Genomic DNA, 72,089 nt, shown 5'->3' with positions numbered 1-72,089 from the left:
AAGATATAAGGAAGAATAAAGGCTTGGCACAACAGGTGAAAACACTAGAGAAGGACCTCACCCTTAAAAAGCCCTTAATAGACATTAGGAAAATTCTATGGACCAACATCACTCAGTCAATAAATGATGCTTGGTCATCTATACAAATAATTTTGAACATATTGAATTAGTGAAAGTAGCTCTTCAAGAGATTTAGAAAACTAAGGAAGAGCTGGGAGGGAAGCCTAAGGAAGCAATTAGGCTAATAAACCTTTTAATCAGCAAAAATAGGTACCAGCTTGAAGAACTGAATATTGAGGATAGAACTGCAACTATCCTAGAAATCAAGAAAGTATTAACCAAAAAGTCTCTGATGCAAAGCTTATAAATAAGGTGTCAGAACATGCAAGAGAACATTGATGAATTTATGGAGAAGTTTGGAATTTTACAGAGAAAAGGACTTCCTAGCCCTCTAGTAATTAATGATAAATTGATGAGGCATGAAGACTATGATGAAAAATTTGCTCAGTATGCAAACAATTAGGCCAGTTCAACAACTAGTGCATCTGCACCCAAGGCACTGCCTATAGACAGAGTTCTCTATGATAGTCTAGAGAACTTGTTTTATGTTTAACATGAAATAAAACATTTGTTTCGAGTTCAGCCTAATTTTGTTAAATACACTGAGGCTAATGAAATCTTCAGGAAGCTTCAAAGGACCAAAATACCAAAGGAAGATTGGTGGACAGATATGACAAAGATTTTGTGATTTACCTTTGTAAAAAGTAAATTTTTAGTATTTACCATAGTCAATTTTGGTAAAAGAAGGTGAACAGGGATAAAGTAGGTAAAGAGTATCAGAACAAGTCAAAGAGTATCAGTAAGAAGTTAAAAAGCAAACAGCCAACACTAAATTACAAGGAAGACAGCAAGATGCTAAAGCATAGGTCCTACCTCCAGCTCATTCACAAAAATAGGGACAACAAGCCATCAGTTTACTTTTAGCTTCTATCTTCGAGACCATCTATCTCTACTTTTATGTAACATATAGTTAAGCTTCCTAGATTATATCTCTCTTTGTTAAAAGATATATTATTGTAAATTTTTGTATAAGTACTTCCTCATTCGAAGTATTGAGGGTGGATTCTTAGACATTTCTATTATTTTGGAAAAGAAAAGTTGTTGGACAATTCTTGTATGGTTGGCTGGATGAAGAAATAAAGCAAAGGAATTTTTACAAGATTCATGTGTCAAACATTGGAGAAATAAGTATTCTATATCTCATTTGTTATTGTTTTCTAGTTTAACATTTCAATTGTGTTTCATATATGAATATTAAAACGAAAAAGTATATTTCAGAAAGTTCTTAAGTGCAATCTGTCTTTAAAATCAATTTTATTCTAAATGTTTTCTTCTAAGCTATCATAAGCAAGGAATTCTTAATTGCTCCTGCTTCCTAGTTTATCATTGTGGTCATTTAATAAGAAATTCTTAATTGCTTTTCATTAGTGATCACCCAATTTCCCTCTTCTTAAAACATGTTGAAGGATTCTTAATTGCCCTTCTTCCCTTTTAAGTCCATTCCATCCTTCCAAGTTACCATTTGTATTTTGTTTATCTATCTTGCCCTGTGAAGCCCTCCTTTGTTCAAAAACTTGATCCAATTAAGCCATCTTCAGTTTGACTCCATAGCCCAATGGACTGAGATACTCTGTTCTATCCATATGCGCTTGAATTCCACCACCAAACACAATCAAAACCCCCCAAGCTTTCATAACTAGCATAATATCCTATAAAACAAAGATAAATCTTAAAGAGAGAACCCTCTCTGAGTATAGATTGGCTAGATTCTATACTTAAAAGTTGGTTTGTGGTTACCTTGGATCCCTTTCATTCTTCTTACAACTTCAAGGAAAATCTGAGTGATAACAGGTACCACAAAGAAATCAAATAATCCTGAACAGTTGAGACTCAAACCAAAAACTTTGTTGTTTCCACAGGGACTCAAGCAAAAAAACCTCTTGTTTTCAGCACAAGAACATAGATTGACCCAAATGTATTGACCCTTAACGTGATGACTGTTGAGGTGTTGGGCGTGGGATCCCCCAAGGGAAATTTTGGGGCTTAGAGCCTAGATTTTGGTCCAAGTGTGTAATTCCAATGTAAAGACTTCACATTTTGTGGGCACGGAGCATGTAGTTGTAAAAGAGTCATAGGGTTGTCTGCCCTTATTTTGATAATGTAATGTCGACTTTAGAAGATCTGCCCATGGTCTGCGGACCATGGGATTGTATAAATAGAGTGAAGCTCTAAGTAGTTAAGGCATAACAAAATGTCTAAGGAATGATGATGTATGCGAGATAGATCTAAAGTGTAAAGTCTAGTTTTGGGTCATATCGTAGGAAGAGGCCCTATAGCTAAGTGCGCAGAGGCCTAGTAGTCCACAGCAGAGTGTGTGGACCCCTGCAGCTGAGTGCGTAGGGCGATTCGAGTCTGTAATCAGTTGGAAGTATTAATAAAGAGAAGTTTCTATCAATTCTGTAAATTTATCTCTTATTTTATGCATCTGTATGAATTTCACTTCTAATTCTTATATGATGCGCGAATGTATATAATTATATTGGTTAAGTGAATGCAAGTAAGAATATTTTTTATGCAAAGATAACTAAGATCTGATAATAAAATAAATAAGATACTTGGTGTAGTTTGGGAAATATCGTAGTTTGCTTCCATAGCAGCGCAAAAGCATCTCAGCCCCTGGTTAGGGATGAGCAAGGGCTAATTGTAACAGATCGTGGAACTAATGAAGGTTAGAATAGAGTGCGAAGTGACCTGTGTGAAGGCATATCTAGTTGGAATAAACTGACATCACATCCATCTCAAGGGTGCTGAAATTTGGTTCCAGCATCTCCCGATACTGCTTTGGGTGAGACTTCAGTCCGCGCTCTGCGGACTAATGCTGAAAGGGCTAGTAGTGTAGGAGTTTGTTTGGCTAAACAACTCTGAACCTGGGTCAGGACCCCATAAGCCAAAAAATGGTTCCATTGTCGGGACCAGAATCTGCATAAGAGATGTGTGATGTCATATCATTAGAATCCAACTAAGAAAGAAATCAAAGGCTGGTTGGATAGAATAATTCACGAGTTAGCGATGTAGGAGAACAAAAACCCGCGACTATCAAAAGAAGAGTGGCTAGACAGCTACCTGTATATGGACATCCAAGAAATCTTTTTTACGTCCTTCCCTACTGAGCTGTAAGAGTGGATCACGAAGCTAGTAGATGGCCAAGGCACGTGGAAACTTGATGTTCCTATTGTGTGGACCCTAGACCTAGTGTGAAGGTTGGAAGCATTGGAAGATAAGATCATGCATGTTGTTGGTCATTAGCTCGATTGTATTATAGGAGGATTCATTACTGAGGTTGCAGTTAACACCTCAGTCAGCTATAGTGAGGCAGAGTGACGCATTCTCAAAGGACCGTGAGGTAAGTATGTAAAGTGTTTGAATACTTGGATTAAAATGTTGTTTTGTGAAAAGTGGGTTATGTAGTAACCTTAATGTTCGGGGCTACACGAAGTGGAAATATTTACAGGAACGAAGGAAATAAGGGTCTAGAAAATAGCCCCTTGATTTCACCTCCAGAGGGGATGAGGAAGAGCTCGCGAGGGTCTCTCTGCGAAGTGCTATTCATCTAATAAGATAAAGAATTCCTTGAATTCCACCTCCTCCCACACCACCACCAGCTTCACCACCATCAACTACATCTTCACCCGTACCAACTCCACCACCACCACGATTCAGCATGGCAAACACAGTAAAGTTGCCTGTGTTCAAAGGTTTCAAAATGAGGATCTGTACCAATTCTGGTTCGTTGTAAGAGCTATATGGGAAGCACAAGTTGTTACTAATGACCATATAGAGAAAGCGACACTAGTTAGCACCCTTCAGGATTGCACATTGACTTGGTATAATAAGTACTCCAACGATAACCCAAATGCAAGAGTCATAGATATTCAAACAACGCTAAATAGAGAATTTAGCAAGCCTAAATCTGAAGCACAGTTGATTGTGGGATTTAAAGAGATCATGATTCTACCAGATGAGACACCTTGGGAACTAGATCAAAGGCTGAAATGTATGATTCGCGAAGCCAATATGAATATCATAGATGGACAATATCATGAGTGGTGTGTAGCTTCGTTATACCACATTTAAGGAGTGCGTTGTCGCAACAGAAGATAAAAACTCAGGCAGAAGCTTTGGAGATTACCATGAGGCTTCATGAAACTCCAATGCAAGATCTTAACCTAGGAGTTCAACAAAGAATATGTTCCTTGAGATGCAGAGTCTAAAACAGGACAGGACAGTTCGACCAAAAGTGTGTGAAGAAGTGTGGTGCATGAAATGAAAGAGTGAGGGTCATGAAAAAGACCACTGCCCAGTTTTTACAAATTACCTCGTAGGAGGAGGACCGATACCTTTTAGGCCAGAAGTTCAAGTAGGACCTAGTACCGTGCCTACTTTGTGGTGCGCCATATGCCAAATATCCAGGAAACATGCTATGGACAATTGTCACTTGTTACAGAAGTATACGTAAAATTCGCAATATTTGTTCTGCAAATTTTGTAGGTGGGTGGGACATGACAAGTGTACTTGCAAAATCTATGAGTTGATGATGGATAGAACACCCTCCTACAGAGTTTAGGCTAAAACCCGACTGCTTGACCAGAATGCAGGAATTGTGCAAATAGGATTTCAGGTGTGCAAATGAGGTCGAGGTGGAGGAGGACCTAGTAGAGGTTGTGGACAATTTATTTGCTACAATTGCGAAGTGTCGGGACACTATGCCCACGATTGTACAAATCCAACGCACCCGTCATGCAAGTATTGCACACTATTTGATCATGAAACAAAAGATTTCCCTATGCTAATAGCTAGGATACGTGACAAAGGAGCGTTGCTGCCTTCCCCAACTCAGAACCTGTAGATGATGAGGTCCAAGCCACACGAGGAAGATCCGAATGCAAACATTGTTCTCTACAGGGGAATCACAATGGGAGATGACAAAGCAAAAGAGTCAGAAGATAGTACACAGGTTTCCAAAGCCCTAGCAAAAGAAGCTGAGTTTGATTTGGAGTGCACTCGGGAAACTTTCATGGAAGCTAAGAAGAGCTTCATTGATGCCTCCACTTCAGGAAGCATAGATAAACCAGAGACGAAAATGGACCCGTCCATGCTGACAACTTTCCTTGAAACATGTATGAAGTTACTACCGGATAGCAAGGCTGTGAAAGGGTTACAGGAACTCATCAATATATGTTCTAGGACCATGGTAGGAGAACCACGTGTATTCTGGAAGATCAGAAAGTATAAGACAAGGACAGGTATGAAATGAGACTCACTGTGCAGATTAGAGAGTATGAAATGGATCAATTCATCATGGATTTGGGATTGGATGTGAATGTTCTGCAGAAACAAAAATGGGAGTGAATGGGAAGACCTTCATTGCAATGGTCTCCAATTCAGCTAAATATGGTGAACCACCAGAAAATAATACCCATTGGATGACTGCAAGGAATAACTATGGATATTGAGGGAGAAAGCACGTTGGCAGATTTCAAAGTGATAGAGATTGTTGATGATAGCAATCCCTACACTGCGCTCTTAGGAATTGACTGGGCCACTGACATGAATGGGGTAATCAATTTGGAAGAAGTGAGAGATTATCTTTGAGAAGAAACCACTGCATGTCATAATACCCCTGGACCTTGCTGAAGGATCACACTATATAGAGCCAGTCCGCGACTATGAAAGTGATGATGATATGGACTGTATCTACAAGATAATAGTGCGAGAGCAAGAGTGGGTGAAGCCCACAATGGATGGATGGATTACATGGGAGCGCAAGAGCAAGAATGTGTGAAGCCCACCATGGATGGATGGATTACATGGGAGCACGAAAGCTCCTGCACCTTGGATTCCGATGAAGAAATAGAATGCTAGAAAAATCGCTTACACAAAGTAACTACGCTGAATTGCAATATATGACAAGGTCATTGCATTGCGTATCGATAGAAGTAAGATATTTTCTCACTTATGATGGTCTAAATGAGGTATATACCTTCTTGGATGCATTTAAAAGGGAGGTACCGGAAAAGCAATGCTTCTAGACCTTGGACTCGGTACTGCACACTACGCCCGCAAGATGGTGGGGTACACACAAAGAAGCTTTGATGATTGGTGTGAATGTAGGAGAATGATGCAGGTACGATTTGGGAAGCCTAAGGTGTGACTAAAAGACAAGTATGATGGGCAGGATGATCCACGCGCACATCGGGCCAATTGGATGTAGGCTTATGGAAAATGTTAGGGTCCCACCCTAACCCCCTTATTTATGTAATGGGATCACGTCATAGTCAAGAGTCAATAAAGCCCATATTAATAATTGTTAGTGGTTAATCCGCAATTAATGATAGAACCATAGTTAGTTGCAAATGGGTAGTAGTATTAGATAGATGGTATTAATAAAACCCACGATATTGGCCCGTGGTATTGCATGTATGAGTCATATATAAAGGATTGGGACTCCCTGCGAGGAGCATTGTGTCTTATTTTGTAATCGAGCTCGCTCTATTGGAGGTTGCCCCCTCGAAGAGGCAAGTGAACATTACTCTCGGAATAATAAATTCATTGCTATTCTGTGTTCTAGGTATCTTTTCTTCGCATATTCTGTATTTGGGTATCATTTTGCAGGTTAAGAGCATAACAATTGGTATCAGAGCACTTTCCAGGGCCGCTGGGATCTCCATTTCTTAGCAATTTTTTTTTTTTGGCTAGAGACGTGTTTCAGCGTCTTTAAACCACGGGATCTGTCATTGAGCGCATAAACTTGCGGATTTGGGGAGGCATGCATGCAGGAAATACAAGAGGTGGTCATGTCTGTTGGATTCCCTTGTAACCCCTATGGGTACCCCTTCGAGTAGTAGCGCATTAGACAGAACTGCACATAGACTATCTTCCACGTACCCTCTGGGTATATCGGAAGCCCCCTAGGCTCCCTTGAAACCTCTCCATAGATAAACCGTTGGTCGTCTCGTGGCTACAGTACACCGAGAACAGCACTCGGAGAGATTACTGACCCGTACGATAGGGTAGTCGGGTTGTACGACCAAGGGTACGGTCGATCCTCCTTAGTTAAAGCCCTGAAACATTGGGCCGAGTACTACTGCCAAACCCCTATGTATATTGCGATCTGTAGCACCTGATACTCCTCAAGACCATAGTTCCCTTTTCTATCGGGGGATCACACATCATCTCTTCTAGATCCGCTTGTGCAAAGGGGTGCAGCAGCCGCAGACATCAGTTCCGCTGTCTCAAGTTTGTAGATCAGCCATTTTGATCTATTAGATCCATCAGATCTGTAGAAGCAGTCTGTTTCGCCGCCCAGAGCTATCAGATCCGCCATTCAGATCTCTCAGATCCACCAGATCGGAGTCGTTGTGAAGGGTTCCTATACCAAGGTATAATTTTCGCAGGACTTTTGGCCGCATTGACATTTTGAGGATTTGGCCACTGCAGTATCGATAAGGAAGGAGTAAAATTCCGTTAGGAGTTTTTAGATCTTTCGGGGTGCTTATTGGTGATCTAGCCCATCAGAATCAGGACGACGAGCTGAGAACAGTGGTACCATTCACTTCTTAGTGAAATTTTTTTTAGGCGGCCCCAATTTTCAAAAAATCCGGTTGGTGTATGGTAGAAACTAGAGCTCAAGCGATGGCCAATGAAAGGATGGACAAACTTTAAGAATCATTGCAAAACCTCCACATTCAGCTTACCGGACTATGTAGCATGGTCGAGAAAATAGGCCCGAAGGGCAAGGAGCAAGCCCACGAGGAGGCATATAATGGCAATGAACACAATGAGGGTGAGTCTAGCCACTCTCCTCACGTCTGGCACACCCACCCACAACCCAGTCAGCGACCTTCCAAGTTGGATATGCATAAATTTGACGGTTCTCACCCGTCGGCATGGATAACTCAAATGGAGCAGTATTTCAAACTGAATCGCATCTTCGATGATGAGACTCAGCTTATGTTGGGGAGCATGTACTTGGAGAATGAAAGGTGGCAATGGTGGGAATGGCATCAACGTTGCACTAGACCTTTTAAGACTTGGACCAAATTCACCAAAGCTCTTCAAGACCACTTTGACCAGGAATCATCTTTTTTGGGTCATCTTACTAAGCTTCGACATACTGGTACAGTGGATGAATATATTACAGCTTTTGAAGCCTTAGCCTTCCGCACTTGGGGTCTCTCAGATGTGTTCTACACGGAATGTTTTATCAGCGGTCTTAAAGCAGCTATCAAAGCCCAAGTCCTACTGCACCACCCTCCCACATGGATGGAGGCTTGCAAGGTAGCTCGTAACGTGGAACATGCATTAGCAGCCCAATACAGTCGCCCAAATTTCTCCGCTAAAGGCCGCCCCCCATAGGCTCACAACACGACTCAAACACTTAAGGTCCAAAAGGTGTCACCTACGGAAATGGATGAAAGAAGAAAGCAAGGCCTATGTTACTACTATGATGAAAAATACTCCCCAGGTCATAAATGCAAGGAGCCCAAATTTTTTCAAATTTTTTTTCAACAGAGGAAGATCCACCACTGGAGGAACATGAGCCGCTAGAAGAAGAAAACCAAAAGGACAATATCTTTGATGAACCAGTTATTTCATTGCATGCTTTGGCAAGGATTTATTCCCCTCAAACTCTCAAAATCAGAGGTTTTATTAAACATCGCCCAGTAGTAGTCTTGATTGATAGTGGAAGTACACATAATTTCATCCATCAAAAAGTCGCAGACGCAGTGCATTGTTTTGTACGAGTAGTTTCTAACTTCCAAGTTCAAATTGCGGATGGAGGTACAATGAAATGTGAAGGCCACTGTGAAGATGTCAAACTTCAAATGGGGGATTATCAGTTGAAAACTCACATGTTTGCCATACACATGGGGGGTTGCGACATTGTCCTCGACGCTGAATGGCTCCACACTCTTGGGCCAATCACAATGGATTTCCAGGAGTTATATATGAGTTTTAAGCAGAACAACTACACACATACCCTCCATGGACTCCACGCGGGAGCCCCCTCTATCATCAGCTCGCATAGGATGGAAAAATTGTTAAAAAAGGGTATTCATGGAGTTGTAGCTCAATTTAATGCCATCCAGGTAGTTAAAACCAAGCCTCTACCAATTCATCCTGAGATGCAACAGATTTTAAATAGCCATCTGCTAGTCTTTGACAAGCCTCATGAGCTTCCACCGTCGCAAGGGGAACATGATCATAGCATCACCTTGGTTCCACGGGCCCAACCCCCAAATGTGCGCCCATACAGATATCCGTTCACCGAAAAGAATGAAATAGAAAAAATCATCAAGGAAATTTTGGAAGCAGGTGTCATTCGTCCCAACATTAGTCCTTATTCATCCCCAGTGGTCATGGTGCTCAAGAAAGATGGGGAGTGGCGGATGTGTCCCGACTTCAGGGCCCTCAATAAGTTGACAGTCAAAGATAAATTTCCCATCCCGGTGGTTGATGATTTGCTAGATGAACTCAATGGGGCTCAATTCTTCACTAAGCTAGATCTTCACTCAGGCTACCACCAAATTCGCATGAAGGAAGTCGACATCCCCAAGACTGCTTTCCGAACTCATGAAGGCCATTATGAATTGTTGGTCATGTCATTTGGTCTTTGTAATTCCCCCTCTACTTTTCAGAGCCTTATGAACCACATTCTCAAACCATATCTCAGGAAATTTGTCCGTGTCTTCTTCGATGACATCCTCATCTATAGTTGCACTTGGGCCGCACATCTTCAGCATGTAGATCTACTCTTGCAAATGCTCCACAAGAATAAATTATTTGTCAAGATGTCCAAGTGTTCATTTGGCATGGAGGAAGTAGAGTATTTGGGCCACATTGTGGGGCGTGAAGGTTTCAAGGTGGACCCCAAAAAGATCCAAGCAATGCAGGAATGGCCTCAACCTAAGACCTTGAAGAGCTTGAGAGGATTTTTGGGTCTCACAGGCTATTATCGTAAATTTTTCCACAACTATGGTCACATAGCAAAACCCCTCACCCAACTCCTAAAGAAAAATTCATTCTTCTGGAATGAGGAAGCACAACAGGCCTTTAAAGCTATAAAAAATGTCGTGTTCCACTCCAGTCTTAGCACTACCTGACTTCACCAAATCTTTTGTCATTGAATGTGATGCTTCGGGTATAGGTGTTGGGGCGGTCTTAATGCAGGAAGGGTGACCGTTGGCCTTCACAAGCCAACAACTCAGTGGGAGGAATCTGGGCCAATCTACCTACGAGAAGGAAATGATGGCCATCTTACATGCAGTCGAGACCTGGCGACCTTACTTATTGGGGCGACATTTCCAAATCCGCACAGATCATCACAGTATTAAATATTTTTTGGAGCAACGCCTATCCTCCCCACAACAAAATAAATGGCTAGCCAAAATGCTGGGATATGATTATGAGATCATTTACAAGAAAGGGAAAGACAATAGTGTAGCAGATGCATTATCTCGCCAATTTGAGGAGGAAAGTACTCTGCTAGCGATTTCCATCCCCATTCCAGAATGGATTGAAGAGGCTCGCAGGGAATGGTTTTCACACCTCGGGCTCTCCCAACTCATTTCTCAATTGCAGGTAGATCCAAATTCCACCAAGGGCTACTCGTGGCAGGATGATATTCTTCGCTACAAGGACAGAGTTGTAATATCATCAACATCCACCCTCAAAAGTCACATTTTGGCAGAATTGCACTCATCTCCCATTGCAGGACATTAGGGCTTTCAGAAGACGTATGCTCGCACCAGAAGATCATTTTTTTGGACAGGCATGAAAAAGGAAATCCTTACTTTCGTAGCAGAATGCAATGTCTATCAACGCCACAAAGAGGAAACGTCAACACACCAGGCACATTACAACCATTGCCCATTCCGACATCAATTTGGACAGAGGTTTCTATGGATTTCATTACAGGTCTTCCAAAGTCAGGGAACAAGTTAGTCATCATGGTGGTTGTGGACCGACTATCGAAGTATGCTCATTTCTGCGCCCTACCCCACCCGTTTACACCAAATTTGGTTTCTCAATCTTTCATGGATCATATCTTGAAATTGCATGGCATGCCCACTTCTATTGTGTCCGACCCGACCCGATCTTCACCAGTAATTTTTGGCAGGAACTCTTTAGAATACAAGGCACTCAACTAAAACTCAGTACTTCCTATCATCCGCAAACAGATGGTCAAACTGAAGCCGTCAACAAATATCTAGAAACCTACCTTAGGTGTTTCACTTCAGAAAAGCAACACCTTTGGGTATAGTGGCTACCTCTGGCTGAATGGTGGTATAACACCAACTATCATGCCACCACCAAAATGAATCCCTATGAAGTAGCATATGCTAAACTCCCACCTTCACCTACTTCGTATCTCAAGGGATGCTCAAAAGTACAAGCAGTGGATCAACTCCTACAACACTGCGCAACCATGCTCACCCATGTTCAAGAGAATCTTCATCAAGCTCAGAACCGCATGAAGCAATAGGTATACCAGCATCGCTCAGAGTTCCAATTTCAAGAATGGGATCATGTCTTTTTACGGCTCCAACCATATAAGCAAACATAACTCAATGACAAGGGGTGTCAGAAACTCTCTCCTAGATTCTATGGACCATATCAAGTACTTCAGCGCATTGGAGAAGTGGCGTACAAGTTGGCCTTGCCAGCTACTGCAAAAATCCATCCAGTTTTCCATGTCTCATGCCTCAAGAAATTGATTGGGAATAATTGCAAAATTGAGACCAGTCTACCTGAATTGGACGAAGAAGGGTCCATCTGGCTTCAACCCGAACAAGTCCTAGACACACGAAACAAGCAACTTCGCAACCGCATGATTAAGTAAGTCCTCGTCAAATGGAAAGACACCTCTCTGGAAGATGCAACTTGGGAACCAGCCACTATTCTTCAGTAGTTTCCGCAGCTTCAACCTTGAGGACAAGGCTAGTCTTAAGGGGGAGGGCATGTTAGGGTCCCACCCTAACCCCCTTATTTATGTAATGGGATCACGTCATAGTCAAGAGTCAAAGATGCCCATATTAATAATTGTAAGTGGTTAATCCGCAATTAATGACGGAACCACAGTTAGTTGCAAATGGGTCGTAGTATTAGATAGATGGTATTAATAAAAGCCACGGTATTGGCCCGTCGTATTGCATGTACGAGTCATATATAAAGGATTGAGACTCCCTGTGAGGAGCATCGTGTCTTATTTTGTAATCGAGCTCTGATCTATTGGAGGTTGCCCCCTCGAAGAGGCAAGTGAACATTACTCTCTGAATAATAAATTCATTGCTATTCTATGTTCTGGGTATCTTTTCTTCATATATTCTGTATTTGGGTATCATTTTGCAGGTTAAGAGCATAACAGAAAAGAGCCCCAACCTGTGTAGATGCACATGTACTCTGTGCTAAAATACTTGGTTAATAAGCATGTGTTGGGGGGGTGACATTACAAATGGCTCTTAATGATGGGAAGACATTATGCAAGAAGAGAAACTGCGCAGAAGATTCTATGCATAGAGGCATTCAACAAAGTACTGAAGACTGTGCTGACCAAGGTATGCAATGCGCAACAAAGTGATTGGGACCTAAGCATACCTGTAGTGTTATGGGCTTATCAGATGACATGTAAGAAACTAATGAGAAAGAAACCTTTTAGGCTTGTCTATGGAGTGGAAGCCATAATTCCTACAGAATATATCATGCCTAGTCTGCGCATAATAGCACTGACAAGTATGACAGATCACAGAGCCTTGGAGGAGAGGCTCATGGAGCTGGAAGATCTAGAAGAAGAATGATTTTTGCCTAGATTTCACCAACAGGTACAAAAGCAACGCAAAAAGGCATGACACAATCGACACATCAAGTTGCGCACATTTAAGATAAATGATCTGTTTTTGTTGTATGATAGTAAGTTTAATAAATTCCAAGGAAAATTCAGAATGCACTGGTTAGGGCCATATGTTATTAATGAGATTACAGATGGTGGCGTGGTACAGTTGGTAAAGTTGAATTTCGATCCCTTCCTGGGAAAAGTGAATGGCAGTTGTTTGAAGCCATACATAGGTGGCTCGGCCATCTGACTAGCTAAGAGTAGCACAGCCTTAGCACTCTAGGAAACTAAAAGGACGTGCAGGACTATAAATTACTCTGCCTAGGAACTGTACGATGTTAGGACTGCGCGCAGTAGCAAAGTGTCACATGGTTTGGGACAACACGAAGACAATTGCGCTAGCACATAGGTCTACCAGAAAGCGACCATTATAGTCACTATTCATGATGTGATGCTTGGTTTGAGGCCAAATGGAGCAGGCAGTAGGCATTTAAGGCAAACTTTATGGGCTAGATTCTTGAAATTTGCCACTAATCTAGCATTAATGGGCTGAATGTGGGGGGAAAGGTCAAATTCAAATTCAAAAGGTGCTATAAATTACAAATGGTTGTCCAACAAACATCACATGGCAAATTTAGAGTTGAGTTTTTGTGTGTTCAAATTTTCATGAAGAAAGGCCTATTCAATATTCGAAAAGCAAATTCGTTGCTTGAGAAATTACCCGAGACACTGAGAGAACTATAGAATCGCACTATGGCAGCACCCAAAGAAGTCATGGATACCAGAGCAATGACAACTGAGGAAGATGCACCGACAATTTTGGAAGTAGAAGCCCCAGAGATCATTGGAATAATCGTTGAGGTCCCTAAATCACCGTGCATGTCGAGACCAAAGAAGGATAAATAGGCCATGATACCAGTGCGCATCTCGCCCAAAAATTTGCTAAGGACCAAGATTACAATGGAGGAAAATGGGAAGGCCATTAATTTGGATGCCAATGAGGAGGAAGAGTTTGAAGAAACCCTGGTAGAGGAGGAGGATGTAGAGATGGAAGTTGAAACCCAAGGCATGGACCCTATCACCAGGCTGTCGGAATATGTTCCTCCGTAAAAGGGTAAAGCCAAGATACCCAAGGATATATATGAGAGAAATATCTCTCTACAAACTCCACTGCTTCCAGATGATATTGTGTTTGAGGGAGCGCACTTGGGATGGGTTCCCATATTAAAATTTGAGGATTGGGACCTTGTGGACCATGAGAAGTTTGCACATTTAGCGACTGCACAACTAATGCACTAGAAGAGAGAGGCACTAGCTAGAATGGTAGAGTTGGAGCTAGGCAAATGGCTCAGAGGTATTGAGAAAGCAGGGTAGCTAAGCTTGCTCTGTGTGGCACATTACCACTGCACCCTAGTGACCATTTTTGTCAACAGGCAACTGCCCTTCTTGGTGCATGATGTGTGCTTGTGGCTGGAGGAGCCCATTCCCATCACAGATCATTTCATTCACTAGATCACATGGCTATCTTGCGCAGGGGAGGACCCAACAAACATTTCAGAAGGAAAAAGTGATGACTTGGCCATCAAAAAGGCCATGAAAAATAAATTTAAGTTGGAAAAGAAGAAGCGAGGGTATCCCATCTTCAGCATCAACAACCCTATAGTTAAGGCTTCAACATAGATATTGGCAGGAAAAGTGATGTGAAAGTGCTGCTCGGATGAGGTTCCTGCTCTAGTAGTTGCACTATCGGCGCATTGCGCAAAAGGGGTCTAGTTCAACTCGGCAAACTATCTATGCCGTGAGTACCTTGCAAACTACCGCGACGCACATGGTAGGGCAAAACATTTCATTATGCATGTATCCTATTGTCGATAGTACTAGTGGCATGGGAGTTGCCCGAAGATAACCAGTTCCCATTGAACATGCAGGACCTTCCAGAGGTAGTGAAGTACACTTCGTTGTGGGCAACCAAGGATGAACAAAGGATAAGGGAGAGAAAGGGTGCTCATGGAGATGAACATCATGATGGGGATCAATCACAAGCCATGGATATTGCCCATTGTCTACAACAATTTATAGAGCTTCATGCAATTCAAAGCAGACTTCCACCAGGTCTTCATAAGGGTGCAGAAGGAACCCACGAATACGTGGCATGAATTACCGTATTTGGTGACTAACGATGTAATATTCACAGTCCTTGAGTCTTGCTGCCGGAGTGGCATACTCTAGCTGGCTTTATGGTGGAAGCAGAGAAGTATGCAATGCAACGGAAGAGGGAAGAGACAAAACTACGGAAGGCACAACTGGTGGAAAAGTGCAGGAAAGAAGAAGCAATGGCTAAGGCCCAGGTGGCGCGCGACATTGTGTAGTTGGCGGAGTAGCAGAAAATAGAATAAGAAGAGCATGAAGGACAAAAGCCACCTTCACCTGAACTGGAGACCGACACATAACAAGGTGGTGCAGACCCATAGACAATGTCCACCTAGCTAAAATATTCATGCCCAAGAGAGGACATGGGGCTCCAAAAGAATACAAAGGCCTCAAAGACTTCATTCGACCTATTCACCCTCACTGAGGGAGATCTACATGATATTGGCGAAATGGTGAGGGATGTCACCACAGAGGCCCTCCAACAGTTTGAGGAGCAACATTAGTTGGTATTGGGGGCTCTCCATACATAGATACAGGAGTTGCAAGTGCGCACTCCACAGGCTGGCACACTGTCAACCAGCCTCGCAGTCAGCACTTCCACGACCGAGGAAATGCTACGTGCCAAGATGAAAAACACAATGGTACTGCAGTTGGAGCACTCTTTACAGAGAATGAGGACAACAGGCCTATGGTCAGTAGCTCGAAAGGGGTTAGGTTAAACATGGTTACACTCCCTCGAGAGATTCTTTATCTTTTGCAGGATGGATTCACGATAGAACTTCAGTCTAGGGAGAGTTGCGCTATACAAGTAATGAGCAAGCAACGCATCAACATTGAGAAGTTGAGCCTATGGTGCAACGAGGCCATCGAGTAGAACAAATAGATAGTGTAGGTTATGGAGGAAGCTTGCCATATGATCCCAGAGTTGGCCAGCCTAGCAAAGGAACCGGTGGAGGCGCACATCCAAAAGTTAGTAACAGGGGTGCGCGACACTAGAGCTGAAATGGCCAGGGTTCAACTAGAGTTGAACCTTTAGATAGAAGAATTACAGTTGAAGGCACAGTCTTCAACTCCTCCGGAGGTTAAGGAACAGTGTGCCACCACGATCACAATAGTAATGGCGGAAATTGACAGTGCAATGACAGGTTGCATGAAGTTGTTCGAACAATAATTCAAGGTCCTCACCACCCTGCAGGAGGACCTGAACATAGAGCACCTAGAGACAGAGGTGCGCAAGCTGCAATAGAGATATGATGAGGTAAAATGGATCACACTGATAGTTTCCCTTACACAAAGGCTTGCAAGGATGTAGCAGGCAAAGGTGCTCAAGGAGCAGGTGGATGCTGCTCAGCATAAAGAGGCAATTTTGAAAGCATGCCTATAGCCATGGATTGATGAGGCGTATACCATTAAAACATCCATTGAAGCAAAGCTCCCGTAGCTACAAGCAACTCAAGAAAGGATTCAAGGTAGTAGTTCAATGACAACAGTCACAAAACTACATGTAGAGGAAGTTCAATAGGTAGTCACTCAGTGCGCTGCCGAACTTGCAACGATCCAATCAGAGTTGGGAGGTCTTCACACAAAGATCTTCGCAGCTACAGAGTGAATCGAGGGTGAGTCACGATGTTTGTGTTGGGGGCCTGTTGGGCATGGGATCCACCAAGCGAAGTTTTGGGGCTTAGAGCCAAGATTTTGGTCCAATTTTGTAATTCCAATGTAAAGACTGCATTTTGTGGGCATGGAGCACGTAGTTGTAAAAGAGTCATAGGGTTTTCCGCCCTTATTTTGATATTGTAATTTTAGCTATAGAAGATCTACCCATGGTCCATGGACCATGGGATTGTATAAATAGAGAAAATATCTAAGTAGATAATCATCACAGAATGTCTAAGGAATGACGATGTCTACAAGATAGATTTGAAGTGTAAAGTCTAGTTTTGGGTCATAGTGTAGGAAGAGGCTCTGCAGCTGAGTGTGCAGAGGACTAGTAGTCCACAGCTGAGTGCGTGGACCCTTGCAACTGAGTGCACAAGGCAAGCCGAGTCTGTAATCAGTTGGAAGTATTAACAAAGAGAAGTTGTTATCAATTCTGTGACTTTATTTCCTGTTTTATGCATCTATATCAATTTTAGTTCTAATTCTTATATGATGCACAAATGTATATAATTGTATTGGTTAAGTGAATGCAAGTAAGAATATCTGTTACGTGAAGATATATAAGATCTAATAATAAGATAAGTAAGATAATCAGTGTAGTTTGGGAAATAGCGCATGTTGTTGCCATAGCAGCTTGAAAGCATCTCAACCCCCAGTTAGGGCTACGCGAAGGCCAATTGTAAAAGATCACGGAGGTATTGAAGGTTAGAACTGTGTGTGAAGTGACCTACATGAAGGCAGGTCTAGTTGTAATAAACCAACATCATATCCATCTCAAGGGTGTGGAAACTTTGCTCCAGAATCCCCCCAGACCGCTTTGGGTGAGACTTCAGTCTGCGCTTTGCAGGCTGATGCCAAAAGGGCCAGTAGTGTAGGGATTTGTTTGGATAAATAAATATGAACCTGGGTCTGGCCTCCATAAGCCAACATGAGGTGAGTACTCAAACATAATTATCATTTTTATTGGAAGAAGAACACAAATGAATCATGTACCTCCTTACACCACCAATTATAGATGCCACCATTCAGGTTTTAAATAAGGATTTGGAAGAACATCAGGAAACTTTGACATGATATCAAAGGTAAGTGGTGACCCAAAAGGAGCATCAGGAACTGCAGCAAAAATTCAAAGCATTGACAATGACTGAAGAAAAAACCTATGCTAAATTAAGAGTGGTAGAAAAGAGGGTGAAGATTGTAAAAGGCCAACTTGAGAAAGCCCTTGAATAGACAAAGGAAGTTTGTTATATCTACTCTGATGCTGTGTCCTGTAGATTTCCAACCAAAAACTATGCTTTGCTTTTATTGGAACAATATATTTTGCTGAAAATCAAGGCTATCGAGTCTCTCCACCCTTATGAATTCAACAATGTTCTTGATTTTGTTAATTCTTTCCATCAACAGGATGATAACACAAATAATTTATTGCATGATTTGTATATGCACAATTTCTTGTGGAGGAACAAATAGACGAAAACCCCATTCCCTTCATTAGAGATGTACAATTTCAACAATTTATTTCATTTTCTAGAAATCAAATAAAGTGATGCAAAGCTTATAAGGCATTCCATAAAGAGAAAATGACCTTGACATTTTGGTTAGAGGAGAGCCAAAAATCCCTCTACGTACACTTGTTAAACACAAGTGGCTTATGGAGCATCCTAGCATTGCTACTACCTTGGCACATATCGATAACAATGTCTTACAATCAGGGTTGGAATATCTTGGGGATATTAGAGTGGAAGCTTTACGAGCTACTAAACAGAGATGAAAAATTTCATCTAATGAAATTAAGAATAGATAACCCTTCAGTTTCAAGATTCTCCACACTGCAATAAGTAAGGTATATGATTATTTTCATTTGGTCCTAGAAGAGGGTCGCAAATGGCTTGGATGTCGGTACAGATGCCCCATAAATTGGTATTCTTTGGATGGCTATAAAGCTAGGTATGAGCTAATGGAAGCACGTATGCTTGTAGCATTCCAAGAAGTCAGAAGTAGGAATGGATTCAGAAACTATGGAGAGCATCCTTACCCAAGTTACTCTCTAACCTTACTTCATGTTAGCCATATCTTTGCATGGGTCATGCGAAAAGGTAAGCTTGGGGGTGATGTTCGGCCTTAGAATTGGTATAATTCTTCACCTTATTTTCTTAGTTTATAGTTAGTTTTTCAAACCTTTCGAGCATAGATTATAATAATTTGAATACTAAAGAGTTCTAGAAAGGAGTTAATAATTGTTTTGTTATTATTTAATCGATTTGAATTTTGAAGATTTCATTAACTCGCGATTTGGGTCGATATTTGGACAGAAAATATCCGATGTTGATTATTGTTCCTTGATTAGTTGAGGAAGGCTGAACCATGAGGAAATCGTTTAGTCTATTTGTGACCTGCTGACCATCAATCAACATCTTATACACACAAGACTATTGAAAATAAGATCATGATTTGCTATTATAAGGCAGACGATGCAGATTTCACAGCTTGAATTAAGCATCCTGAGAATCTCCTCATGCTCATGCTAGCTTTACAATTTCGAATTTAGGTTTATTTTGTAATATAAAAGTATGATTAAACACTCGTAAGGTAGTTAATTATCCTTGTTAATTGTAAAACAAGACTGGAGAAACATATTTTATTGAGTTTTTACAAACTTCTCGTGTAATTTATTATTGCATGTTAATGGAGATTTCAACAATTTAGTTTTAATCTAGTGCATTGAGTTAGCTGCAAGGCAGTTAAATTACAGTGACCATGGGCGTAGTCCTAGGATGAATATTGTATTCCTCTATATTATTGCATCTTACTTTTAGCTTTTGAAAGATTAATTGTTTCTTATATTAAATCATTGTTTTCCAAATCTATTGTTATTGTTTACAAGTGATTGTAGCGAATAATGTTAAACGAGATTTCCTTTATAGCATTATCTTTTGTTATTGTTTTCCATAGCAAGTGTGCATTGTTAACATCAAAGGTGTAGGTGGAATGGAGTAGATATTCGAAATAATGGACTCTCCAGTTCGATGGTGCATGAAAAGGTAATCTTGGGGTGGCAGGAGGGGGAGGGATCCTCATTAATCCCAAAAGAACCATAGAAGTCATATCTTGGGGCCTGGGAAGGAAGACAAATAACCAAGTTGAGGCTTATAGATTGTTCCTCGGGATTTATTCAGCTCAAAAAATGTCATCAGGGAAATTAAATTTCTAGATGACACCATGTTGATAATAAAGCACGTGAGATACAAATCAACAACACAAAACATGATCCTAAGCCAAATTATATAGCGCTCCCAAGGCATGATCCCTCTCTTTGATTGTGTTACATTTTTCCACATCCTAAGAGGGATTAATTAGGAAGTAGGTAGGAAAGCAAATTTGGCTTTCCGGATGAATGAGACAAGTAGTAATGTGAATTGTATAGAGGAAACAATGTTCATTCCTTAAGCATGGTTAAGAATTTCAAAATTTTTATCATGGAGTGTACTCTAGGTAGGATCAAGAATTTAGGTAAAAAGAGACATTTTTGTTTAAATTTTGTTTTCCTGTTTAGCCCCCCTACTCCCCGCTCTTTTCCTTCCTATTTTCAGCTAATCACCTCTACCATTCCTCCCCCTTCCCCTATCTTCCCAGTCTCTCCCCTTTCATTTCCCCTACCACCCATCTCCTCCCCCATCACCCCTGTTACCCTTACCTTTCTCCACTGTCACCCTTCTCTCTCCCTTGTGGCCCTTCTCCTTTGCAACCCTGGGTGCCACATTGTAGCCCGGATTATCCCTTATCTCCTGACCCATGTCGCATCACCCTTAATACCGGTTCTTCCTTACACCTTGTGGCATCTTCTTGATCTAGATAAGGTTGCAGTGTGGATGCTTTCATTATGTTCATCCTACACCTAGATTCGGGAGGTCTCTTAGCATGAGAACTCAGACATCACCTCCTTGTACTAGTTACAGTGGCCAATGATTCAACAAAGACACCATACAAAATTTGGGAGAGGGTGAGAAGAATTTGATGCCTATGCTCCAAAATGGTCAATCTGGATGAGGAATGGAGTGGGACAGGATGATGGATGCATTGAAGAGAAGTGAAATAATTGTGGAGCATTGAGATTTCAGTGTCATGAGTAACCATAATAAATTTTGCATCAGAGTTCGAACAAGCATATCCTTTAAATTGAATAATGATATGATATTCTTATTCACTATTTATTCAGTCTATGCTTAGGTTTTTTATGCTAATGCCCAATGGCCATGGAAGAGGATCCTGGGCGGCATGTGTAGTTCCAATGCACTTCAAATTTGGCTGGATTTGATAAGGTCCACCAATAGAAGTTTGTTGTGTTCAGTAAGATAGGAGAGTCCTATTTGTATTGAAATTTGTGTAAAACAAAAAGCCCCTAAATTTTGTCAATAGGTGTCAAATAGGAATCTAAAATGCTCGATTCTAGCCCCATGTGGCAGATATTATAATTAATGGTAAGATGGATAGGTAGGTCTATATATTTGCAATTTTTTTTACTAAAGAGGGAATCGACAATGTGAAGGAGGCCACTCTTTGTAAATTTTTTTGAGTTAATACATATGTTGTAGCAACACTACTTTACTACCTAAGATTCATGTTTTTGGATTTACGTTTTATGTTTCTATGTTTCTATCAATGGTCATGGCAATTTCGTTACTTGGAATTCATGACAAGTGCTAAAACTTCCTTCATTTTCTATGTATCACTATAAATGTTTATTTGATATCATTTTTAGAGCTAGATATGCCTTAGTTTCCGTTAAGCACTGTTGTTTGTCAATGATTTTTTGTTTATCTAACTCCATGCCTAATGGTGGCAGCTATAACATTCTCCTTCACCTGTAAAAACACATAAAAAAAAAAGAAAACCAAAGTTAGCCATCTGAATTTTTGAGCTTATCATATTCAATTTTTTACGTATATTGAGAGAACCCTCTCAGATTGGAAGGGCTAACTTTGAGTAAAAAGTTGGTTTGAAATAGTTATGGTGGGTTGAAGGCTGAGACGACCCCTCTCTATTAGCTCAGTGATAACATTTTGGTGTGTTTGTTGGGAACCAAAAAGCTCCATTTCCTTGATTTTCTTTAAGGCTCTTCATTCTGATTCTTCAAGGTAACAAGAAACCAAAGTTTTCTGAAGGTTGTGATATTACCCTGGCGACTCCAATCTCAAAAGATACAGAATATCAAATCTTCATGGTGACTCCACTGCTTGAAGATAAGTAGCTTGAACAACTTCCAACATGAGTTCTACTATAAGAATAAATCTCATGTATCCTACTCTGGATTAGTCTCACATCTAAGGTTTTCCAAATCATATGCCCTATGTTGATTGGTCAACTCATCTTCCCATGTTCAAAGATGAAGAGAAAGATGATGCTAGTCTGCATTTGGTTAAATTCCATTTGCATGTATGTAGACTGAGGGTTGAGTTTCTTAAGGATTGTCTCGTGAAGATGTTTATGGATACCCTAGAAGAAAAGATAGAGTATGGTATAAAGGGTTGCCATCATGAAGCTTGTGTTATCTTAAATATTTCCATAGAATATGTTTTGGAAAATATGGGAAGTCTTATCCTTCATCATTGTTATTCGAAGACTGTTGTAATGTTTGGAAATGTTTCATTCAATATCTTGAAAGTATTCATGATGATGTAGAATGTATGGTGATGAGGATATGTTAGAGGCACTTTATGAAATTTCTTCTCAAGCTAGTTGTCTTGATGATCAAGAAGTTTTCCAACAAGCAGATGCCTCTTCTTTAGTTGAAGATGAAATGGATCAGCAATTTGACAGTCAAGTCATTGTACATGAAATCCATGAGGATTTGTAGCCTTCTCAATCTATATATAGTCAAAGGTATGAGCCAAATCATTAAAATTTCTTTTTAGCCCAATCCTTTTCCACGATTTTATGTCAAGAAGAAACTCCTTAAGATCAAGTTGTTGAAAATAAATCCATGAAAATTATGAACAGTGAGGTAACATGTGATGAAAGTTGTCTACCTAGACAAGAACATTTTTCTGTTGAAAATCATAATGATGTTGACCCAGCTAAAGTGCATAAAAGTTCACTTTTAGATAAACCTGAGTTACATGAAGAGCTAAATATGCAGGTTTTACCTATTCTATTTAAGGATCATCAAAAATGACATGGATGATATGCATAAAGTTGTTTGTAATAAGATTTGTTAGTGTTCTGACTGAAGATGATATTCCTCAAGCAAAACTACCAAAGGTTATATCTGACTTGTTTGATAAGCAAAAGATTAGTTTTGATACAAACAATATGGATGTCATGTTTGGAGATGCTCGAGGATGCATGGATGGTTTCGTTGATTTACATGAAAGGGAACACAAATATATTGTTGTATTTTTATTTGATGATGTTCTTGGAATTGAAAAAATAGGACAATAGAAGCCATTAGTTATGAATGAATTTAGCCCTCATGGTTTTACATATCAAGAAGAGGTGATTTTTCATGATTATCAAGATCATTTGGTAAGTCTATTAGGTGGAGTTTCTTTCATTTATAACCTTAGGTGATGGATTCAATTTATATTTTGAGTTTCCAATAGATGGTCCACTTAAATGTAGTCAAGCAGTCTAGGTGTTCGGTCATCTCTTTGACTGGTTATATTGGAACTTTCATATAGCTTGAATTAAGTAGTTGGGTTTTCAACTATTAGAGTAGCATTGATATGTACATAAATAAGCTTGTTGGGCAAGCATCCATTTCAGCATTTAGTTTGAAGATTGTAGTTGCAAGTTTTAGTTTATACAATGTTTTTGCTTCAAAATCACGTCAAAGGGTCAAATGTAGGCTGAAGAATATGGCAAGAGGTTGGGAACAACCTAAGGAATAGGCACATAGTCTACAGGATTGAAGTTGTGTTTCCAAGCTCCCTTGGAGTTCAAGTAATGAAATTGTTACAAAGATTGGAGGAAGAACCAAATACAGTTCAATGAAGGATCAATCAATTAATTACTTTGAAGGAAAAAAGAAAAGAAGTCTGCAACAACTATCATCAATCCCAAAACAAGTTTGAGGCCAAAGTGAAGTCCATAATAACTTGGAGAGGATATCATTAGTTTTCAAGTTTTCAAGAAGGCAACTGGTCTATTGATTCTTTGTTGCACCATAGGGGCACAACATCACCATTCGAGCCACTGTTATCCATGATAACACTTAGATTTTTATTTTATTTTAGTCATTGGTCAAAATTAGCTACGGTTTTCAGTGTTTCTCAAAATAAGGTTCATGATCATTGTGCTTTTGGTCATCATGTCATGATGTGGGGTCCATATAAGTTAAAAAGGGGTTTGTCATAAAGCGTCAATTTAAATTTTTACGTGCCTCAACTATATCCATCCATAATTGGATTTCAAATACTTTTACATAATTCTGTAAGAAATCTAGTTATAAAAACATGGGATTTTCTATGGAATTCCTAACAGTTTGGTAGAAACTACCCATAGTAAAACATGTTTTTTGCTACAAAATTGATGTAGGTTTTCATGAAGGTTAAAGCAGGTCTAAAACTCAATAAAGGGGGTTCTAAATTCATGTATTTAGCTTAGAAACATCAAGGAAGACCTCAGAACTTGTAGAACTTGCAGAGAGGTAGAAGAGAGGTGTTTTTTGAATTTGCTACAATTTTTTTTTTTTTCTACTAAATTTTTGGAAATGACTATTTTAGTAGTCAACTTCAAGCTCACCTACTGAGTAAATCATAAGGAATTTTGGAAATCAAAAGTATTTTTTTGTTTATCACGGGCACATCTACAAAAAACCCTCTCACTTTTTATACAACTATCAGGGTTTGGAGAATACACACTTATCTTTGAGGCCTATTTCCCTAAATGTTTCCTAGTCAAATTTGTTGTAGAAATTTTAAAATTCAACTAGGTTAGCACATACACATCGCATGAGACACATCAACAACACATTTAGGATTTGGCTGGATTTGATAAGGTCCACCAACAGAATTTTGATGATCTCATTAAGATAGAGGAGTCCTACTTGTATGGAAATTTGCGTAAAACAGAAAATCCCTAAAGTTTGTCAATAGGTGTCAAATATGAATCTAAAACGATAGATTCTATTCCCAAGTGGAAGATTTTGTAATTAATGATAAGATGGATAGGTTGGTCTATAGATTTGTAGTTCTTTTTACTAAAGAAGGAATCGACAATGTGAAATATGCCACTCTATGTAAATTTTTTTCAGTTAATACATATGTTGTAGCAACTTTGCTTTACTACCTAAGACTCATGTGTTTGTATTTGTGTTTTATGTTTCTATCAGTGTTCATTTAAATCTTATTGCTTGGAATTCATGACAACTTCTCTCACTTCCTTCATTTGGTGTGTATGAATGTAAATGTTTATTTGATATCAGTTTTAAAACAAATATGCCTTAGCTTCCATTAATCATTGTTGTTCGTCAATGATTTTCCTTTATCTGGCTCCATGCCAAATGGTGGTAGCTAAGGCATTCTCCTTCACATGTAAAACCACATAAAAAAAGAAAACCAGAGTTAGCCATGTGAATTTTTGAACTTATCATAGTCAAATTTTTAACTTTATTGAGAGAGCCCTCTCATATTGGAAGGGCTAACTTCCAGTCAAAAGCTGGTTCGAAATAGTTATGCTGGGTTGAATGTTGAGACAACCCAACTCTATTAGCTCAGTGATAACATTGTTTATGGAAAACTTTACCTGTAAATATTTTCTAAATCAATACTGCAGAATGTATATCCATAGGCTGATAGCAAGGGGAATTTATTTTTGTTTTTTGGGAGAAGATACTCTAGAAAGGGATGAAAAGAAAGTAATTACAAAAACCCTTAGTAGGCTCAACACTTTGATATAATTTTCTTGGTTTTTGGCCATATATGGGTATGGATTAATATATATCCACTACTCTTTCTGGTTAAAAAATAAATAAAGATCTCTACTTAAGCCTTGAATTCTCAAAACTTGCTGAAGAATTCATCCTTGGTCTTCAAGAGATATACCCACCTCCTCTAAGAGAAGTCATCAATAAATGTTTCATAGAATAATGAACTGCCAATTGATCTTATTGGCATAGGTTCACATACATCGGAATGAATCGAATTCAAAATTTCTTTCAATCTAATATCACTACTTGGAAATGGATTTTTTACATTCTTTCCAACTGCACAAAGTTTACATACACTGTCATTTTCTATCTACAATTGAATCAGACCTGAAACCATTTGAATCAAAGCAAGAAAGATTATATAATGAAGGTGAACATATCTCCTATGCCATAACTCACATGTATTGATTTCATCATGCACTAAACCTTAAGCTAGTTGACTCAAAAGTCTATACAATATTCCTACAACTAAATATAAATATTTCTTTTGGGTCAAATAGACCAAAAGTATATTGTTAAGATGAACATTATTACCATATTCCAATTCAATGGATGTCTTTCCTGTGGTTGTCTCCAAGCTCTACTCTTTGAGCTAATTTTATTTCCATCATGCTACTTATATTTCCATGATCTCCTATCATATCTCTTGAAGCATCATTATCTACCAACCACATACCATCATCATATGCAATTGAACCTACTAGACAAGAAAAATAAAAGAAATATTTTTCACCTTTGGATTTCTTTGGATGTTTTTTAATGTATGTTGTTGAAGAATTTCATTTCCCTTTCCTTTTTCTATCATTCTTTCCATGACACTAGCGCATATAGTCACCAAATTTGTAATAATGGTAGCACTGAATCTTTGACATATCTTTATTTTCTTGTGGAGTAGGTCTTCCTTTTTCTTTTATATTTTGGAAACCAATCTTCTTCTTCCCTCCATTCTTCCTTTTGAAACATGCTACAAATGCTTGAAAGTATTATTCCTTTATATCTCTTGACATAATCCTTTATTCTTCTTCAACACAAAAGGTCCATAGTTCTTCAAAAGAGTGAACTTCCTTCCTACTACTTATACCAATTGTAAATTCATCCCATGATCTAGGTAGTCCATTAAGTGTTGTAGTCACAAGTTCCTTCTCATAGATGGCTTCTTCAATTACTTGAAGTTGTTTTCTTAGTTAATATATTCTTATGAAATATAATGCCACAATGTCATCATTTTCCATCCTTACATCATCAAGCTCATTTTTCAAACTCATGACTTGACCAATATTGTTGACTATAAATATCTTAGTTAGGGTGTCATATATCAATTTTGAATTTTCAAGCTTCGAAATATAACGGATCATGTGATATCTAATGGAATCTACAATAAGGCTCATGGTATTGATTTCATCCTCCTTGAATTTCTCTTTTTCTAAATTATCTATTAGTTCTACAACCTTTCCCTTAATAATATCTAAAACTTTGTTCTTTACAAGAATAAGATCAATCCTAGTTTTCCAAGCTCTGAAATTTGAAGCCCCTTCTATCTTGTTCTCTAACACAATATAGGAAGCCATGGATGTAGATAAATAATCAAGAGGGTCTCAAAAATAGTAATCTCAATGTAATATTCTTTAAGATTGATCTCCATGTCCCTTCGTTCACCAAAGATATTGTACCATGTTGACTTTCTAAGAGAAATAGATACACACATAATATTTCTAAATATTGATAATTACTTTGAATGATGTTGGTCTTCTTTTAATTTTTTGACTATATCATTAATTGATTATAATTTAGAAATTAAACCACATAGATGTAGTATTACAAAATATATCACAATGCGTAAAAAGAGCCCAATATATACCCTACGAAATCCCACTAAGGGGATAAACTCGAGATCCTTTTCAATAGATAAATTCTTCTTTTCAATAAGAGACACACCTATGCCTATAGTCATCAACTAGGAAAGTTTGACCTTCAAAAAATATATGGTGAAACCTAGTCGATGACCTCCAATTCAAGCCTCCAATATGATCCAACAACTCTCCCTTCCAAATATACCATAGGCTGAATTTCATCCTCTTAGTAAATTCCAAAAAACCCAAAATTTTATCCTTGTAATCTACCCATAAAATTTTGGCCCAAGTGAAACTACCCAGAAAATTTTGCAACATGGAGAGAGAGGATACTTTGACACGTGTGAGCTAGATAGAGAGAGAAAGAGATGAATTCATCCTCCCTTTTCTTCCTCCTTGTCCTTCTTGTACATCGCTTATATGCCCGTAATATTCTTGCTTGAGAGAGGTCAAATTGCTACCTTGTGGAAGAGATTAACCTATCTATTTATAATGTTTTTTGTATAAAATCCTGTAGATTCACAAGCTTGTGCAATGTACTAAAGCACATGACAAGAATCTACTTCTACTTTCAACCAGTGGAAACCGATAGATCGATGAAAAAAATATGAACAAGAAGAAGATAAATCAATGGCACATAACACAAGATTTATTTGGGGAAATCCACTGCTCAAAACCCCACTATATGTATTTCATATATCAGAAATATGAGTGAAGATATAAATCTTGTTCTCACTATGTTGGGAATGGGTCCCCTAGGGGTTAATTTTGGGATTAAACACCCAAGTTTGGGGCAGAAGGCCCAAATTTTGTGTAATGAAATGTAAAGTCTTTGCATTTTGTGGTCGTGGAGTGCGAAGATATCTAAAGATAGAAGGGATTTCTACCATTAGTTTAGATAATTTGTGTCAGTTTTAGAGATCTACCCATGGTTCATGGAACATGGGATTGTATAAAAGGGAAAGTCTTAGAGAGTCTAAGGCGGTAGTTCATAAGTGAAGAATGAATGTAATGGGTCAATAGAAAGGAAGAGAGAAGAGTCTCAGAGTAGAAGATAGGCTCTCCAGCTATGTGCACAGAGGCCTAGAGTAGAGCCCGCAACTGAGTGCATGGACCCCTATAGCTGAGTGCATAGGGTAGTTTGATTCTGTGAGAAGATATGAAGCATTAATAAAGAGATTTTTCTAGAATTATTTGTGTTTAATCTTTTTACTTCTGTTATGAATAAATGTGACTATGCTGTGAGGAATAATGGGTTTATGATTTAATGTTGTGTGGATGCACGAATATGTATGTTTTACATTATTATATGAATGCAAGTCATAATATCTGGTTACAAGAAGAATGCCTTAATGCATGTTGAAGTATTAGATACTTAAGACGATATGGGTAATAACGAACTTAGGAGTGATTACAGAGGCATGTAAGTTGTAGATTCACTTGTTAGGCTCTACAAAAGATATTCATAGACCTTCGCGAAGGTCTGACAGTGATTAAGAGAGGTATATCAATAAGCCTAAAAAGCTTATCGATCTGTGCGAAGGCAAAGTTATGGCATAAAATGACATCATAACCGTCTCTGGGTGTGGAAACTTGGTTCCATCCTCCCCCCATACTGCTTCGAGTGAGACTTCAGTCCGCGCTTTATGGATTGATTCTGAAAGGCCCAGTAGTGTAGGGTTTTGTTTGGCAACAACCTAGTTCAGGACCCATCAAGCCAAAACACTAGAAAAATTTCACACGAGTATGCTCAACTCTCTTAGCTCACAAGTTCGCTCTTGGCCAACACTTAGCTAACTCTGCAACTCTCCAAGCTCCTAATCTCTTGTGTAATTCCTAAGATGAATAACCCATATTTAAAGGGAATTCATGCCTCCAAGACTACGCAATCCAAATATAGGATCAATCTCTAATGCATGCATGATATTTACACTCCAGTAAATAATACGACTCATAGTACACTATCCTTGCACTATAATCTCAACTAGGTCTTTCTCTGAACTGAAAAAAATGAGTTTCTCATGAGGGAATCTTCAGTTAACTGGAGTAGCACTAGTGGATGAATTAGTGCACCAACTGACTGCTAGTCCTTTATTAGTTCCAAAAACAATTTGGAATTAGTTTAACTTAACTCAACTCAGTAAATTGAGTGATCTAACTTCCAAGTCAATTTAAACTCATACTGGACCCCTAAAACTTAGGGGGAACATATACATGACTACAGAAAGGCTTCCAACTCGAAATTCCTAAGATAATTAAGTTAATTAAACTTAATTAACTATTTACAAGTTGCTATGAGAATAGAATTTGATTTTAATTTTAAGATTAATTCAAGGAAAAATTAAACTAGAATTTCTTGTTTCCATTTCTCAACATTTTTCTAGGTCAAATGGGTGATTCCTCGACCTAGGTTGACATGACTTGGAGGGAGAAAAACTTGACCAACTTTGGAGCCAAAAAATAAATTCCAAATTTTCAAATTTTTTTCTTTTAAAAAGTCCAAATGGACATGACAAAAAAATATAATTTTCTTTTGATTCAAGCATGAAGAACATTCTTTACAATAATCAATATAAATACATCAAGGGCTAAAATATACATTATGAAGACTGGCCATAGTTACGAAATTCAACAATGGGAAGGAGGGGATTGAGATTATTGGCTATCACTTTGGTGATGATTTTATAGATGACTTTTCAAAGTGTGATGGGTTTAAATTTACCTAGAGAAGCAATGTTGTCCTCCTTTAGCACAAATGCAAGGAAGGTGGCATTAAGTGAAGGGATAATGCACCAGTTGGATCTTGAGTCCTTGATTATCTCCAAGATCTCATTGTAAAGAAAATGTCAGCATTGCTTAAATAATGTGATCATGAATCCATCTGGTCCATGAGATTTTTCATATTCCATTTGTTGAATGGCCTCATTAATATCTATTACATTGATAGGTTTGATGAGTGTAGTGTTGTGGGATTCCATGATTAGTTTGTGTATGTTTTCCATAATCTTGTTGATGGCTTCACTGCATTGAGGCTAAGGATCTAGGAGAATTTTAGTGTAGAAGTGTACAAGTGATTCTTCAATGTCGTCCTATTACTCTATATTTTTTTTCCATTATTAGTGCATACAAATGTAATTTGGTTACGGGATAGATTTTAGATGGTGGAGTGATGGAAGAAGAATGTGTTTTGTTCCCTCTCCTTTAACCAACTTATCCCTGACTTTTGTTTCCAGTATATCTCTTCCCACTTATATTGTTCCTCCAATTTTCATATGAGGGAAGTTTCTTTATCTACTACTTCCATAGTTGTGCCATTATTGATGATTTCCTATTGGACATATGTTATTTACTTTTCTAGGGTTTGTTTCTCATGGAATATGTTTATGAATTCTTCTTTATCCCATTTTTTAGGATAAGTTTTATTTTCATGAGATTTTTTTGAAAGATGAACAATTTTGATCCTTCAATTAGGCTCATTCTTTTCCACCATTCTTGGATTTTGTTGATTAGGATGGGTGTTTTAAGGGTTTTCCTAATGTTCGCCTACAAATATAGATTGACATCCAATCTGCACCAACAGAGGGGAGTATCTCCACTATTATTTCATTCCCACAAGTGAGAATATTTTGTGAGATGAGGAAACGATCCGATCATGAGGAGATTCGTGCTTTTCGTCTACAGTTATTGTTCCAAGTAGAGAGGCCATTTATGGTTTTCATGTCCACCATGTTGCTGTCTTTGATAAATATTTTTAGGCCCCCTAATCTAGTTTCCATGTTCTTTCTTCCTCCTTTCCTTTCAGTCGAGAAGGTGACCATGCTGAAATAACCCCTGATGATCCATTTGTGCGAGTCCACTCTTTTTTGGGGGGAATGTGATGAAAATTGAAAGTGGCATCTTCCCATGGTAATTACCCATGGTACTTACGAATGGAATTGTAACTTAATAAGGCTATAAATAATGGGCCTCAATTTTTTAAAATGATACATTGGACCTCCAAAGTGTAGTTGGATAAGTAGCATGATTTTTAATTAATCGAGTGATTGCTTGTATTCAGTGGGTATTTTTAATGTTTTTGTAATTAATTTTCTTTGTAGATGTAGATGCTCCTCGCTCCTCTCTCAACATTCATGGGTCTTTGGTCTTAGCCCCCAAGATTCAGATTGTTAGTATCAGAGTGGGTTATGACTCCATGAAAATCATGGTTTTAAGGGTTTCTAGTGAGAGTTCTTATATCTACTCATAATCCTTTTGTCCACAAATAACGTTCTGACTCTAGTTGAAAGGAATAACATTTAAGGTGAAGGAGAACACTATCATTGCAATATCTTTCAATTTTGGAATATTGCTGAGGGCTAGAAGATGCCTATTCATTCAAATCTATAGAGATTGTTTTCTTGGAATTTTGTGGTTATCGTTTGTTGAAAAATTGGTAGTTATAATGGGTATTTTCATTAGAAAATTGATGTAGAAAATTAAACTTTTTATGTTTAGCCAAGTCATACTAAAGTGCATCAAGTCGGCCCAACATGTGGAAAAGTTACCTCCCAAATCAAATATAAATAATACTTCATTGGAGCTCATTTGGAAACATCACATCACACATCACATCGAATTGAAATAGTAAGAGACATCCATATGTGTGAATGAGTCAAAGGAGATTTCGGTTTTGTGTTGACTAAAGACATATTCTTTTGTTTCACCAATGTTGACTTGGAAAGAATCACTTTCATTTGACTAAGCTCTTTGACTATTTTGGAGGAAAAATATTCTAGGATTTGTTGACTCTATTTGAGTGAGATTTTCTCTTGTTTTTCGGCCATTGATAGCAGGTCAAACCTATGAATTTGACCAAAAATATTAGGGGTTCATTGATTGGTATTTCGACCAAAATTTGGCCCTTTTTTCTATGTTTCATCAAGCCAAAATTCATCCCTTCTACTGTAAACTTGAACTAAAACCAACATTGACTTTATTCTTTGTCCTTTGACTAGTTTTACTTGCCATTTATTGAGGTTAGAAAGTTTGGAATCTTGTTGGAATATTTTTATGTACTACTATGAACTAAATCTCTTTCTCATAAGGAATGGTTGGTTGGGTTTTCTCCTTGTCATTGCTTCCCTGGTTGCTAGCCCAATTTACAATGTCTCTTGTCTCTCGATTTACTATTCATTGTGATCTATATTTCTCTCTTGATGAAAGTGAATGGTTCAATTTTTTCATGTTGTTGGGTCCTTCATTTTTGGTGACATTTCATCAAATTTTGGATAGAAAAAGGTCATAAGCATGATTACTGGAAGTGGAAAATATAAATTTTTAAACAAGATGGAAAGCAAGACCAGAAAGAAGGATGTGGCAAATAGAAAAAAGGGAAGTGGTTACCTTGGGATTTTATAAATATTTTGAAGAAAGATGTAAGATATAGTTTAGAAAGGATCAATAAGATATCAATCAAAGCACCTAGATCTCATCAAAGGGTAGAAACTGGAGTAGATCAAGTGAGCATGAATTAAAGCGAAGAAGGAAATCTGTATAAGGTCACAACAAATGAGTTGAAGAAGAGAGATATCAAGCTTATGGAAAAATTATGCTAAAATGAAGTCTAGAGCCTCATGCTTGTATTTCAAACACAATTTGGTTTTGTTGTAGTTCAACCTTATATTCTTCTAAAAGATCTTGCATACCTTCATAGATCTATAATCTAATGGTACTATTCTAATAATATAAAGGAGGAATTGTGTGGTGTTATTCCATCTTCCATGGAATGTGTATTGATTTGTTAAGTGAGCCTTTAAACTTTTTTTGTAATTCTTTCTTCTTCTTTGACTTTATTTTTGTTTGATGTGTGAATGATGTTAAATCTGCTCTGTATTTAAATCACTAATAACTAATGCATGTGATAATTCGAACCTTGACACTACTTCTCACCCCAAATCATCATTAGGCATCTCAACACTCCTAGCGTGAGATGTTATCCTTTCACGGAGGATTGAAAGGTTGACAATGTGCTAGACTGTAGTAGAGCCTTGGGTTTGAAACCACTGGTCGAACCATGGGTCTACCTTAATAAAAAATTTCACCAACACATCTATAACTACTTAATGATTGTAATGTTATAATAAGATTGATTATATCATTAGAAGTAATTATCAATTTGGAAAAAATACACTAGTATTGATTGCACTAGAAAATCAACATGGTATCGAAGCTTTGGTGAAGGGAAAGAGTTGTGAGTTCATCTTTAAGAGAATTGAAGAGATTTGGGATTCTTCATATTTTTTTTAGTAGGTCATATTCATCGTGAATTGCTTCATGAAGGAACAAAACAAGCTTAAAGTAGCTACTAATTACAAGTCATGGAAGGCTAGGATTGACCTAGTACTTGTAAGGTACAAGGTCTTGGGCATTTTTATAGGAAAATTTACTAAAAAAATGGTTAAGAAATAAAATAAAATTTTCAAGAAGATGGCGTTTTGGCAACAACCATCATTTTAGAATATTTTAGGGATCATCTAATTCCCTATATTGTTGATCACTAAACTTCCAAGGAGGTGTATGATACCACTACTATATTGTACATTATCAACAACATCAATCAATATATAAAATTAGATGGCCAACTTCGCAATATCAAAATGACAAAGAATGATACTCTGGCATCATACTTCATTAGAATTTCCCAAATAAGAGATTAACTCAAAGTCATCAGTGAATAAGTATCTAACAAAGAATTGGTAATTGTGGCTTTGGGTGGTTTTCCTAGATCATGGGTCTTTTTTGCATCAAGCATATGTGGAGGATAAAATATACCTTCTTTTGATAAGTTTTGGGTTTCCTTAAAAAATAAGAATCAAGACTCCTTTCAAGAGGCCAGATTGAAGATCCAAGTGAAGAAACTTTTGTAGCTCATTCTAAGAGTAATAGAAGAAGAAATAATTTTGGAAGATTTCAAATAAGTTCTAGTAGAAGACCCAATTAAAGGCCTGATCCAAGATTTTATCCAACAAGGGAACCTACTCCACAAAGAGGACCTCCTCCTCCCTATCAAGATGGAAGAGATAGAAGATATCTAACAAATGTTCAATGCTATCATTTCCAAGCATATGATTAGTATCAACGTAATTTTCCTTAAAGGTATCAGAGGGAATACTATCAAAGAAACAGAAATTGAAAGAGGAAAGGGAAACATTATGATTTTGTAGCTAACCTTGATGAATCCTCACATAAGAGGAGACTAGGAAATAATGATTATGATGATGAATACTCATTTTATTTAACTTGTACACGTCCATTGTAGGTCATGATGAAATATGGTTTGTGGATAGTGGTGCCTCTAGGAAAATGATTGGGAGTCATCAAAATATCTCTAAATTTGTCCAAAATAAGATTTCTCAAAGGCTTGAACTTGGATATAATGGAAAATATAAAGCTAAGCGTACCGACCCTGGGTTGATTTTCCATGTAAATAAAATAAGACCAAGGTCATGGGACACATATTCCAAGTTGAATGGTGGGAGAATGTTATAGTGGACATCACTTGTGGTTTATTAATGGATATGGAAACTCGCAAAGGGAAAGAGGTAATAATTTACATTTAACTATAAACATAAAGGAAAATAGGAGAAAATGAAGGTGAAGAGACACACATATTCATGCAATGGAAATTAGAGGGAAAATGAAGGAAAATGAAGAAAAAGGAGACATCAATAACAAAATGGCATCAAAGAAATAGTTGATGGCTTTTTATAAGTTTAGCATTTGGATATCTTACACTCTTGCACACTTAGATCATTCTTGGAGCACTCTATCATTCACTTGTATTTGGATAAAGAAAGAAAAGGACAAGCAAGGAATTGTGGGTAGTGGAAGAGAATATTGTATCAATAGCTACAACAGGATTACTTTGTTGGTAACAGGTTGCATGTGTGATTTCCTTGCTATTTTTTAGATGCATGATACATGCACATGAATCCTTGGTTATATTTTTTCATTAGCATGGAGGATTTTCTAGCTTGACAATGGTTTCAATCTTTCCTTGCAATTTCATGGATACCCATGGTGTAGTGGGTTCCCCATTTGGTTTTATAATTTTTTCTCACCTTTTCTTGCAATTTCCTGGATACCCATGGTGTAGTGGGTTCCCCATTTGGCTTTATAATTGGTTCTCAGGTTCCCTATGGCTACGGAATGGAAAAAAATTATCTGGAGCCCTGGAACATCTTTTGTTCCCGGGAGGCTATGGGTTGAGATGTGAGATATCTAGATCCTTGTAATCGCTTAGGTTCCCTAGAGGCCATGGGTTTAGTTACTAGTTCTTGGAACCCTAGATAGCTTGGGTAGAGACTAATATGGTTGATGATTAGTGATTTTTAGACCATATAGACGAGATCATTGTGCTTGAGGGTTGAGGTGGTTTGGCCTTTGGAAGACCTTGTTGGTTCTATTGTGGTTTAACCCTTATGATCCCACATTCATGCTTGAAATATGGTGCAGGGTGATTGGTTGAAAGAGAGATTTGGTTTAGCCCAATCTATGGTTGGGTGGTACATGGAAGCCCGTGACTTGGTTGGGTTGTGTATGTGTTAATAAGAGTTATTTTCCTATTGTGATTAATGAGAAATGTATTGATTATTATGTGATCTTATGGTTTATTCTTCATGGTTTCTATTTTGTTTATATTTGGTTATATGCATGGTTCTATGATGTACTCTTACCATTGACCATGTTCATGATTTGATGGGTTATCCATGGTTGATAAATGCATGGGCTAACAAGTGTTGTTGCAACTAGTTTGAGAGGGCATTGTGACTTCCTAGTGATTCTCAGATGAATTTCAGATGTTTATGATCCTATACGCATTCATGATCTGTAGCTTTCATGTTTACCATATGTTTGATGAAATTCCTGTCATGTACTAGGCATGTAATAGTTAATATATTCATCAAGTTTGGCTTGTTTATCATTTTCGTCAGTATTTTCATGTTCCTAGAAAGTTATAGGAATATTTGGGTAGTGATCTAGAGGCTAGCTTAAAAAACTGACATAGATCTCGTGACTGCATGCATAGAACAGGGGATTTTGGGTCATAACCACATGGAGACAAGTTTCTACGTGTGGTTATAGCCCTCCCAACTGCATGAATGTAGTGTTATGGGTGTGGTTGGGAATTAAACCTTGTGGAAAAGAGTTCCAACTTAGGAATTGATTACAGGGGGTAGTTGGTAGGCTCCTGAGTATTTTGTAGTCTCTAAGGGATGTCAGTTTATTACTGGTTTGCAAGCCCCACTTCCATAATTGGAACTTGGAGGTCGAGTCCTATCATAGTGACACTTAGCTCATGTTTACTCTTGAGAGCTTGTAAATGTGGATAAATGTGGGAGGAGGTGGTTACAGGGTGGTATCAAAGATAGGCTGCATCACTCGACCTAGAGGTAGATGTGATTTGCACACATCCATGTCAGTTGTCTATGAGTTTATCATGTATTCATGCTAGCTATTTATTTAATGCTCATGGTATGCATGTATGAGTTGGCGAGCTTATATATTTATGATGTTATTTATGTATGAGTTGATATACTTGGAATATATATATATATATATATATATATATATATATATATATATATATATATATATATATATATATATATATATATGTATATATATATATATATGTATATATATATATATATGTATATGTATATGTATATGTATATGTATATGTATATGTATATGTATATATATATATATATATATATATATATATATATATATATATATATATATATATATATATATATATATATATATATATGTGTGTGTGTGTGTGTATATATATATATACACACACACACATATATATATAGATGTGATAACCTACCCTAAGATACATGATGTATGATTTGATTATGCATCTATTTGGTTTATCTAACATGCTATGTTTGAGGGATATAGAAAGTGAAATATGAAGAGAAGAATGATGGATTGTAGTTCACATGACTCCCCTTACAGGCCCGATGAGAATTCAATGGAATGGGATAGTTCAGTTGAGCAGAAAGGAGAAGAGTATTCTCCTAACATAGTAGATACACTGAGAAGTGTGAAGGAAGAAATCATAAGTTGTAAGACAAATAATAATAGGTTGATTGAGGAATAGAAAGGATTTTAGAGCCTAGGAAAAGCAAGCAGGAGTCAATGAAGTCATTCTCCAAAGTATTTTAGATTTGCAGAGATAAAGGAAGTTTAGGATTAGTCATGGATAGGAGGAAAAAACTATTGGGGCATATGGTAGTATGTTGTGATCATGATAAATTTTGGACATAGACAATCCAGTCACATGTGGTAGATCTTTGGATATGCAGGACAAGAGGGGTAGTGCTTATGGGTTATATTCTAGTTTTGGTTCCGAGAGACATCATCGCCATCACTGCCATCATCCCTATAGGAGGAGTTAGAAGTAGTATTTTCCAGAGGAGTTCAATAAATCCAAGCCTCCTACATTTGATGGAAAAATGAAGAGGCCATTTTGTAACATTCAACCAAATCACCTAGAATCTGGATCAATCATCATCCATTCATAGTTTGAAATCATCCCTTACAAAGGAAAAAGCATACCAGTTCCAGAATTTCCAAGGAATTATACTTTATATTGGCTAAAACCCTAATTTATTTCCCCATAAAACTTTCCTATTTAAGTAAATGCATTGTTACAGGTTGCCTATGTTGAAATAAGGAATTGATGAGAGGGGGGACGAATTAGTAATTATGAAACTCTTTTCTTTTATGTGCTTACACCCCCTTCTTGTATTCTTTTACTTGTGAGATAATTCATTCACAAAAGAAGTGAAAAAAAAATTCAAACATACATGCTCATACAAAAATCACATGAGAAACACACACACATTTGACACAATGTTTTTCACATGGAAACATAGATGGAAAAAAACACCAAATTTTTTGTTTGCTTATGATGTAAATTAAGCACCCACTTAATTACATCTATTGTTTGTGAGAACCCACTCACAGGAGGCATCGACCCCCTTTGGTAATCAATCACCAACTGTCCAAGAGGCACCAACCTGCTTTGCCACTATTCTACTATTTCATACAATTTTCAAATTGAAAACATAAGCATACAAATTATAAGTAAAATACCAAACTGGTTGGTTGCAGAGTCAACTTTTTCACTTTTTCTTTTGTGGTCTCACACAAATTTTCTTTACTTGCTGCTCACAAAAACAACTCCTTAGTGCTCTGCCTCATATCTCAAGCGTTCTCTATTGTCTTCTCTTGAAAACTACCCTTTCTATTCTCCACACAACACACCCATTTCACTTGCTGCTCAATCACTTAGTCTGCTACTCAGTGCTTAGAACAATCTGTCTCTATGCACACCTCTCACTTCTCAGCCCTTCAACCAAATCATCTTAATTTATAATTTCACTCAATTACAAATGATGGTTTTGATTCTCAGAGGCACTCTATGCAAGGTAATATCTGTTGACTGTACTACAACTGTCCAAATGTACTTCAACATGGATTTATATGTTATTGTTGCATATCCTGGTAGTTTCTTATCACAATATTAAATCAGCAATTGGCCATGGAGACTTTTACTGAACAACTACGTAAATCCCCATGATGAGATATTACTTCTCATATGATCTTCACACTCCTCCGAGTCTCCTATTCTTAGTTATTACTCAATAGGGCTTGAGAGACCTCAGGGATGGATACTCTGACTTCACTTATTTCTACTATTCATGCATGTGAAGTATCTGATTTCTTTCTTCAATCCTCACAGTCATGTCTTCATAACGATGTCCTTGATTCCCTGTTACTGAGTCTCTTGCAACTTTAGCCCATTTCAACGATCAACTTCCATGATCTTGCATTAATCTCTAAAACTATCGAACCATACATGCTTTAACTCTCTGTACTACATCATCATAACACACCATATCATAACTTACACCAACAGAATGTTATGATACTACACCTCTCTGATATCCTTAACCCCCTTTTCCTTTAGCTCCTTTAGCAACCTTTTTATCATAGGACCAGACTTATGACTGATGTATTATTAATATATCAAAGCCCCCTAATATCATACCTTACGCTGTTGAAACCTTATGATATTTTGTTGTCTGATATCCTTAGTACCTTTTGCATTCATTTCCCTCAGTGTTTCCTTCTCAAGTGATCGAGAGCTATGACCAGGTCTTAGCTCTATATCAGAGCCCCCTTAATATCATAACTTTCTCAATTGAAATGTTACGGTATTTCTTATGTCTGATATCCTATCCTCCGATATTCTTACATCAACAACCACTTCCCTTTCTTAGGCCCAGTTACATGTCGTCGCGTTTTCATTTAGAGGAGAGAGAAAGAGTCCCTATCATTCTTGATTATGCATAAATTCCTTTGTCAATTCACTCGATAGTGCTCAACACCTTTTAGCACTATTGGCCCTGCTCGATATCAAAACTTCAAAAATTTCCTCCCTTAAGAAGTTTCAATATTCTGATATCCGATGTGCCACCTACTCTGAGATCCTAATATCCGAGATGCCACCTACTCTGATATCCCAATATTTGATACTACGATGTCCCAATGTTCTAACACTCTGATGTGCTAATCTCCAGGGATCCAATATCGAGTCCCTATGAACTCCTATCTTTGATATTTCGCCCTTCTTTGGGCTTCAAGTCCCCAAACTTCGATAGACCATATATTTTGATCTAGAAGTCCCTTTTTTAGACTTCCACATACCATTGGAAAGCTATTGCAAAGAAAGTTTCAATGGATAAGGCATGATGTAGGCTTTAATCTCATCTGCTACCTGCAAAATATCTGCTACACTTTTATCCTTAACACTTCTTCTTATGCTTCGAATGTTGAACTCCCAACCACCATAGTCATCATTTTATGGCTTCTCTAGTAACCCTGCTACTATGATGATTCTCTACATGAACCCTGCACCTACCATGGCATTCTATCTGGTTCATCACTGTAGTCATCATTTTATGGATTTTCCAGTAATCCTGCTACTATGATGATTTTTGATAAAGCACTACAACAACCATGGAATTCATCCTGAACAACACAATTGTCATCATCTTATGGATTTTCCAACAAGCCCTCTATTGTGATGATTATCTACATAAATCTTACAGCTACCATATGAGAGCCTCTGCTCCATTTTCACATGTATTTGTTGTGACAAGTATTCATGCCAGTCTGGTTGACAATAATTCCAACATTAATGCCAATACTAACACATCCACCACCAACTATCCAATAATAGCCCCTTTGGCATTGATGGAAACACCATAAGATCCCCCTCGGGATAGGCATGGTATTATCTGATGCCCCAATTATCTTATACCCCTTTTAAATTAATGAAAAGGAATGCTTCTTTAAGGATCCCCCTAAACCATTGCAACCTACTCTTCCATGGCTCCCACAAGCTGAGTAGCTGCCACCCCCTACCAAAGTGCAGTCATTTGGAGGGAGGAGATACAACTCTTATCTACCACCTGAGATATTCAAATGTTTCTATTTGCAGGGGCTTAGTAAAGATATCTTCTCATTTCTCTTTAGTAGCCACATATTTAAGACTGACATTATTATCTGCAACCTATTCCCTCAAGAAATGGAATTGGATAGGAATAAACTTAGTCTTTGAATGGACAACTATATTTTTGGAGATGTTGATGGTACCTATGTTGTCACACATTATTGGAATGGGATCAATCATCTCTACCTGAATATATTTTAATGTTTTTTTTGTCCACATAATGAAGATACTACGCAATATCCTTCATATAGAATTGGTTGTCTTAAAATCATAAAAGTTAAGGAGATGACCCATAAAATATGTATTAATTTTCACCATATCTAATAGCAGTGAAAACGATTGTAATAGGAAGAAAAAAATATACTATTTTATTTTTTCATTTTAGGTGATTTGTTAGTATGTTCTATAGATAAATTAAAATGCACTAAGAGCTGGGATGTTGGTGTTGTGGCCTTGTTTGTGCATATTACAATAGCCTAAAGTAAAAACTACAAAAATAAAAATAAAAAAAAATCCAAAAACATAAATTTAGTGAAACACCTTGGAATTCAAATAAGGATTTGATCTCTAAATAGTTGAACCATTTAAAAATAAACACCAAATTTAATTGAATATTTATTTAACTAGTGATAAAATTATACAAAACTTATACAAAGGGTTAAATAATTTAACATGATACAATCATTCAAAACCATAAAAATGAAATTGAATGGAATATGTTTTTGGCTTTGATCAAGCAAAGGCAGCCAAAAAAATACCCCACTACTGTCTATGTCAATATAAACAAACCACAACCTAGAATAAGAAAACTATTTGAATGGGCTTGCACTAAAAATTCCTTTTACAAAACAATAAACCAATCAATATTTGATATAGAAAAACACATAGAATAATAACCCCTAAAATGCAAACCAAAACTTTAGAAACAAAGGGAGGAACATTCCAAATTGTAAGGACATATACATGAATACATACCTTGTGTACACATCTCAATTTCCATCCGAAAACATAATAATGTGCATTTTCAATCCCTTTTCTCCCTTGAATATCTAACATCAATTGGCTTAAAATTATTCAATGATGTGCATTTTGTAGTCGAGGTCAAGGTGGAAAGTCTACTATAGGGAGTAAGGTTTTATTCATCCAACAATTAACCAATGACATGAATGGTAAATTTATCTTTAATAGTGAGCTTGTTTACCACTATCTAATTAGGACACATACACCATTATGCATCCTTCTTGTCCACCAATACTACTATAGAAGAGAAGGAACTTTGGCTAGGTTGAATTATACATGCCTCTAACATTTTTGCAACCATATATTCAATTTCACTCTTCTGGGCATACAGATATCTATAAGGTCTGATGTTTGGAGGAATAATTCTTGGAATCAAGTGAATAGCAGATCATGATAGCAAATAAGTGGGAGAACTTTGGGAGTCTCCAATACCTTGGAACAATTGTCAAGGACTCTTTGGAGATCCCATGAAATGGATGGCTTAGATGTTTGAACATCTAATGAGCTTAATTGTGCAATTACCTTTCACTATTCCTTCTTCAAAAGATTTATCATGCCACTAGAGCTCATTATCTTCCTAAGTTCCCTGTGATACCCGTGAATTCGATTTTCTTTCCTTCCTAGAAAAATTTCAAGAAAGTTCTCGAAAATTAAAAGCTATCATCCCAAAATATTGTAACCATTGGAATCCTATTACAACATCAACACCACCCATTAGAATGGAAAGAATTGGACTATTCAATATGTATTTTTCCTCCATCTGCAACCATTGCTTGACCCTCTAGTGTTATATATAGGAAGAAATTCAAATTATTGGCTATCTTACAATGAATAAAACTATGTATACTATTGAAGTCAATAAGGATTATTTCCTTTTTATTCTTGATATATCCTTCTATCTTGAGAGTTTTAGAAGTGGAAATTCCTACCAATTCATTACAATATATGGTAAGATATATTTCTTCTTTTTGAATCCCTAGAGTTGGTTCTAGGTGTAGTTGTTCATATTTTGATGTTTCTTCTTCCTTTTCTTCCTCACCTTCACAATATATGTAAAATAATTTCTTCTCAGCACACTTACAACCTTTAGTGTATTTTCTATCACAACTATAAAAAAATCCCTTTTTCTCTTTTTTTCCTCTAGTTGTTGTGGTGTCAATATTGTAGGTTGTGGGAGGCTAGGAGAGAAAAAACTTCCATTTTTAAAGTTGTGAGTCATAGACCTCCTTGTTTCCATCATTTTTCTTTTAACATTTCTTTCCACCTTGAATGCAATCTCCAATGACTTAAGTTCCTAGACAAAAACCTCATATCGGATGTTATCCTTTAAATTCCCTATGAAGGTATCAACCATATGCTCCTCTATAATATCAATTACGTCAATATTCATTCTTGGATTTTATCAATGTGCTCCGGAATTGGACCACTTTGTTTGAGATTTATCAATTGGCTAAAGAAGGTATTTCTCTTTATATCCTCATAATGAGTTATCAGTTCCTACATAAAAAATTTCCAAGTGACAAGTGATTTATGAGAACAAAGCCATTGATACCACACAAGCTGATTGGGTTTTAAATAGATAATGAAATGTGTACCTTTTGTGTGTGTATTGTACATCATGTAGGCCAAAGAACAACTCCATCTATAGTATCCATATTACCATATCCTTTCCATAAAATTTTCTCATATTGATATTTGGAATGTGGTGGGTCTTCAATCCAAAGTTGGAATGTCTAAAATCATGACTACATTCTTTTTTCTCTCATCATGAGTTTCATGGAATACCTTATCACCACTAGGAATAATTTCTTGTAGCAACCTTCCTTAAAACCTTCTATTTCTACTTTTAAAACATCCTTCAAACCTTCCTTGTCCCTTTTTATTTTTTTCTTCTAGACCATCCATCTTAACATTCATTGCTTCTTTTGCGAGAGTGAAAATTGTTGCTCTTGTTGCCATAATTTTGATATATCATGTTGTGTTTCTTCTTCTTCCTCATGCATCATAGTAGAACCTTCTATGGGCTTAATGGGTGTATCATATTTTTCTTTGTGAGTCATTTTAGAACCAAATAATTATATCTATGCTTTGTTATGCCCTTTTAATCACTTCAAATTATTTTTTCAAACAAAAGCTATGCAATTTTAAAAAATACACATCTCTTTTGTTTTTAAGAGTTTTCTTTTGATCTTGTTGATCTTGCCAACCTTAAAACTATTGTATCTCTATAATTTCAGCCTCTAAAGGTTTGAAATTGCGTCCTAAGGTAACTTGATGTGTCTTCTTACCAAATCCACAAGTTAGACTGAGATTGGATTCTTCAAGATAAATTTATGTCAAATCTCCCACGATGACCTCATTATGGATTGGTTTAGTAGAATGAGCTTTTACAGGATTCCATGTGTCATTGTTTTAACCTTCAGCCTTGGAATTCATATCCACTAAACTAATTTTTCAACAATTTTAATCATTTTTTATGGAATCAAAATATTATGCTTGAGGATATTGTTATGATGATTTTCCCCGTGACACTTTGAGATTGAAATTTGAAGCATATAAAAACCCTAACTTCCTTAGACCATATGTCCAAAAATCAACAAAACAAGGTTTGAAGGTGTAACCAGATTTCGGTTGTTAAGTGTCCTTTCAAGTAAATCTACATGTTTCAATTGTTCTTAGTGATTCTTAATTGTTTTCACATTGGTTAGAACATAACTAGTGCACTTCATGCTTGTAACACCTTTGTCTTTTGTAAAAAACACTTATGGTCGCAGTCACACACATTTTGACCATTATACTTGGGTAGTATTTGCAAACTCATGTTTTGATGTATATTTGTCATTAATAAATATTGTCTAAGTTTTATTGATGAGTTGGTATGTATATCACTTGATTTCATGTCTAGGATCAATGCATTCACTCCTTGTTCTATCTTCTATACTTATAAAAAATATGGTTTCACTAGTGAACCCATTAAGGCTAGGAGTGAAATAGCTCACTCTTAGGCCTTGTTCAGGAATCCTTCATTGTTTAGAAGTGTGCCATGTGCCTTCCAAGAGAACATATAGCACTCCTAAAGCTTAATTTACCTTCCTTGTTTTGAACTCCACCCTCAAAGCATGGCTTCCTCCTTGTTGAGTGCATGGCACATGATCAAAGCATAAACCTAACCCTTCAACCTTCAGCCTTGTGCCCTATGTCATCCTTTACTTTCTTGACCAAAAAAGCACACCTTCATGCCCTAAAGCCTTGTTCTTTAGCCTCTGATAGTGGACCATGCACCCTCATTGTCTACCTTGAGCACACAATGCACATGGGAAGCCCATATACATTTCCGTTATCCTCTGGGCATATGCCCTATGCCATTCCTTCATATTTCTCTCTCGTGTTGATAACATGACTGAATCCAAATGCCTTGAAGCTTCACCTCTTGACCCCTTCATCCTTTTGAAGTGTGCTTTTTCACCCAAGAGTTTCCTTGTCCTCTCCAAGCGCACTATTAACTCATGAACAAAAAATCTACATGAAACATGATAAGATAGGAGATTTGTTTAGCTCATGTTTACTTGCCATGAGTTATTATAGTTTTTGGTATTCTAAGAAAAACATGGAAAAGATGCGTGAAGAGAATAGGAAAAGAGGGAAGTCAAAGGAAGCATTCAAGAATGAAGAACACATTGAAATTTTGATGATCGAAGTAGCCTAAAGACTCCATGATATAAAGGACCCTTTGGAGGGTGAAAACATCAACAACATGAAAGTTTCACAGAATATCAAAGACATACATTGCAAACTTGTTACCTATCAAAGAAATTTCATGTCATCAGTCACTTTGAGTCAAGGACATCATTGTTAGTGACTTGTCATGTCCTAATCACGTGATGATGTGGAAATTATGAAGTAATAATGTAATTATTGTAAATACAGAGAAGTAGAAGTCGAAGAGTCATGTATGGACAAAAGATCCATGTATAGAATCCCAAAATATATGTCATTCCAAGAGTCATATGTAACTCCAAAATTAATTTGGAAGTCCAAGAGTTATAGAATTCCAAAGGTCATTAGTAGTTGGAAGGTCAAGAGTCATCAGGATATGAAAGGCCATGCCTCATGTTATAAAAGGTTCCGCATTTCTCAAGTAAAGGAATTTTAACCTTAGCTTCTCCCAAAGGGAATTACAGAGTTAGAGATAATACTTTTGGGGAGAAAGTCATTGGCTCTAATGGTCCACTATTGGAGCTAGTGTTGTTCATTGTACTTATGTATATTGGAGCTTTTGATTAATACTTGAAGCCTTTTGGCCAACACATTTTCATGCATAGATCGTGGGAGTTTTGAGGCTATTATTCTAATGTTTGGGGTTTACATTGGCTTTCACATGTATAAACGTAATTGAGCTATTTCAGTGACTTCAGCGCTAAAATGGTTGGAAATGTGTTGTGATTATTTAACAATAGTTGCATTTATGTTAACTATTCCGCTTGATGTCTAACGATTATTTATCATTTATATGGGTGCATATATATTAGATTAGTACTACTAATTTTATTTTATAGGATCACTTTCTCTCTGTTGTAGTGAAAGAACCATGATACATCTACAAATGAACAGTTCACAAGGCACACTCTCTTGCTCATACAAAAGCATGTCATGCGTCATTCTCTCATGCTAAATTTCTTAAGCTAAGTAAAATCTTTAAGTAAAAGGAAGTTAGGTTGTATTTTCAAATGAGACTCCTACACCAAACAGTGTGAGGTTTAATTGGGACCTCATATCGAGGAGATCCCATGCATGTTGATGGGATCCAACACCATCAATACAATTCTCATGGATAAAGAATCTAGATGAATTGAAAGAAGGAGTCGCTTGAACATGAAGAGTTGTAGATTATTCTTCATCACATATTAAATGTGATGAATGAAAATAAATCATGAATGATAGATTCCTCCTTCTTGTTGCATCCATCATTTTTTTTATAGCAATTTTGGAAAATTTTGATGAGGGTTTTCGTCATAAAATGGTTACATAAGGCATGGCTGAAAAAAGTGAATTGAAGGGCTAGAATAACCCGATGCCGAGAATAATTGGAAAGGATAAGTAAAATAAACTTAAAAGAAGCTATTTTGGAATTCGTAAAGACTACAAAACAAGGACATGCATGCTTGAATTTGAAAGAATCAAAGGAAATAAGGACCAAAACACCCATATTTTGTCAAAGTGGACCAAATCAAGCTAGCAGGATCAAGGTAAAGAAATGATCCTGGTGGATTTCTAGACAGTAGTGGCATGAAAAAGGCACAAAATTCAAAGTGGTAGAAAGTCGATTAACTTGACATTAGATCGAAGTGCCCATTGCCATGATTCCAACAATGTGAACAACACTCCAATCGGAGTTCATATGAAGAAGACAGAAGCAGTCAAAGTTGTGGGTTGACTTACCCTTGTGACAGGCTTAAGGAGGGTGCAATTTCGCAAGAATCTGACACCAGAATCCAGCTAGTTTTCTGGGCAAAATTGTGGGTCTGTTAATTTGTCCAATATCGCCTAAGGTTCTGGAAAATTTGGTGGTTATTTATTTTTAATAAAAATTATATATAAAAATATGGAGCGGGTGACCATGACCCTGCTTCCCTTAGAAACACCATAAAAAAATGAATTAAACGGGGTGGGTAGCCATGACCCCGCTGTAGAGCTATAAAAAGGGTCTCTTTCACCTCTAGTTATCTCACATTAGTATGTCAATATGGGAGCGTTTGGTTATTACAAAGAGTGACTCAATCCGAGGCTATTTGTCAGAGTAATGCTAGTAGTACAGTGTTCTTAAAAATACAAGAGTAAACGGATGCTTGCCTATAACTAAATTACTTCAAATGACTAAAGCACACACTCTTAAAACTATGCAACTGATCAGTCAAGGGTTTGGTGACAATAACCTATCCCTTTGGAAACTGACGGAAAGGAAATAAAAGCAAGGAAAATCACACATTCAGGAAACTAAGCAACTTACCAGTCAAGGGTTCGGCAGCAATAGCCCATCCCTTTGGAAACTGATGGAAACGAAATTAGAGCATGGATCACAGGTCTAGGAGCGAGGCAGTGAATGCCGAGTCTCACTACAGCCTTGGATCGTCTCTCACACAAAAATAAAAAATGCAAGTAAATGGAACAGCAAATAGCAAAATGGAACAACAAATAAAGAATTGAACGGCAAATCTGAAATGGAACAACAATAATAAAATGGAACAGCAATCAAACAACTAAGTCTCGTGAGTCATAACCAAACTTAATCTATTAACCCAAATGCACTCTTCTCAATCAAATATCAATCTCTCACTCTTAAGGCAAATCAAGCAGGACTCACTAATGGAATAGCACTAACTATCGATAAGTTATGGAACAGCGCCAATAGATCATACACACGTAACACTCCGAAACAGTAATCTGATCAATCTTAATTTAACACCATCATTTCTGAATACAACTCCGAATGAATCTATGACGTAAATGTTCAGTACAAGAGTTCTGTAACGAAACAGTAATAATATTCAGCCAAGACTAATAACCATTCAATCAACTCTTGAAAGGATCAGTAATATGATGTAGAGTCAATACACAATTCTATCCGTAAAAACTTTAATGGATTAATCTTAACAGAGCATGTAATGGCGATTCATAAAGCATATCAGATTACCAGATAACAACAATAAGCAAACCACGTAGAAATCAAATTGTAGTGGTACAGAAGCAAGTGTCCTCCGGGGTCGGGCCCTTAGCCTCAAGGGTACACCACTTTGAGTTAGTCCAGATGCAGAGATACGGTAATCACCAAGTTTATATTAACGCATAAGACAAAAGTACAATGAACCAGTTCTCAACAAGACTCGATGATCAAAGTTGATCTTTTACAGAAAATTACATAAAAGTATATATATATATCTAGGTTAAAAGTGTTGTCCCTTTATATAAAGGTGACGACGGAGATGTCTAAGTAACAAGATAAATAAAGCAGCGATCCCTCAGGATCAAAGATCCTGAGGGATTCGCCAAACTATCAGTCCTTAATCTTTTATTTTCTTTTCCGCTGAGCTGGTGTCTTCTCCTCCTTTTCCGGGCCGATTTGCTTTGATCTGCTTAGCCTTGTTTGCATATGGTTTCCCTTCAAAGGGACAACAGTTATCTCGTCTTTATCTTTTCCTTTGGAACGACAACTCTTCTTTTTCACCCTTTCCTGCACAGAAGAATAACAATTATCAGTGATTAAGTCTTGTATATTAATTCACATGTTTTGTTATAATTCTTTATTGTTTTCCGGATTCATGATGCAAAAAGGTTTACAAATTCTACTGAAAAGCTATTGAAATGATCATCAAAAGCATACCTTTTTGGTACTCCACACACCCCCCTGCTTACCCTGTTTCATGCCCTCATGAAAACATTGTACTTGACATGCAAGGCAGTGAGAGAATAGGCTGGAGAAGGAATCTCATGCGGAGGCCTACAGCCATGATGAGTGACTAGATAGTCAAAGAACTGACCTGTTTGATCCTCAGGCATCTCATACAGGGCTTGATATCCGGGTGCAGGGTGCCAAATAATTGGACTGTGAAATCTATATCCTAACCAGGATGGCCCTGCTTTCACAATTCTCTCGCCATAGAGGTTCAAACGGTTGGAAACTGATTGAAAATTCTCATACTTAAATGGTTCCCTGAGCTGGATGTTTGGATTAGAGATTCGGTACCGAAATTTGGCTGCATCAATGGCGAGGTCTTTGATAGAAAGAAAATACTCTAAACTTTGTCGAATGAGTGCCTCATGCATAGGTCCTAACGTTTCAATGACACCCGGAGTTCTCATAAGGTTTCTATGTGCTTTCCATAACTGCACTGGGTCCCTAGGCTCAGCCCTTACCCACAAGTCTAGGCCATTTTCCTGCCTCTGGAAAGTGTTATAGGCTTTGAGCCATTTAATCTGATTAACCCCGAATGAGATGAATGCTTGCAACTGAATGTCCCCAACAAAAGGACCAGGGTTCAATTCAGTCTCCTAATCTAGCACGAGGTTATGCAAATAAAATTCACACAACAATCTCTGGACCTTCACCCCATAATGTTTACAACAGTCTATAAAGTCATTGACAGTGTTGATTTGTATAGGGGCGCCTGCTTTAACAACTTTTATTTTTAATTGTAAATATCGTTCTAGTAGAAACAAAGCATAGTTTTTGGCAGGGGCCCTACATGCTAAAACGTTATTGTATAAAGAACACAAGGTATCCATCTGCTTGATAACAGTATCTAGCCTACGGGTTACCTTTGCAGCTTTCTGTTAGGATATTCCGACACATAGGAAATAGTTAAGAACAACTTGGGATAGGATTGAAGGATTTACAAATATGACACAATAGGAGAAGGAAGGAGGCACTAGAGCCTATCCCCCTTTAGTGACAACTTCCTGAAATCCAAGCATATATCGAAGTTTAGTGAACTTCGCCTTTGTGGAAGCCTTGTGGCTTCGTCAGATCCTATCAGAGTTTGGCTTTGAGCAGCAACATCCAACCACACTTTGGTGTGATAATCAAAGTTCCATTCAGCTATGAAAAGATCCAGTCCAGCAACAGCGTAGCAAACACATTGAACTACACATGCACTTCATCAGAAAGCTCATTCATGACCATGTTCTTGAAGTGTAATATTGTTCAACAAAAGATCAGGTTGCAGACATCTTCACAAAGGCTCTCACAGAGGCGAAGTTCACTAAACTTCGATATATGCTTGGAATTCAGGAAGTTGTCACTAAGGGGGGATAGGCTCTAGTGCCTCCTTCCTTCTCCTATTGTGTCATATTTGTAAATCCTTCAATCCTATCCCATGTTGTTCTTAAGGGGGGATGTTAGGATATTCCAACACATAGGAAATAGTTAAGTTCAACTTGGTCTAGTATAGAGTTAGGTATAGAGTTAGGTAAAGTGTGTTTCTTTACCATTTTACATTTTGTAACTTACAATCCGACGGTCACGATATGTAGTGATTCGACGGTTCACTCTCTCCTCGGTATTACCGACACTTGATCCGTGGCTTGACACCCGATTGGTCCATGAGTTCTATTTAAAGCGCATGGAGGGTCATTGTTCAGGTAATCCGTGCATGAGAGAAGCTTATGTAAATTTTTATTACTTTGATTAATAAATTGCTTGTAGTAGCCACATTGGTGCAGGCCGTGGATTGTTTCCCTCTTTGAGGGTTTTAACCACGTCAAAAATACTGGTGTATTGATCTGTGATCTAGTTGTGAGCAGTGTCCTTTTGGTGTTCTTTCTGAGGAACTTACCATGTAAATTCCTACACTTTCTCTTGTTCCTTTCGCCACCCTTCAAAGGCCTGGCTTTCGAATTGATTAACGTTCCTTAGTTGCTGCTGTAACTCTTCATATTTCGCATGGGGGACCGTTTGCTCTCTAAGTTGTTCAGCTTCTTGCTGGGCTTGCTTCATCATATTATGCAAGGTTCTTGTCTTCGGATCTCTTTTCCATAGGTCAGTGGAGGCCGAGAGTTTTACCTGAACTTTCTTATTACGATGTTTGGAGTTAAGAACCCTTATTACCCCTGAGGGTGGTGCCTCTGTCTGGATTTCCTTGTTCTCCTTTTCTTTTTAAACATGAATATCAGCTTGCTGCTATTCCTTTTCAAATGGAACAGCAGTCTGTTCCTCAACATTATTTGGAACAGCCGTCTGTTCCTCAGCAGGGTTTGGAACAACAGTCTGTTCTTCAGCAGGGTTTGGAACAGTAGGGCGATCGTTGGTCCTTCGCCTTTTTGCCTTGCGGGATTTTACTGCAGTGGCCCTCTTTTTCTTCCCTGCGGTCTTCCTTACCTTCTGGTTTGCTTTCAAAATTCTAATTTGCTGTCGGAGCTGGACTATTGTATTCAATAATTTCTGTCGTTCCTTTCGCAATTTCTTAATTTCCAGCGTTTCGTTAGAAGGGGCAGCAGGCTGTCTACTACGGTCTGGACTAGTCTCTAGATCTTTCTCCCGGGGTGCTTCTTCGTTGTTCTGTTCTGGCTGTTCTGGGGTAGGAACCTTAGCTGGTTCCGTCTCTTCCTGGACAACTGCTTGTTCTGCTCCTACTCCCTCCGGAATTTCCTCTGGTGACTTGGGGACAGAGTGTTCCCGTTCAGTATCTCTTATCTCCGCTTCATCATGACCAGGCAGTTTTCCTTCTTCTGCCTCTACTGCATGTGATTTTTCAGACGCATTTTCTTCTTGGGGTTCGCCATGGAGGTCTGCTGGACTGGAAGGTTGGCCATACTCACCCATATTGGCCAAAACTGTGGCCAATTCGTCTTCTCCCACTGGATCTTGTGGTGGGCTACCTTCCTGCTGTCCTATTTCCTCCTTTTGCTTAGATTTGGAATGCTCAGCTTCTGTTTCTGTTTCCGAATTCTTAGCTGCTTCCTCATTTTCCTTTTCGGATTGCTCAGCCCTCTCTTCAGATTGCTCAGCCTCCTTTTTAGATTGTTCTATCTCTACTTCTAGTCGTTAGGGTTGCTCGTCCTCGATTACCACTGGCTGGCTAGTGCTCCCCTGGAGCTTTTCCAGCCTCCCTCTTATTCGAGCTAACCAAGCTGATTTTCTGGGCCTCTCTGGCTATTTGGCTGTATCGGTGACATGCATACACTTTGTCGATTCCTGGTGTATTTCTTGTTGTTTATATGCACTAGCAACATGTTTTTGTTTTACCAATTCTCTGCGTTTTTCCGGATGTTCTGGTGTGCTTGTAGAATGTTTTCGTTTTGGGGATGGTGCTGTCACTCCCCCCTCAATCATTGCAATCAGTTCATCCCAGCTGCTTTGCTGCTGGGTAAGACTATGACTAACTATTAATCGAATTAATCCATGGTGACTGCGACTGACTCTGCATGTTGTGCCTTTTTTAGGCTTCGTGCAGCATCATACAGTAATGAATTCAGAAGTGCAGGTAGATTTACAGAGCATTTTTGCTTTTAAAAAAGTTAAGATCTTAAGATGTCGTGGCGTTACCATGTCTTTCCTCCCCTCACAGGTAATGTAACTCTAAACGGTTCTTGCTAATTCGATCCAGGGTTCTCCAAGGGTTGCTGGCAGAACTCCCTTCCCCTTAATTGTCAAGCTTTGGCCTTCGTCCTGGAAAATTTCCATGATCTTCTGTAATCTTTCCTTCTTCAGTGTCCATACTGGTCCAGTGGCTGGTAGTCCCGAGACTTCTGCAATTATGTCGTCGGTGACCGCTATCCACTTCCCCCTTATTGTGGAGTGGTTCTCCTGCAGGTTCTGCAAAAATTCGATCGCTACTGTTTCATTAGACTCCTGCAGGCGACTAAGATAATTCAGCCACCCTGCTCTTTCCAGGATCTCCCGGGCAGCAGCGGAGACTGTCAACTTCGGAGGTTCGCTTCTAATTGCCCTTCCTCCCATGGTTTCACTGTGGATCCTCAATGGAACAACACTGCTTGTGCTATTTGAAACACAGAGAGGGTGCTAATCGCAAAAAAACACAGAGTATGCAACAAAAATGGATTATGAACAGCAACTTGCGTAAAAATAGAAATTTCATGCCGTTAAGCCATGCCATGTCGTCGTACGCTATCTTTCCCGAATAGTGAGCTGACACGTAGTTCAGGGAATAATGAGGTTAACCTCCCCCCCGCAATGTGATAGGTTGTCCCAGCCGTCAAATAAAGGAGCAGCACCCGATCTGCAACCAATTCATAAAGGAACAGCGTGTGGAATTATACCATGTTTTAGAAAGACAACGAATTACCGAAATCTAGGTGGAGAGTTGATTGCATATTACGTAAGAGGTTGTTGTGATATGATATGAGGCTAGGGGATAGGACGTCTTGTCGTACTTGCCAAATCTCAAGTGGCCATTGTCACTTCCTTTGCCATGATTGGTGGTAATAAATGTTCATGCGATGTATAAATCAGGAAATAATATATGATTAGTTCCTTAGGATATAAGAAACAAAAGAGTATTAGTATCTTACCCATTGGAATAACTAATGTGACTTCAATACCATTAACAGTGCTCTGCCGCCGACAGGTGTCCATAACCTTGGCAGAGTTGTTTCTTTCGCCCCTGGGACCATGATCCTTTGTGTATACTTAGGAATGTTGTTATGTCAAAGTGTAGGCCATTATGCTGGCTTGATGACCAGTTAATCATAATGCCATTCACGAGGAAGGAGTGAAAAATGGGCAGGCCGGCTCGTGATGAGACCTCCTGTTCCAAGGTTCAATTTTTTTGATATACCTTTAGGACCATATCCCTGGTGTGGTGGCTGTTATCACAAAATCACTACTAAGGGCTGCAACCAAGTAAGACTTTATGTTACTCTTTCAACCAGACTTTAGACTAGGAATTAGCCTTCCTAGTCAGAGAGGGCTCTCTCACAGACTTATAATAGAAATCAATCACAACAAAAGATGGCTAACTCTTCACTCATTCATGTAAACAACAGCTGGTTGAACACATATCAAATTGGTCTTCATTGGGCTATGGAGTCTTACACATTTAATAAACAAAAGCACAGTCATTTCATGGAAGTCAAGGCTCTTTGCATTAGATGTTCAAACATATTTCACACAAACCACAGCTTGCCAAACATACAGGAAGTCAGAGCATTAGAAATGAATTCTGAGTGATTATGTTATAACAAGGCTGTACAAGAACATATAAGATAAAACACCACCATCATATTTGAACAAAATAATCCATTGAGAATCTTGAGAAGAAATAACCACTGTTTTACTATTACTGTAACAAGTCTTACATTGGCCCAAATAACTCTGTTTTTGTATAAAATGTCCAACCCCTATTACATCCTAGTTTTCACCATATATAGGAACACCCAAAACTATCCCTATCTTGAGTCTCCTCAACAAGCATGAAGGGAGAACTCGATGATCTGCCATTAATTACCCTTATCTATTTCTAAACCAACTAATTAAATACATGAAGTGTTGGGCTGTAAATACATAGAATCCCAATTATATTTCAAATCCAACTCCATCTCTCGTATGTATGATCCTCCTCAGATCCTTGACAGCTGTACAATTTCTTTTGTGGTTGAGGCATCTTGAAGGAGAACACACTGAATGAGCTGGCCTTGGATTCCAGTCACGTAGATGGCTTCATTAATTAACCAAGGAAGGTGCTCTGTTTTCACGGCTTCTGTCTCCCATCACTCTTCATCACTTTAAAAACAAGTCCACTGCTCTTTAATTCTTCCCGAACAACGCATATCACCACACCTTTCAAATGAGCTGGAAACCTTATGAGCTGAACAGGTGTCTGCAGTTGCTAGTTGGCCCTTAATATAATATGTTTTCCGTCATCCTGAAATATAGGAAACTGTTCCTGTTTGTCGGTCTTTGACTTGCCTCACCATATTCGAATCTAAAAGAGCTTGCCTTTTATCCTTAATTGACCAAAATAGAGCGGACTGCCACATATTGGATGTGCTGTAGGTTATACTGATAGACAAGTGTCTCTCTTTCAAGTTTCTCAGTCATCTCACCAGCATAGCTGCTCTGTGTTTAAAATCATCACCTACAGCAGTTTCGTAGCGCGCTACGAAACTGCTGTGTGATTAAAAACACAGTCTTCCTCTCATAGCTAAATGATTGCCAGTGTGTAGCTTCAACTTCAGCAAGGTCCGAACACTGACCATCTTTCTCATGTAACTGTCTTGTTGTTTCAATACCTGCTTCCTTATGTATTGAATTGAAATCTGCATCAAACTCATGTTTGGCTCTGCCATCTGAAATTGTTTCCATTTCTAATTCCTTAAGCGCACAAAACAATGGCACATTCCGTACTCTGAATCGAGCACATCAGCTTTAAGTAAGAATATTTATTCTTACAAAACCCATTTTCCAAAGATCACTAAACAAGACGTAAATATGCCTCTGCAAGATGTGCTCATAGTCTTTAACAAACACTATTGATATGGAATATATTCCAAATCAATTAGGTTTAAACAGCTTAGAAAACCTTTACAAGGCCACCCACTGTATAATTTAAAGTCTTGCAACAAACATAGAAAGTAAAATCATCAACACCAGGAAACTGAATATATTAATAAACCGAAGACATTCATGTCTCTTTCCTGTGCAACCACCCCTGCTCAACACTAAGCCACCATATTGCAAAACCAAACGCCCTTTGAATGGAATTATAACATATGCAAAAATTACATTAATCTGACCTGTTAAGTCCATTATAACGGCCATGTTAGGAGAGAAGCAGCATTAAAACCAGCCTCAATTTTCATATTATTCTTGATTTCCGATGAGCAGGCCAGAGAAACATTGCCTCATGGATGAGCAGGCTACCACAGAAAGCATAAACCAACGTTCCTTGCTATGTTTTGTTCTTCAAGATGGTGGACTCATAAAGCGATGAAGTAATTTCCAATACATAGCTTTTCTTTCATTAAGAGATTACAGTAATCTAACTTTAGAGTACTGTGCCACTCCTTTAAAATCCAACTGCTGTTTAAAGTCAGCATTTAGCTTCGTCGCCTCCTTCGAACAGATGATCCAGACCATGACTGCTTGCGCCTGCCCTCATGAGAAGAAAATGGGGAATGCCTGCGATGAGAATGTCTGGCATGTTATGAACGAGAACGCGAACAAGACCACGAAACTTGTCTCTTTCTGGACCTTAACATGTGATGGTGATAAACTGTGTCTGCTTGAGCACACCCTCCTTTTCTTAGTATAGCTGCAAAAATTTCTACATTTAATGATAGCATACCGTTCTGTGGCTTAGTCTGGCATCTTAAAGCCTTTGCGCAGAACTTCACACAAAATATGCAGAGGTTCTATTAAGCTTGATTCAATCCTGTGCTGATGATACGAACATAACCCATGAATGATATTTGACCAGCGTTCACCAATACATCTCCTCAATTAATCAAGCGAAAACTGCGGGTATCCCAGGATTAGTCCTCGGCCTTAATTTAATAAGCTATATCTATTGAGAGCTGGATCCGTCACCATCACCGTCAAGCATCCTCAATAAGACCTTTAATCACCAAAGAGTGTTTAGAGGTGGCCCCGATGTATATTTTAATGGATCCCAGGTGTTACCAATAACGGCGGCCTTGTGGCAATCAGAACCAAGTGATCAATTGTCTGTTGTTGACATATGCGTGCCAGGTATAAACCTATTCGCTCAGCTACTGAAAAGTAGGTTTCGAAAGCATCACAAATTTCACCGAATCTCTCACTCCATCATATTATCCTTTCCTTTCTTGAGCGACCGCCTATGACAGAGAAATCGACATCCCCAGATTGAAACGCCGAAGTGTCCTTCTCTTTATCCTTGAACATGGTGTGAACATAAACTTTATCATAAATACTCCTCGTTCATTCCCTGTCAAGTTTCTTGCAATCGGAACAAAGATGCGGTCATATACAGGCAACAGTGGAATAATAGATAGGTCAATAATACTCTGTAAGCTTGCAGGAGGGATCTCAAAATGTTTTCCAATCTTTCTATCCATTGTGGCGCCCTGTTTTGTGAAAAAGGTTGCAGATTGTGAAAAGACAATCCCAAATGTCAAACATAACACCCAGATCGGTGACGGCCCAGGAATAGCTTTCACCTCTTCAACGTCTTGGACTGTATATATATGTGTAGATGAGGCACCGCAACTATAAATGCCTATATATATATAAGAGAATAAGAAAGAGCCATCCCCAGTTCAAATATAGAGCAAATTTCTAATAATCTAAACATTAACTTCACCCCGACCTTATTTGAACTCTTTCGGTTGAGGAATATTTTTGAATGAAATTTGACTAGCTATGTCTTGATCTTTAGGCCGAGACTAATACTTTCAACTGAAGAACTTGTAGTTGAATGACAATAGGATTTACCAGCCTTTATCTATTAGCCATAGCCAACCAGCAGTAGATCATCCAAATAGTCCTAATATCAAAAATAGTACTAATAGATTTCCCAGTGCGTTCTGTTCAGTTCCCTTATATCCTTTCTGTGCAGCAGTGACTATACAAACTGTAAGGTATCCATTGGAAAAACCGAGCACAATACATAGGAAAAACATTCAACCTTGGGTACCATATTTTGCAGTAAAATAGAAACAAGGAATTCAAGAGTTCCAAAGCTTTAGATGCATTTCCATTTTTCAAGTGACTAGCAATTAGGAAGCATTTTTATCCTGAGAAACATTCTTTTTATTTTAAAGAGCCTAAAGAACCTCAGGCAATGGTGGAGCCGACATCATTGCCTTGATATCTTCAATCTTATCTGAAAGATCTGACATTAGACCTTTTAAGCACATCAACCTCATCCACAGCAGTTGTAGCCAGTGTACAATAGGCATGCTAGGATTTGGGCCTCCACTGAAAACTCGAACAAATCCCCAATTCCGTAGCACGCTACGAAACCACTTAAACAGGTAGCGCTGCGAAACTGCTAAAAAAGAATTCAGGCGCTGCGAAAACACCCAGTCTTTAAGCTAGGCTAAAATTTTTTTGGCAACAGCATTTTCAGTGATAACAGTGGCTCCACTTGGGATAGTGTGCCCTTGTGGTGCACTAAGAACCTGCAGCTCCAGTGCCTTATAGAATTTATTTGACAAACAGAAACTTGCTTGACCAGCATGACTGTAGGAGAAAGAAAACTACATCTACTGAAAAATAAATGCTCAATCAACCTTGAGCTTATTTGCAATTTCCTACCTACCCTAACAATTCAAACTTCCTTCTGCTCAATCAATATGAAATTTCCAATGCAGCCAATCATTTGTCTTATCTGACATTTGAGTCCTTTGACCGTACCGGAGTTCAGAGCTAATATGATAGTCTGATGACCGCTGCCACTGAAATTGTCTCTGAGCTTCTTTGAAAAATCAAAACACTGGAGAGTAAAACTCTTCCATGTAATCAGCAATAGGATCCCAGAACACATGAACGGCTTGATTCTTCTTGTAACCTTCAGGTTGTGCAAACTGATCTTCAACAACCATGTATAGCTCCTTAAACGTGAAAGAGAAAGGAAGTGGCACTCTCTCCTTGTGTTCTGTCATAGAAAGCTGCTGAAAATAATGATCATGATAACACTCTTCATTTTCAGGCCACTGATTCTCAACCACACAAGACCCCTCTGATGTGCTATCCACTTTTCTTTGACAAGCTATCCAGCTGCTTTTCTGAATCATTCCAACAAACAATGGAATTTTCCTCACTATTATGATTATTATTTGAAGTAAGATGCTGCAAGGAATTACAAAATTGAGCAAGCTTTTCCTCTGTCTGAGTGTCATAGAAAATTTCCTCGAATATTTCTTCTTGCTGGGTGCAATCAATTTCGTCTTCATCATGATCTGAAGCCTGACAAATCTGCTGCATCTCTACATCAATATCTAAGGATAAAACATGGTTTTCACAAGTAAACTCTTGCTGCTCTTCATGCTGTGCTTCATGGAATGTTATACCTTCTCCTTGGTGCTGAAAAACATTGTTATGAAGAGCCTCTAAAATTTCTTCATCTATAAATTCATCATCACCATAACAATCCTCCAAGTACTGAATAAGATTCAAAGAATGCCTACAGCAATCTTTGAGCAGCAACAAAGAAGGATAACATTCTTTATACATTTCACAGAACACATCATGGAAATCAGCAAGAGAAGATAATGAACCATTTTCCAAACTTTTATACCAAGACCATGCTTTTCCTTCTAAAGTGGCCATAAACATCCTCATGAGACAATCTTCAGGGATATGAACCTTAAGACTACGTACATGCATATGAAACCTAACCAAATGGAGAGCAGCATCATCCTTCTTTTCATCTTTGAATATTGGAAGATCATCTAACCAATCAACCTTTGGCATAGGATTTGGAAAACCAGGGATATGAGGCCGATTCATAGGAGCATACCTGACATTCATTCTTGCAGTGGAATCCATCTTGAAACTTCATCAAGCTACTGATCTTCTAGCAGTGGAGTCACCTTCTAATTTATTCTTTGATGTGTGGAGTCGCCAAGGTAGTTTTGCAGCCTCAAAGATGTCTGAGCTCCTGCTACCTTCAGAATTTCAACCATTGATTTCGGGAATGAATAGACTTTAGGCTCCCGGCAAACGCACCAAAATGTTATCACAAAATCACTACTAAGGGCTGCAACCAAGTAAGACTTTATGTAACTCTTTCAACCAGACTTTAGACTAGGAATTAGCCTTCCTAGTCAGAGAGGGCTCTCTCACAGACTTATAATAGAAATCAATCACAACAAAAGATGGCTAACTCTTCACTCATTCATGTAAACAACAGCTGGTTGAACACATATCAAATTGGTCTTCATTGGGCTATGGAGTCTTACACATTTAACAAACAAAAGCACAGTCATTTCATGGAAGTCAAGGCTCTTTGCATTAGATGTTCAAACATATTTCACACAAACCACAGCTTGCCAAACATACAGGAAGTCAGAGCATTAGAAATGAATTCTGAGTGATTATGTTATAACAAGGCTGTACAAGAACATATAAGATAAAACACCACCATCATATTTGAACAAAATAATCCATTGAGAATCTTGAGAAGAAATAACCACTGTTTTACTATTACTGTAACAAGTCTTACATTGGCCCAAATAACTCTGTTTTTGTATAAAATGTCCAACCCCTATTACATCCTAGTTTTCACCATATATAGGAACACCCAAAACTATCCCTATCTTGAGTCTCCTCAACAAGCATGAAGGGAGAACTCGATGATCTGCCATTAATTACCCTTATCTATTTCTAAACCAACTAATTAAATACATGAAGTGTTGGGCTGTAAATACATAGAATCCCAATTATATTTCAAATCCAACTCCATCTCTCGTATGTATGATCCTCCTCAGATCCTTGACAGCTGTACAATTTCTGTTGTGGTTGAGGCATCTTGAAGGAGAACACACTGAATGAGCTGGCCTTGGATTCCAGTCACGTAGATGGCTTCATTAATTAACCAAGGAAGGTGCTCTATTTTCACGGCTTCTGTCTCCCATCACTCTTTATCACTTTAAAAACAAGTCCACTGCTCTTTAATTCTTCCCGAACAACGCATATCACCACACCTTTCAAATGAGCTGGAAACCTTATGAGCTGAACAGGTGTCTGCAGTTGCTAGTTGGCCCTTAATATAATATGTTTTCCGTCATCCTGAAATATAGGAAATTGTTCCTGTTTGTCGGTCTTTGACTTGCCTCACCATATTCGAATCTAAAAGAGCTTGCCTTTTATCCTTAATTGACCAAAATAGAGCGGACTGCCACATATTGGATGTGCTATAGGTTATACTGATAGACAAGTGTCTCTCTTTCAAGTTTCTCAGTCATCTCACCAGCATAGCTGCTCTGTGTTTAAAATCATCACCTATAGCAGTTTCGTAGCGCGCTACGAAACTGCTGTGTGATTAAAAACACAGTCTTCCTCTCATAGCTAAATGATTGCCAGTGTGTAGCTTCAACATCAGCAAGGTCCGAACACTGACCATCTTTCTCATGTAACTGTCCTGTTGTTTCAATACCTGCTTCCTTATGTATTGAATTGAAATCTGCATCAAACTCATGTTTGGCTCTGCCATCTGAAATTGTTTCCATTTCTGATTGCTTAAGCGCACAAAACAATGGCACATTCCGTACTCTGAATCGAGCACATCAGCTTTAAGTAAGAATCTTTATTCTTACAGAACCCATTTTCCAAAGATCACTAAACAAGACGTAAATATGCCTCTGCAAGATGTGCTCATAGTCTTTAACAAACACTATTGATATGGAATATATTCCAAATCAATTAGGTTTAAACATCTTATAAAACCTTTACAAGGCCACCCACTGTATAATTTAAAGTCTTGCAACAAACATAGAAAGTAAAATCATCAACACCAGGAAACTGAATATATTAATAAACCGAAGACATTCATGTCTCTTTCCTGTGCAACCACCCCTGCTCAACACTAAGCCACCATACTGCAAAACCAAACGCCCTATGAATGGAATTATAACATATGCAACAATTACATTAATCTGACCTGCTAAGTCCATTATAACGGCCATGTTAGGAGAGAAGCAGCATTAAAACCAGCCTCAATTTTTATATTATTCTTGATTTCCGATGAGCAGGCCAGAGAAACATTGCCTCATGGATGAGCAGGCTACCACAGAAAACATAAACCAACATTCCTTGCTATGTTTCGCTCTTCAAGATGGTGGACTCATAAAGCGATGGAGTAATTTCCAATACAAAGCTTTTCTTTCATTAAGAGATTACAGTAATCTAACTTTAGAGTACTGTGCCACTCCTTTAAAATCCAGCTGTGGTTTAAAGTCAGCATTTAGCTTCGTCGCCTCCTTCGAACAGATGATCCAGACCATGACTGCTTGCGCCTGCCCTCATGAGAAGAAAACGGGGAATGCCTGCGATGAGAATGTCTGGCATGTTATGAACGAGAACGCGAACAAGACCACGAAACTTGTCTCTTTCTGGACCTTAACATGTGATGGTGATAAACTGTGTCTGCTTGAGCACACCCTCCTTTTCTTAGTATAGCTGCAAAAATTTCTACATTTAATGATAGCATACCGTTCTGTGGCTTAGTCTGGCATCTTAAAGCCTTTGCGTAGAACTTCACACAAAATATGCAGAGGTTCTATTAAGCTTGATTCAATCCTGTGCTGATGATACGAACATAACCCATGAATGATATTTGACCAGCGTTCACCAATACATCTCCTCAATTAATCAAGCGAAAACTGCGGGTATCCCAGGATGAGTCCTCGGCCTTAATTTAATAAGCTATATCTATTGAAAGCTGGATCCGTCACCATCACCGTCAAGCATCCTCAATAAGACCTTTAATCACCAAAGAGTGTTTAGAGGTGGCCCCGATGTATATTTTAATGGATCCCAGGTGTTATTAATAACGGCGGCCTTATGGCAGTCAGAACCAAGCGATTAATTGTCTGTTGTTGACATATGCGTGCCAGGTATAAACCTATTCGCTCAGCTACTGAAAAGTAGGTTTCGAAAACATCACAAATTTCACCGAATCTATCACTCCATCATATTATCCTTTCCTTTCTTGGGCGACCGCCTATGACAGAGAAATCAATCATCCCCAGATTGAAACGCCGAAGTATCCTTCTCTTTATCCTTGAACATGGTGTGAACATAAACTTTATCATAAATATTCCTCGTTCATTCCCTGTCAAGTTCCATGCAATCGGAACAAAGATGCAGTCATATACAGGCAACAGTGGAATAATAGATAGGTCAAAAATACTCTGTAAGCTTGCAGGAGGGATCTCAAAATGTTTTTCCAATCTTTCAATCCATTGTGGCGCCCTGTTTTGTGAAAGAGGTTGCAGATTGTGAAAAGACAATCCCAAATGTCAAACACAACACCCAGATCGGTGACGGCCCAGGAATAGCTTTCACCTCTTCAACGTCTTGGACTGTATATATATAAGTGTAGATGAGGCACCGCAACTATAAATACCTATATATATATAAGAGAATAAGAAAGAGCCATCCCCAGTTCAAATATAGAGCAAATTTCTAATAATCTAAACATTAACTTCACCCTGACCTTATTTGAACTCTTTCGGTTGAGGAATATTTTTGAATGAAATTTGACTAGCTATGTCTTGATCTTTAGGCCGAGACTAATACTTTCAACTCAAGAACTTGTAGTTGAATGACAATAGGATTTACCAGCCTTTATCTATTAGCCATAGCCAACCAGCAGCAGATCATCCAAATAGTCCTAATATCAAAAATAGTACTAATAGATTTCCCAGTTCGTTCTGTTCAGTTCCCTTATATCCTTTCTGTACAGCAGTGACTATACAAACTGTAAGGTATCCATTGGAAAAACCAAGCACAATACATAGGAAAAACATTCAACCTTGGGTACCATATTTTGCAGTAAAATAGAAACAAGGAATTCAAGAGTTCCAAAGATTTAGATGCATTTCCATTTTTCAAGTGACTAGCAATTAGGAAGCATTTTTATCCTGAGAAACATTCTTTTTATTTTAAAGAGCCTAAAGAACCTCAGGCAACGGTGGAGCCGACATCATTGCCTTGATATCTTCAATCTTATCTGAAAGATCTGACATTAGACCTTTTAAGCACATCAACCTCATCCACAGCAGTTGTAGCTAGTGTACAATAGGCATGCTAGGATTTGGGCCTCCACTGAAAACTCGAACAAATCCCCAATTCCGTAGCACGCTACTAAACCACTTAAACAGGTAGCGCTGCGAAAACACCCAGTCTTTAAGCTAGGCTAAAAAATTTTTTGGCCACAGCATTTTCAGTGATAACAGTGGCCATAGTGGGAATGCCACTTCACTTTAATCCTCATGATCATGGTAAGCTGGCTCTTGATGAGACCCCCTATCCTGCATTTGACATCTCATAAATCATGTTCACACACATTTTTTCTTTTTCATAGTCTTTTCCTTATTTATACACAAAGGGTGGTTCAACACTACTTAAGAGTAGGAATGGTGGAAGAAGTCTTATCATCTCAATAGGAAGATACAAGCCCTTTGCTCTTATTCCTAAATAATAATCAAAGGGGGTTAAAGGGATCAACATGATAAAGATAACCAATCAGAGCAAGATTAGTAAAACAATGACAACAAAAGTTAAGAAATAAGTATATCCTTCCTTTTGCCCTCTTACCAATACAGAGCCTTATAAATATAGCGATTTATGATTTGCGGATTTCGGTATGTTGTGATTTTATATTCATTGCATAAGTGCATAGTTGTATTTAAAGACTTGAAAGAATATGGGCAAGAAGCATCCTCTTATTGAGATCAGCAAAAAGGAGTAAGCTGATTTCACAAGGAGAGCAAAAGTATGCTAGTGGTGTTCCTCTTGAAAAAGACGAAGAATGTAAATGCAAATGCCGTTCCTTTTGAAAAAGGAACAACAAAAACCAAAATTGTTGTTGCTTTGAAGAAGGAACAACAACAACCAAAAATGTTGTTCCTTTGAAGAAGGAACAGCAAAAGAGGCAAAAATGTCGTTCCTTTGGAAAAGGAACAACAGAAACCAAAATATGTTGTGCCTTTGGAAAAGGGACATCAAACACACCGCAGCGCCGTTCCTTTTGAAAAAGGAATAGAAGAACAAGCAAAGTCGTTCCTTTTGGAAAAGGAACAACAAAAAATCAAAGATGTTGTTCCTTTGGAAAAGGAACAACAGAAAATCAAAGATGTTGTTCCTTTGAAAAAGGAACAGCAAAAATCGAAAGTGTTGTTCCTTTTGAAAAGGAACAGTAGGAAATCAAAGATGTTGTTCCTTTGAAAAAAGAACAGCAAAATCTAAAGTGATGTTCCTTTTGAAAAGGAACAACAGAAAATCAAAGATGTTTTTCCTTTGAAAAAGGAACAACAGAAATCGAAAGTGTTGTTCCTTTTGAAAAGGAACAGCAGAAATCAGAAAATCAAGAATGTTGTTCCTTTTGAAAAGGAACAGCAAAAAAAATCCAGAATGTTGTTCCTTTTGAAAAGGAACAGCAAAACACGCAAATGCCGTTCTTTTAGAAACGGAACGGCAAAAAACAAAATTTTGAGAAAGAAAAAAAACATTGAGTTCAAACATATATACAAGAACATCTTAAAAAAAAGAACTTATGTACAGACTGTAAAAAAAGAAAGGAGTGAATTCCTTAATGAATTACAGGTGAGGAAGATTTCTCTTCCTCTCCTAAAATCTCCATATCAGTGTCTCGATGTAGCTGCTGGCAGAAGGAATCCCGAGTAAGTGGTTTGCGATAGAGACGAACTCGGTGGCCATTCACTTTGAAGGCGTATCTAGAACCGTCAATGGTGATTAACGTGATGGTCCCATTGTCATGCACCTTCTGGATTTCATATGGTACCAACCAACGAGTCTGGAGTTTCCCAGGGAAGTCCTGAAATCGAGAGTCGTATAACAGAGCCCAGTCTCCCTCATGGAAGACTTTGTCCTTGATGAGTGCATCATGCCATTTAGCCCGCTGCTGTTGAATCAGTGCTGTATTTTGTAGTGCATAGAGCCTAATTTCGTCCAATTCGTTGATCTGCTATAGTCGATTGATTTGTGCCTCGCTTAGATCTAGGCCAACTTCCTATGTGGTTCGTAATGTTTGGATTTCAAATTCTATGGGAAAAATAGGTTGTTTTCCAAACACTAATTGATAAGGTGAGTAACCAGTGGTGCTTCTCCATGTTGTTCTGTAAGCCCACAGCGCTTCAGGTAGTCTAGCAGCCCAATCACGCCTATGTGACACAATGGTTTTCGTTAGGATTGATTCTATTATCTTATTGCTGCTTTCTACCTGCCCATTCGCTTGTGGATGATATGGAGTAGTAATTTTATGTTGGACATGATAATTGTTGAGTGTTGCAGCTAATTTATTTCCAATAAATTGTGGTCCTCCATCTATAATTATTTACCTTGGAAGGCCATAATGTACAAATAGATGGAACAGGAACTGTATTACAGAGTCCTCTGTGGCTCTTGGTAATGCTTCTGCCTCAACCCATTTGGTGACATATTTTGTTGCCACCAAGATATATGTTTTCTGATTTGATGATGGGTTGATGGGGCCAACGAAATCAAGAGCCCATCGCTCGAATGGTTCAATGACTAATTGTGGCTTCAGAGGCATCTCGTCGGCTTGACCAAGTTGTCCTGCTCGCTAGCAGCTGTCACAGGCTTGGACAAATTTCTTTGCATCTTTGAAAATCGTGGGCCAGTAGTATCCTGTCTGCAATACTTTATGTCCAGTTCTACGCTCAGCGAAGTGTCCAGCAGACGGTCCATCATGACAGGCTTTTAGGATGTCAAAGATTTCATCTTCTCGAACACATCTCCTGATATGCATGTCTATCCCTGTGTGAAACAAATAGCCCCAAATCCACGAAAATCGAGTACTCTTCTGAACAATCCGCTTGCGCTCATTAGGTGTTAAGTGTTTTGGTAGCTTACCTACTACAAGGTAATTGGCAACATCAGCATACCGGGGTGTTTGAACAGCAACAGCAAACAGGTGCTCATCTGGAAACTGATCTTCAATTGTTGCTGCATCGATTGGTTTTGGTATTCTTGAGAGGAAATCAGCTACAGGGTTTTCTTTGCCTGACCGATTTTTGATTGTGATGTCGAATTCCTGCAATAAAATCAACCATCTAGTTACTCTGGCATTTGTGACAGGCTTATTTGCTAGATATTTAATGGAAGAATGATCTGTATATAAAATAACAGGATAGCCTGTAATATAATGTCTAAACTTATTGATAGCATGTATCACAGCTAGGAATTATTTTTCAGTAACAGTGTAATTTAATTCAGCAGGGGATAAATTTTTGCTGATGTAATAGATGGCATATGGTTTTTTATCCTCTTCCTGCCCAAGGACTGCACCAATGGCTGTATCTGAGGCATCAGATGATATCTGGAATGGTAAATCCCAGTTTGGTCCTCGAAGGACTGGGGCTGTAGATACGAGCTTCTTTAGATTCTCGAAAGCACGGTCACATTTTTCTGTCCAAAGAAAATCAACATTACCAGTTAGTGCATATAAAGGTGCAGCAATGTGCGAATAATGTTCTATAAATTGTCTATAATAACCAGAAAATCCAAGAAAGCTGCGTACCTCTGTTTGAGTAGTAGGGGTGGGAATAAGAAAAAGTATTTGAATTTTGGCCAGGTCTACCTGAATGCCGGCTGCTGAAACATAGTGTCCTAGGATAAGTCCTTCGGTCATCATCATGTAGCATTTTTCGTGGCTTAAGCAAAGCCTGGTAGCAATGCAGCGCTGTAGGACTTTTTCTAGGGTGTCTAGTGCTGGATCAAAATCATCTCCATATGGTGTAAAATCATCCATATATACTTCAAGTCCATCATTTATTAAATCTACAAAAATGCTAAGGATAGCCCTTCGGAATGTCACAAGAACATTACATAGGCCAAAGGGTAGAACTCGATAGGCAAATGTTCCCCAAGGACAAGTAAAAGTAGTTTTGTCCTGGTCTTTAGGGGCAATCTGAATCTGATTGTATCCATTGAAGCCATCCAGGAAAGAAAAGAATCTCTTTCCTGCTAAAGTATCTAATACATGGTCTATGAATGGGAGAGGAAAATGGTCTTTTTGTGTTGCTTTATTTAGTTCCCTGTAATCCACACAAATTCTCCATTTTCCATTCTTTTTTGGTACCACCACAAGCGGAGAGACCCATTTACTATCAGAGATAGGATAGATAAAATTGACATCTAAAAGTTTCTAAAGTTCAACTTTTACCACATCCTTTAGATGAGGATTAAGTCTTCTCTGCGGCTGACGAACAGGTCTAACATCTTTTTCTATATAAATGTGATGTGTACATAATTGGGGATCAATTCCTTTCATATCAGGGTAATCCCATGCAAATGCTTCTTGATATTTTGTTAACAGATGGATGGGATTCATTTCTTGTTCAGGTGTGAGATTGGCATTGATGTTTAAAGTTTTTACCGGTTCAATTTCCACAATTTTACTATTTGTAACAGAAGTAACGGGTATTGTTTGGTCATGCGTATCTTTCAGAGGATATTCTTCTAATTCATTATCAAATGCTGCTTCTATCATGTGACACTGTGCACAGGATCTAAATTCAGTTTGACTGATGAAATTATTAATGGCATCATCTTCTGTTTGGTCTTTAAAATCAAGTGCCTCTTGTATAGTTAATGGAGATCTAATGTTATCAATAAGGTATGATACATGGTGTTTATTAGTTTTGATTATTGTGACACTTGGTTGTGCTGGAGGATATAAAACTAAATTTTTATTATTTGGTCCTTTGGTTATAGTCATATTTCCCTGCCGGCAGCCAATGTAAGCATCGGCAGTGGCGAGCCAAGGTCTACCTAGAATTAGCGGGTGTCCATCAAGTCGGGTTTTTGGATTGATTATCAGGAAATCTGTTGGATATTCCCATGAGTCTACAGAGACCATGACATCATGTAGAGTACCCTCTGGTCTCACCATAGATTGGCCAGCTAGTTCTAATAGGGTAGAAGTGGGTTCTACAGATGTAATGCCAAGCTTTTGGCAAGTAGCGGTTGTTAAAATATTAATTGCGGCTCCTAGATCAACTAAGGCATTAGACAGAGTCTGACCATAAATTTGAACAGTTACAATTGGATTTCCTGGGTCTTCATATTTGATGGGTGTTTCTTTCCCAGACAGTAAATCAGATAAAGTACCGACTACTTGGACCCTTGGATTAGTTGTTGTATTCCTCCTCGGTTTCTTGATGCACAATTCTTTGATAGTTTTTTCATATATAGGGATGTCTTGAATGGCTTGGACGAATGGGATTTTTATGTACAGATTTTGTAATTCTCCCAGAATGTCAAAGTCGGGATATTGTATGGGTCGAGGGATGACCAATCGTTCTGGGAATGGAGGAGAGGATGTGGTTGCTTGATTATAAGTTTGATGCTTGTTTACATCCTCTTGTTGTGACTGTTGTTCTCTAGGTAACTGATCTTCAATATGAACTATTTTATCTCCCTCAGTTCCAATTGTACGTCCAGATCTTAACTGAAGATCATTGCACTCCCTCATATCGGGTCCTATTTCAAGTGATTCGATGATTTGGAGAGATTGGATCGGTCTGTTATTTGGATTGGGATTGGGTTGAGATGGAAGGTGCGGTCTCAAATTAGACTGGGGATTTTGTTGTAAGGCTGGCAGAGTAGGTTGAGGGAGCGGAATAGTTCTTGCTGGCTGGTGCATCGGTCTTTGCCAGTTTGTCTGCCAGGGTGAACTTTGTGAAGTAGGGGGAGTCCATTGTGGAGGATATGGGCCATTTTGCCAATATGGTGGAGTGTTAGGAAAATTCGGCCAACCAGATTGGCTTGTCCGATTCAGCCACGGGTTTGAAGAAGGAAACGATTGTGGTGACCAATTTGAAAATGGGGGTTGAGATTGATTTTGCCACATACCATATTGTTGAGCATTATACTGTGGAGGCTGAAAAGAGGAGCTTGGGTCTGGAAACATACCAGATTGTCTCGGCTGCCACTGGCGACGCTGGTTGACCAAGTACACTGATTCTGGTTCTTCTTCCGCTTCCAATATACCGCTTTCAATCCAGGAAGTGAGGGGCAGCTCTCTATAGGGTGATCTTTTGTACAGATGGCACATGTTTGGACTGTATCCAATGGAAATTCTCTGTGGCTATGTTTTTTTCTGCATCGGGGGCAGAAGATCGCCAAATTCTGTTCTGCCTCCATCTGCTTCTGTTTAGCCTGCACAATATCAAGTTGTGTAGTTAGTGTCCCCAGAATATCAGTTTTAAAATTTTCTAATAAATTTTCAATTTCTACTCGTGTTATTCCTTCTGTTGATACTTTGTTATCTCTTGCAAACCGATCACATTCTGCCGGTTTTATTCATGTGCTACCTCTCGAACTCCTGATACATAAGGCAATGATGTCAGTAAAATTCTCTTGATAAATATCCCCTTTTCCCATGATATTTAATGTTTCTATCCATTGTTCCTTCATGCCCCTTATCAATGCAGTTTTTAATACATTATCAGGTAAAGGTAGTGATGCATAAGGGGATCTTTGTAGATTGTACTGAAAGCGTTCCACATATTCCTATAATGTCTCAATCGGTTTGGCTGTCATTTGAAATATTTTGTCTTTTCATTCTCTGGACCTACAATAATCCTGATAGTTCTTTAGGAAGGATTCTTTCATTTGATCCCAATTGTTGATAACCCCACCACCTAATCCCATGAACCATCTTAAAGCAGCCCCTTTTAATGTAGAGGGAAATATTTTCAATTTCTGGGGATCGGTGGTGTAATCATATCCCCTGCATAACACATCGAATTCGAATAAAAATGCATCCGAATCTTCTGATGTGAGACCATGAAATGTAGGGATATGCTGAAGAGGGATAACTTTCATGGGCGCATTTGCTGCAGAATCCACTATAGGATATTGTAATGTAGAGGTTTGAGCATTTGGCTAGTTCTGAGCCATAGGATTGAATATATGCCAATAACCTTCTAGGATATCTAGGAGGGTATTCCTAGGTTGAGAGGGAACGATTGGGGTGGTTCTAATAGCACTTCCCTTATCTGGGATAATGATAATACCTGTTGTCTGAGGAGATTGGATTCCTTAAATAATTATTTTTGCAGCACTCCCCTTATCTGGGCTATTTAATGGCTGATTTGTTTCAATAGGAGATTTTGGTTCCTCGGTTTCCCCTATTTCTCCTTCTCCTTCACAAAAGTTGCTGAAATTCCCTTCCTGCAATAGCTCTGGAGCGGAATTTTCAATTTCTTGAAAGTCCTGTTCTTCAAGTTGACTATGCACCTCAGCAAAGGCTACAAATGGTGATCATGTGGCCTGAAGGGAAGTAGTAGGCTGTTTAGAAATGATTTTCCTAGGGCCTACTGATGGCTGAGATTTTGTTTTCTTATAGATTTCGTCTATGAAGGTCGTTCGGCCAAGGTTCACCGGCCCCTTAGCTTTTTCGGGTTTGGATGGAAGTTTGATATTCTTTTATATTTTTTTTCTGCTTAGTCATGCACTCAAATGAACTACTATTCAAACAAAGCAAGAACAAATCTGTTAGGAAAGCGGACAGTGGAGCAGGGCTTTTACATGCTCCGCACGCAGGTTCTTACCTTCCATTTTTAAAATCCAACTCTTCCCTAGCAGGTTTGTACACTACTCTGAAAAAAACAAATGGCTACACTCTTTTCCCTGACAATGGCGCCAAAATGTAGAGCTATAAAATGGGTCTCTTTCACCTCTAGTTATCTCACATTAGTATGTCAATCCGGGAGCGTTTGGTTATTACAAAGAGTGACTCAATC

The sequence above is a fragment of the Pinus tabuliformis genome, chromosome 8 (assembly GCF_031772625.1).
Source record: "Pinus tabuliformis cultivar Carrire ecotype Pingquan chromosome 8, CPIR1, whole genome shotgun sequence".
NCBI lineage: Eukaryota > Viridiplantae > Streptophyta > Pinopsida > Pinales > Pinaceae > Pinus > Pinus tabuliformis.
The sequence above is the reverse complement of the archived record's forward strand: the minus strand, read 5'-3'. Positions refer to the sequence as shown.